The 71,570-nt window shown below is 45.1% G+C and overlaps 2 protein-coding genes across 4 annotated transcripts; one reads left to right on the top strand and one right to left on the bottom strand.

Annotated features, from left to right (window-relative positions):
• The first annotated feature begins 10,320 nt into the window (after positions 1-10,320).
• On the top strand, positions 10,321-13,784 carry LOC129341617 (uncharacterized). Its single transcript, XM_054996897.1, has 2 exons — positions 10,321-10,508; positions 12,476-13,784. Exon 2 carries the CDS (start codon positions 12,545-12,547, stop codon positions 13,220-13,222), a length of 678 nt encoding a protein of 225 aa, XP_054852872.1. The 5' UTR covers positions 10,321-10,508; positions 12,476-12,544; the 3' UTR covers positions 13,223-13,784.
• A 10,173-nt stretch (positions 13,785-23,957) lies between these two features.
• Positions 23,958-54,806, bottom strand: CHFR (checkpoint with forkhead and ring finger domains). 3 transcript variants are annotated; one of them, XR_008598136.1, is made up of 19 exons: positions 54,210-54,703; positions 53,431-53,584; positions 47,295-47,394; positions 42,450-42,559; positions 40,921-40,980; positions 40,522-40,734; positions 39,821-40,036; positions 38,526-38,682; positions 36,088-36,242; positions 34,563-34,725; positions 33,729-33,880; positions 32,073-32,192; positions 29,406-29,489; positions 28,902-28,972; positions 28,095-28,182; positions 26,334-26,441; positions 25,536-25,608; positions 24,516-24,740; positions 23,958-24,118 (listed from the first exon to the last, which is right to left on the bottom strand). XR_008598136.1 is itself a non-coding variant. In XM_054997060.1 (18 exons), the coding sequence occupies exons 2-18, from the start codon at positions 53,570-53,572 to the stop codon at positions 24,698-24,700; spliced, it is 2,055 nt and encodes a 684-aa protein (XP_054853035.1). In that variant the 5' UTR covers positions 53,573-53,584; positions 54,765-54,806; the 3' UTR covers positions 23,958-24,697. The 3 variants fall into 3 exon arrangements, 2 of the variants coding, with proteins under 2 accessions (XP_054853035.1, XP_054853033.1); XM_054997060.1 differs by lacking the exon at positions 54,210-54,703 and adding an exon at positions 54,765-54,806 and having other exon boundaries at positions 23,958-24,740; XM_054997058.1 differs by having other exon boundaries at positions 23,958-24,740.
• Between the last annotated feature and the right edge of the window lie 16,764 nt (positions 54,807-71,570).

Here is a 71,570-nt window from a genome sequence, read left to right on the forward strand (position 1 = left end):
TAACAGTTCTTTCTGCAGCGTTTTCTGTTCTTCTATAACCTTTCAGTGACTGGGCTGGCCACAGCTGGCATGTTGGCTACTGAATGTGTGGAGGCCGAGCAATCATATTTTTATAATTAATAATAACTGCGCTTATATACCACTCTTCTAGACAGATTAGTGCCTCACCCAGAGTGGTGAACAAGTTAGTATTATAATTATCTCCACAATATAGCTGGGGACCTGGGGCTGAGGGAGTGGCTTACCCAAGGCCACCTACTGAGCTCATGGCAGTAGTGGGATTCAAACCATTAGAGTGCCAAACCACTTAACCACTTTGCTAAGCTGCCACCACCACCTCCTTCCCTTCTTTTGGAATGGTATGGTGTGTGCTCCTTGCTGGAACCCTCAGGAAAGACAGATGGAAGTCCCCCCCCCCTCTCCACTCAGCTGTGCTTTCTTGTTTGGGAATGGCCCCATTGCTCCTATGTGCGGCATCTGAAGAAAGAGTGGGGGAAACCCTCCCCACAACATGGCATGGCTCCTGTAGATGCAATTTAGAGCCTTGATGATTACCTAGGAAACCAACGGTCAATTGGCCTTTTTTGCATTCTTAGATGATATTCTTTCTTACTGATTTCCTTTTTCTTGAGCAAGTAGTCTCAATCGGACAGGCTCCTGACTGGTTCAGGACAAATGGACTGTAACAGTTCTTTCTCCAGTGTTTTCTGTTCTTCTGTAACCTTACGGTGCACTGGGTTGGCTGGAGCTGGTGTGTTGGCCACTGAATGCATGGAGGCCGAGGAATCATGTTTCCTAATTAAGCTGTTGCCGCCGCCTCCTTCTCTACTTTCAAAATGAAGCTATGTGTGCCCTCTTTCTAGTTTAGCTATGACTTGATATAATACCCCATTAATGATCTTTAATTTCTTTCCCAGTTGACACAGTCACATTTTTTGATAGATTCTGTTCATTCCTTGTCACAAGAAGGAAAACATCTTTAATATCAGGGTCTTTCTGTTGAGCCTCACTCCAGTCACTAGCATCTAGGTGTGGTAATGGTGACTGTCGTAGTGCAACATAGTTGGCAGACACAGAAGCATGGTTTCAGTGGTAATCCCAGATTCTCTGCAGTACCACCTTCTAGCAATCCAGCTCATTTCAACCCATCTTCTCCACACAAAGTCTTTATGCCCTCAGCAGGAATCACTACCATCTTGCTGCCATTGGGATAAGGCATCTGCATCCTTGTTAGCCTTTCCAAGTTGATAATGAATGCTGAAGTCATTGTTGGACAGGGCAGCCACCCATCTGTGACAAGTAACATCTAATTTGGCAGCTGTGAGCACATAGGTAAGTGGGTTATTGTCAGTCCAGACCTGAAATTTGGCACCATATAAACAGTCTCAGAATTTCTCATTGATAGTCCACTTTAGAGCCAGAAATTCCAGTTTGTGTATATGGTATGTGGTCTCATTATTGGTGAGCCCCCTGCTTGTCAAAGCAACTAGCTGTTTTTTTCCCATCAGTCTCTTGGTATAGTACTGCACCCAATCCATTTGTGTTAGCATCTGTATGCAGAATGAATGGTTTGTTGGGATCCGCATATGCTAAAACTGAGTCCTTTGTCAGACATTTTATAATCTCTTTAAATATCCTCTCACAATTTTCATCCCATCATTCCCCAAAAGTTCTAGAGGGTCATGATAAAGATCCTCTTTGGTTCCTTTCATGGACTTTTTCCTCTTGCCGCTTTGAGGGTCATCTTATTCGCTGCTGAAAACTTTGAATTAACTGAGCCTAGGCAGGGCAAAGGCTCCGGAAGGGGAGACAGTCCAGCATGCTGGAGGCAGCAGAGGGCTGTGAGAGAATCCATCCCCTCCGGAGCAATCTCTGCCAGCTCTGTCATTTAAAACTATGCTTCTCAGCTAACATTGCATCTTCCGACACATGAAGAATATGTGTCAAAAGTCTTGTTTAGAGAGACTCTGAGTCCAGCGGTACCTTAGAGATCAACAAGATTTTCAGATGTAAGCTTTCAAGAGTCAGAGCTTTCTGAAGGATCTGAAGAAGAGACCTTTGAGTCCCGAATACTTAACTCCCTGAAAGTCTTGTTGGTCTCTACGGCATCCCTGAATTCAATTCCTGCTGTTCTTCTGCAGACTAACACAGCTACCCACCTAACACTAGTAAGATATATCAATTGCTTTCATCCCACAGCCTAACCTACATTACAGAACTGATGTGAGGAGAAAGGTAAAAAAGCTGGAACTGGAGATATAAAGGCTGGGGAAAAAGCAGGATTTTCATTAGCCAGATTCATCGCCTCAGCGATGACTGGGGGAAAAGCAGGATTTTCATTAGCCAGATTCATCGCCTCAGCAGGGAATCTGGCAGAGAGTTGTATTTCATACTGATGATATCAGCACTGCAAGGCCTATTTTGTGGCATTTGTAGCTGTTTGACAAATCCTTGTCAAAATCATTGGTAATGGTTTTCTAAAAGATCTGGAACGTTGTAAGCCCACATCTGTTCATTACCAGATTGTGACAGATACAAGCATTTTGTGAGGCATGGGCAGCCAGAACACCCTGTTTACATGCATTCCCCTCAAGCACAAAACTCCATTAAATTCTGTTTTGTTGGTGGCCTAGATTGTTTCAGATTCAGCTAGGAGGCCATTTTGAAATAAAGTCCAACGCCATTCATATTGAAGTATGAGGATGATATTCTGTCCAGTTAGCTCAGAAACCTGTCAGCTGGGCAGAGGTGGCTACACTTTTCCCGAAAGACATCTGTCTGCAACTTTGGATTGGCTAGATTGCCAAGTTTGACCTGAACTTGGAGGGTAGGGCCATCAGTGGCTATTAGCATTCATGTCCAGCTATAACAAACCTCTGAATAACAGAGGTCGGAGGCAGGGGTCATTTCGTAGAAAAAGAGCTGGAGGAACTCATTAGCATAGTTCATTAGCATAACATTAGCATATGCCACACCCATTGCCATCACCAGAAGTGTGTCATTAGCATAACTGGTTTGCATATGCCACACCCCCTGACCTCACCTATCCTGGCTGTTTTGGACCCAATCCTGGCCATTCAGGGCTGGAATTGGGCCCAAAATGGTGAAAAAGGGGCTGGAAAAGGCCGAAAAGGGGCCCAAAATGGTCAGGACCAGGCTGCTGCTGAGTGGGAGAGTGATCCACCACCTATCAGAGGCCCGATCCAGGCTGAAACGGGCCCAAACTGGTCGTGAGTCAGGTGGCCGGGGCCACCTGACATGTGACCTCTTTGGGGAACTGCAGGAACTACGTTCCTGTGCGTTCCCCCTCAAAATGAGCCCTGGTCAGAGGTAATGTCAGACGAAAGCCTTGGCCTCTGTTTGTTGGTCCTCCAGAAGGCCCTTCGTAGGTTTTTAAAAACGTATCAAGATGTATTTGCCTTTTAAAAAATCATCAAGAACAGAACCCACAGGCACAGCTAGGAGCTGTTGTTAAAATTCACGTGAACTTGATTTTTCTTCTGGCCTCTTTCTTTTTCAGGCAGCAGCTGTGTCCCAAAAGGAACTCTTTGGATGTACACTGTGACCAGGAGGTTAGTGCTGAATAGTCTGTGACCTTTCCCGATTTGCGTAGTTTCGTGTTTTTCTCTCTTTGGATTCTTGTTACTGGCTACCTGAATATGTTGACGGGGTAATGTTTTGAGTTGTAGAATGGGATCCAGAATGCCGGCATTGATATCAATGAGCTCCGCTTGGTCATGCCAAGCCAAGAGAACGAAAACAACAACCACTCTGTTGGGGGAAATGGAGCGGGTAAGCAGTGGACTGTTAGGAAGAGCTCTGTTGTCAGTCTTTAACCAGACCCTCTCCCCCTCCCTGAGATGCTGGAGATTATTTCTGTGTGTGTGAAACTTGAACTGTTATACTTTACAAAGGGGCTTTACCTCTTCTAGCTCTCCCTCCACCCCTTGGTAGAGTAAATTTGTTTTCCTTGGCAGAAAGCACCCACAAGTGTAATCCCAGAGTGCTGCCAACAGAAACAGACATACCCAGTGTGCAAGCCAGGTTAGCAGGTCAAATGTGCTAGTTAATCCGGTCACAGAGAGGATCTTAAAAGCACCCATGAACGAACAAACACACACACATCATTTTCTCACTGCTTTACCCAGAAAGGTTGACTCTTTGATTGCAGTATTAGATTAGTATTTTTACGATGGTCATGCTGTAATTTTTTATTACTTTAAGGATTTCTGTTCTTTATCTTGGTTGAGTGATTAAAGGAGCAATCCTAAGAAGGTATTCAATGGGGCATAGTTCCAAGAAAGCGTTCCTAGGATTGGGGCTTTACTCACTACCACTTATCAATGTAAAACTTCAATCATGTGGTTGAAAGCATCCATGACCACAGATTGCTTTCAATGCATCTCAGCTCTGACAGACACACGCCCAGCAAACTTCTGACCCAATGTAGTGTTGCAGAGCTTTCTTTCTTTCTTTCTTTCTTTCTTTCTTTCTTTCTTTCTTTCTTTCTTTCTTTCTTTCTTTCTTTCTTTCTTTCTTTCTTTCTTTCTTTCTTTCTTTCTTTCTTTCTCTTTCTCTGAACCTTTTCATCACATAGTAGAAAATTTCCTGGCTTTATCACTTTAGGTACCCACTGGAAACTGCTTCCATATATTAGAAAAAGAAACAAACCAACACAAATGAAATGAGTATATGAAGATTGCTATAGGGCACAAGCACAATTTCTCAGAGCCGAGTACAGGGTTTGAAAAAAACACCCCTAATGTCCTGATCATATCCCTTATGTACTTTAAGAGTCATGAAGTAAGAATTTCTATTTTAGTTTGGAAATGATATAAATAGAGCATAGGAACAGGAATGGGTTTTTCAACCCAGGAGGGATTGAGTACCCTCAGAAACCAAGGCCTGACATAAGGGAATCACCTTCTCCTATGCTTGGTTCCTGGATAGCTAAAGTAGAATTTTATTCCATGATACTTAACTTCCTATGTGCAGGTATTTTTGTTTTGTGGATATTGGGTTGTATTCAGTCGTGTAGTCTCCCACCAGCATTTTGAAATTATGTAGTCCAAGAATAATGAGTCTCTCTACACAAATCACATTGGCACGTTCGTCAAATGTAGGGAGACACAATGTTAGCCTAGAAGCATAGTTTTAAAAGACAGAGCTCACAGAGATTGCTCCTCAGAGGGTTTGTTAATTTCATCTTTGCCTCCCTGAAGGTTCTGTCAATTTCACCTCTTCAGTCTACAACTGTGTGCCATTGCAACCAGAGGGCAGCCAGGAATGGAAATGGGCTGGAGCTGCCTTCCAGAGCCAAGCTTGGACCTGGGGAGGTTATAATGGGCCGAAGTTTTCCTTCTGACATTTCACAGCCCCTTCACTCAGCTCCAGTGTATAGCAAAGCCTTTGCCCTGCCACTGGCTCTGTCTTTTTAAACTACCCTTCCTGCTTAACACTGCACCTCCCAACACATGTTCTTCAGTGCGTCAGATGTCACGTGTAGAGAGACTCAATGTTACCTCCTTTTAGTACAGAGCATTAGTAAGAAGATTTATGGGAACTATTTCATGCCTATTCAGACCAGGGGTTCATCAGATAAAGATTCAAAGTGGGGAACCTAGGGGAGTAAAGGTGTGGTGCTGCGTGGTGGTCTACCTCTATTCCTACTTCACTGGAAATAAAAAAAATCTTTTGTGTTTTCTCCAGTCGCGTCCTGCAATGGCAGCGCGGAATGTTCCCCGCCACCAACTGATCCAGACGTACCCTCTTCAGTGTCGGCAGTGACCACAGAGTCTGGAAGCGATGAAGTGTTTATTATTTCAGCTGGTCCTGGAGCTAGCGGCTTGAGTTTTACCTCTTACAGAATCCAGGTAGAGGAGGCCAGCATATGTTTGGTGTGTGAGTGTTTTTCAGCGAGATCTCCCACTGCTGTCTTTGATTATTTGTTTAGTTAGATACTTATACCTCGCTGGCTTACAACATCATTTTTCCTTCTTCAGTTTTATCCTTATAACAGCAATACTAGGCTAAGAGTCTCTCTACACAAGACATTTTACACAGGGGCACTCAAGTGACTTACTTTCTGTGTGGCCTTATATGCTGTGTGTACGCTGTCTCCTTAGCAGTGCATGTGTATCCACAATGGGAGCACAAGTTAAGATCTTTCACTTGAGCATCCCCATTTAAGAGTCTCTCTACACGAGGCGCCTCAGCACGTGTAGGGAGATGTAATATTGGTCAGGAGCAGGGCTTTTTTTCAGCTGGAACACCGTGGAACGGAGTTCCGGAACCTCTTGAAAATAGTCACACGGCTGGTGGCCCCGCCCCCTGATTTCCAGACAGAGGGCAGTTTAGATTGCCCTTTGCGCCACGGCATGGAGGGCAATCTAAACTCCCCTCTGCCTGGAGATCAGGGGGCGGGGCCACCAGTCATGTGACTATTTTCTCCGAGGGAAACCCACTGAGTTCCACCACCTCTTTTCCCAGAAAAAAAGCCCTGGTCAGGAGGCATAGTTTAAAAAGACAGAGCCAGCTGAGATCGCTCCTCAGAGGGTTTGTTAATTTCATCTTCACCTCTGGGAAAGCTCTGTCAATTTCACCTCTCCAATCTAAAACTGTGTGGGATCACAACTGGAGGGCAATGAGGAATGGAAATGGGCTGGAGCTGCCTTCCAGAGCTGGACTTGGACCTGGAGAGGTTATAATGGGCTGAAGTTTCCCTTCTGGCATTTCACAGCCCATTCACTCAGCTCAAGTGTATAGCAAAGCCTTTGCCCTGCTGCCGGATCTGCCTTTTTAAACTACCCTTTCCAGCTAACACTGCATTTCCTGACACGTGTTCTTCACATGTCAGATGTCTCATGTAGAGAAACTCTAAAGAGAGAGAAAGTGGTCTGCCTAAGGTCACCCAGCATGCTTCCATGGCTAACCTGGGTCTCCCAGATCCTAGTCTGACATCATAAACACTATGCCACTCTGGTTCACTTTCCAAATGTTCATTTCCCAGTGCCAGCCACCCAGCTGTAACACATCCCCCCCACAAAACCCATTTCATTGCTCTGACTCCATTTTTGATTCACAGATGTATGTACACCACGTGATGTCTTCTTACTTGATGATGTGCGCTGAAAAATGTGCAAACTGCAAATTATGGCCCTTTTCATACTACATACCTGCTTCCAGAACATGGTGAAATGCAGCACAAAAAACACGGAAGATAGCGTCTTCTCACAAGAGTTTTGCGCAATGTCGCACAAAACTCTTGCGAGAAGACGCCATGTTTTTTGCACTGTTTTGCAGTATGTAGTGTGGAAAGGGCCCAGGTTGACTTGAACGCCATGCACAGCCTATACAGCTTTAACTCTGCCTCTTTTCATAACTGATTTCAACAACTTCCTGAATTATATAAAACTTGCCCAGTGGCAGAGCTTTTAATATAGACGTTGCTCCCAGCAAGGAAACGGATCAGCACTGAGCGAATAATTAGTTGTTTTCCACCTAGTAGCTGTAGGGTGTTTTTTGGCATGATCCAGAACATTACTCCAATGTTTATGGAGGTGTGAAATGTTGAGCCTTGACAGTAAACAAAGATCCCAGACTCACCCTCACTTGAAATGCTTGTCTAGACAATGTGAAACTGTAAGCGGATTTGCAAAAAAGATTATCTAAATCCCTTCACTGAGAAGCACCAGGCCTCCTAGGGAGCCTGAATCAGCAAGCTTTGATAACAGAAGGATTTTTTAAAAGCAGGAAACCTGATCCACTGCTGTAGGATTTGAGTCCAGTGGCACCTTAAAGAACAAGATTTTCAGGGTGGCAGCTCTGATTCTCGAAAGCTTACACTCTGAAAATCTTGTTGGTCTCCAAGGTACCACTGGACTCTCAAATCCTGCTGTTCTACTGCAGACCAACAGGGCTACCCATCTAAAACAGATCCATTGCTGATGAGATTCAGAGGTGTCTCCGGCTATGGTCTTTTAGAGACTATTCATCATTCTAAAACGCACAGTGCAGTTTCTCTTCGAGGTGTGTTGTTGTAGCGGTGCCAGTTTGGCAAATTCCTGGAGATTTGTGGATGGAGCCGGAGGAGGGCAGAACTTGGAGAGGGAGCTTAGTAGGGGGATATAATTCCATAGACTCCCCCTCTAAGACTGCCGCTTCCCCAGGCGAATGGATCTCTGTAGTCTGGAAACCGGTTGCAGTTCTGGGAGAATGCTAAGCCCCACCTGGAGGTTGGCAACTCTAGAGATGTGTGTGATGATTTTAGAGTAGTAACGAGTCCAGTAGCACCTTTAAGACTAGACAACTTTATTATAGCATAAGCTTTTGAGGTGCATCTGACAAAGAGAGCTGTGGTTCTTGAAAGCTTGTGCTATAATAAAGTTGGTTAGTCTTAAAGGTGCTACTGGACTCTACTGTTTTACAACTACTGACTAATACGGCTAACGCCTCTGGATCTATGATTTTAGAAATTTTTCTCCTGTTCTTTTTCCCTTGATTGATGAATCTCTTTTTTTCTGTAACCTTTTACTGCTGCTCTTGTTTTTATGCTGTTACTGCTCTTATTTTCTTTATAATTTTATGGTGAGTTGCTTAATGTTTCTTGCTGTTATTGTAATTAATTTGAACTTTGTGTTATTTTAAAATATTTGCATGTTTTATTTCTGGTGGTTTTAATTGAATACTGATGGTGAGTTTTTAATATTAAAGTTCACACAGAAGGTTCTAGGTTCAGCCCTTGTCATCTCCAACTAAAAAAAGATCGGGTAGTAGGAGATGTGAAAGATCTCTGCATGACCCCCTGAAGAGCTGCTGCCAGTTAGAGCAGGCATTACGGATTTAATAGACCAAGGGTCTGGAGTAGCAGAAGGCAGCTTTGTGTGTTTATGGGTAGTTTAGCTATCAAATCAGTTGTGGTTATAAGAAACCTGGAGTGGTGTGGGCCCATGTTCTGACAGATAATTCTGGCACCCCTCCCTGCAGCACTAAAACATTTTGTAGATGCAATTTCCAGGGTTTTTTTCTGGGAAAAGAGGTGGTGGAACTCAGTGGGTTGCCAGCACAGGGGGCAACTCTTGGTGGGAAGTGGTGCCCCTGGTACCACATGTTTAAATGGGGGGGATCCCCCCCGCCGCCTGCCTGCTGATAGTTTAAAGGGACCTGCTGCTTGCAAGCGGCAAGAAAAGTTTAAATGGCCATTTCCTCGGGGAAATGGCCATTTAAACTGTCCCTTTCCCAATACGACCCAAACGAATCCGAACCAGTAACCAGTTCATGGAAGTTCGTCGAAAGGAGCTTCCATGATCCGTGTTTTGCGAACCACGAACTGGCCTGGTTTGTGCATTTTTTGGGGTCATAATTGGATTCGTGCCCACCTCTAGTTGGGAGACAGAGTTCTTCTAACTGAGAGCAGTTTAACACTGACAGGAGAACTGGGGAAAAGTTGGCAAGGAAGTTTGGGAAGTAGGTGCAGACTCCCATTCAGGCCACAGAAAGGGGACAGATCTTCTAAGGAGAGGAGATTTTCCCTGCCCAGTCAAACAGGGAGGTTGCTCTGAGGAGTGAAAAAAATCCCTGGTAGGGTGTGGTTGGAAACTGCCTTTGGAGACCTTAAGATTCAGTTAACAATTGAAGGAAAGCACTGGTGTCTGCAGAGAAGAGATTTGAGGTACTAGAAAGTGGATACCAGCATTCTTAAACCTCAAAGAGACAGTGAATACTAAATGAATGTGTACCAGAGGGTTTGAGGAAAACATGGGAACAAAAGCCTTTAAACATAAGAATTTAAGTCTCTGTGAAGAGCATAAGAACTAAACTCTGTGCATGTACTGATTTTACCTCAAAGATATTTACGTGGAATTACCTCAGAAATTTTCAACCCCTAATTTCACCTGACCTTTCCCCTCTAAAATAAAATAGTTACTTTTAAATTTTAAAAACACCCCTGGTGTCATTTCTACTGTTTAAGACAAAGAAGAGGGAAAGAGGAGGAGGGAACGTCATAGTGTGTTAATTTATATGGGCATGTAAGCTAAAGATATTTTTGAAATAGACTATTCAGTATTAAAAACTGGTATGGAGGGTAAACATGTGATTTTTACAAGTAGCTGGAATACAGTTTTCCATGTTATTCGTTTTTTAAAAAAAACTGTACTGAAAGTTGTCTTTACTACCCAATCGAAGATGCAATGTCGTCTTTGTGATATTTTCATTTTTTAATCATCCTAACGTATGATTTTAATAACAATTTTTCCTGTTAGGACAAGAGCCTAAAGAGAAGCATCACAAGTCCAGGCTCTGTTTCTGATTGGTTGACCACCGATCACATCAACCTAGGCACAGGCACAAAGGAGAAAAGGTTGGCACAGACCGAGAGCCACTGCCCCAGGCAACGGACATGGAGCGCACGAGCTTTCCAGGATTTACTGGCTCCACTACCTCAGCTACAGAAAAAATGGTGCAGCTGGACAACCAACAGCCCGTTCACTAAACTGGTGAACAGCGGTGTAAGTATTTGCGGAAGGCCTAAGGGTAGAGTTGCCAACCTCCAGGTAGCACCTGGAGATCTCCTAGAATTACAAGTGATCTCTAGACGACAGAGACCAGTTCCCCTTTGGAGGGTGATCTCTATGGCATTCTACACCGCTGAGTTCCCTCCCCTCCCCAAACTCTCCCCGCCCAGATTTCACCCCCCCTAATCTCCAGCAATTTCCCAATCCAGAGTTGGCAACTCAACCTAAGGGAGTTGTGTTAAATGTGCCTTCTGAAGATTTGCTAGAGTGTGGTCCAGATTGTGCTGTATGCCAATAAGTACTTTGAATGCCCAAGCGGTTTGTGCATCATCTTATAGAATTCTGGGGTGGAATATGTACTTTAAAAAAAAATTATGTTATAGTCTGCCTTTTTCACTGAGATTCAAAGTGGATAACAGTGTTAAGTCAGTGCAGCCAATAAGATGGGATATCCAATAAGCAATGCAATAGGATTAGGATATGGAAATTAAAACCAAGTGAAAAACCTGGGGCAAAGCTGAAACCAAGTGTAATTATTAATTGGCATATTAAACAATGCAGAAATTACATAACAGAGTAAGATATACAGCAACAGATAGACTGTGGACTACGCTATTGTTCATAGTCTGTACTATCTCTTTATTAAAGTAGTCTTCCTTAGTCAATTCTGTTATAATAAAGACCTTTTAAAGGTAAAGGTAGTCCCCTGTGCAAGCACTGAGTCATGCCTGACCCATGGGGGGATGTCCCATCACGACATTTTCTTGGCAGACTTTTTTTACGGGGTGGTTTGCCATTGCCTTCCCCAGTCATCCCCCAGGAAACTGGGTACTCCTTTTACCGACCTCGGAAGGATGGAAGGCTGAGTCAACCTTGAGCCAGCTATGTGAACCCAGCTTCCGCCAGGATCAAACTCAGGTTGTGAGCAGAGCTTGGGCCGCAGTACTGCAGCTTACCACTCTGTGCCACGGGGCCTTTTACCTTTGTAAAAATATCCTCCTGAATAATTCAGTTTTGCAAAGTTTATGTAATGCCAGGAGAATGGGATTCTTCCTGACCTCATCAGGCAGGCTTTCCCACAAAATGAGGGCCATAATGAAGAATACACATATGTGGGCAGTTGGTTTTGCCCAGTTACATTGCGGCACCTGCAGAAGGCCCAGCTCAGATGAGCAAAACTGACCTGGCAGAGCATAGGGGGAGATGTGATCCCACAGATATGAGGGTCCAAGACCACAGATGGCTTTGTATGTGATAGCCAACCCAGTAAGTGTTGGGCGGACTGGAGTGGCTGCAGAATGGGGCCAGTATGCATACACACACCACCTAGCACCTGATAATAACTGAGCCGAAGCCAGTTCATGCTTCTTCCCACAAGCTCTCCCTTTCCAGGAAACTGAGAAGTGTAGAAAGCAGCTGAGGGTTGGCTTTTCCGTTCCTGTTTTGGGTGCTCTATAAAGCTCAGGCAAAGCCTGAGTGTGAACTAAAGGGAAGAGCCACAAGGCTCTTCGCAAATTAGGCATGCATCCTGTGTCTTCAGACTAGCCAACCCATAGGATCAGAAAGGACTGGTCCAAGTCAAGACACAGTGGTTTGGTTACCAGTATGTTTATATAGCATTTTTTTCTGTTGTAAGCTACTTTGGGGTCCCTGTGATGGGAACTGGGGTGTAAAACAAAGATGACACGCTCATTTAGGCATCCTCTGTTGCGAGTCCCTGTAATGCAAGAAGCTCTTCAGGGTTACCAGCAAGCACCTTCTTGGATTGCTTGACACCTTTACTTGCAATCAGTAAGTTCCTCAGTTATCTTGAGGCTGTTCAAGGCAGCAGTGAAGGAAATGTAATGGGATGCTCGGGAAATGATGTAAAATAACCCGTCTCATTTTATGTGCCCTAAGGGAAGCCTGTCTGCAATTCTTTTAACGCTTTTCAGAGATGATGTTATGATTGTTCCTGCCAGGGCTTTTCTACATCAAGAAATCCAACTGCATCTACAAGAAAAATAACCTCCGCGACAGAGATCGAGGGCATGCCGGAGCCGGCATACTCAGACTCATCGGCCAGCACCGCATCTTACCCGTTGACACATTCAGCACAAAAACAGCGGAAGCTGAGCAGCTGTAACTTGAAGAGATCCCGCTTCGGAAACCCTTATTTTGGATTTTTGACAAGCTCTCCTGACTGTAACCGTCCGAGGCCATCTGATTCCTCAAAGCCTTTGAACGGCAGATCTCCAAGCAACAGCCAAAGCCAGGGATCGAGAGAACCTCTGGAAGGCGCCATCCAACTCAAAAGCAATGGTTCAAAATCCAAGGAGCTCTCCTTGGAAATGGACAAGCCCAAAGCAGTTTTTGTGATTTCTGAAGAAGGGGATGATCAACAGCCATTGGTTTTAGCAGAGCACATTAACCCATATGCAGATGCTTTACCTGAGCCTAATGGCATCCTGCACAATCTAGGGATGGCCGCGATGGATGAGCGGCCAGTGGGCCTAACTGTGCAAGGAGAAGGCTTTTCTGCGTCCCCCAGCACCAGGAGAGAATTTGATCTTTGGGGGCAGTACCCTAGATTGTACAGAGATTCCTCCAGTGGCTGCAACGTTTATGAGGAACAAAACAATTACACGCCAGTTACAGAACCCAACAACTCTCATCAGACTTTTGACACCTTAGCCTCTCACACCTTGTGCCAAACTTCAGTTCAGTAACTGTTCCAAATGTGGTATCCAAATTGACAGTGAATGTTCGAGCTTGCACAACTGGAAGCAATAAAGACGATCAGTGTTTCTTTAAGATGCAATGGAAGCTGCTTTGCGCATAAAGGCAGGAAGGTTGCTTAGGCAGCCGGGACCCTGTTATGGCCGTTGGTCATGGGTATGCAGGTGCCCTTTTACATTGTCGCCTTTCCTACTGACTGGGGCAAGATCATACTGCATGGACTTTTGTATGACAGCTTACTGAGAGCTTCTAAAGACCATCTAATTGGTTCCGGTGAAAAAAGACTCCAGGCTTTCTTACAGTGGGGTTTGATGTACCATTTTCTGTTGCCCTAGCAGAAAGATTATGGTCAGGGATGCCAGCAAAAAGGCTCGTAGTTTTTTTTAACATGGTACTTTGCCATGGATCAACCAAATTCTCTCCCAGGTTGCGGGACATTTAAACACAGTTCCCAAATGGAGTTTCATTGTGCTACACAGTGAGGTGGTCATGGACAGAATATAAAACTGTGTTTAACAGGAAAATAATGAAAGGTCAATGACTAGGTGTACAAATAGGGTTGTCAGGTCCTTGTACCCTCCTGATGGGTACAAGGACCTAGCACTTACCTTGTGCCTTGTTTGTGTTCTTTTGTGCATGTGTGCTCCTGGCGCTTGCATTATGACATCACTTCCAGGAAGTGACATCATCACATTGGCCATGCGTGTGCTCCCGCACTTTGCATGGGGCTAATTCTGGACCGTTTGGGGCCAAAATTGGCCCCAGCAAAACTTGGGAGCACACCTTTGGCCAGCGTGACATTACTTCAGGAAGTGACATCATTGCAGCCCACCAGGAGCGTGCCCAGTGCACACTTTTTCAGGTTGCCTGCCAGTGGCGGCCAATCTATGGGGGACTTGCCACCTCCTGCCAATCACCAGTGACTGGGAGACAAAAGGGACAAACCCCCAGGGGATTGCCCACCACTGAGGGACAACTGGGAAGCCTATGTACAAACACAAACTAGGCATCATCCTTGGTTGATTTTCATTACATACAAGCATAAGAATAGGTTAGAGTCAAAGACTGCTTTGATGCTACTGTGCAGGCCAAAGTTTCCTTGATGCAGAAGAGCTCTTCATAAAGAAATAGGTAGTTTCACTTTCTGCATCTTGTAAAAAGCTTTCTGCCTTCTCCCTATTTAAGACTAGATTGAAGAGGAAGAAGACAGGCCATATCTAGGCAAGGAAACTGCTGCCTTATAATGGAGCCCTTAAATGCCTTCTCCCCTAGAAAATCCTGGCTTCATGACTAGAGGTGGGCACGATCCAAAAAAAATTACCAATCAAGCTGATCGTGGATCGGCGCCGGCGACGATCCCGAACTAGCGATCCACACCGAACATCTCCCGTTTCCGATCCATGGATCGTGGATCGTGGATGCCAAAGTGGAGGGGCGCCCCGCTGTTCCCAGCTATGTGGGAAGGTGGGTGGTGGCAGAGACCGCTGGGCCTGGCGGGCACGGGGAGGCGGCGATGAGCCACTTCCCCTCAGGGGGCGGGGGGTCTGGCCGCTCGATGGTGGCACCCCCCCATGTGCCCACCCTCCAGGCCAAAAAGGAGCGTGCTGGCAAGAATTGAACGGTGGGTGAAGACGGCGGCCGCCGGGCCCAGCGGGCTCAGGGAGACGGCGACGAGCCGCCTCCCCTCAGAGGACGGGGGGGTCTGGCCGCTCGTCTGTGTTTGGCCATCAGAGCTGCCTCTCAGGGTTTGCAGGGATGAGATTGGAGTGCCCATGGCTACAGAACACCCCCTTCCCCCTCCCTCCCCTGGGTGTCTTCTCCCAACTGGTGAGTGCTTTGCTGCTCCATGGTTGGAAGGAAGCCCTGCTGATCAAGGCAAGCTGGGATTCCATTCGGGTTTCCAAGGCGACAGAAGGAGGGCAAACAGAGCTCAGGCATTCCCCTGGCTCCATTGCCAGGGGAATAGATTGCTGGCGCCTGTGTGTCTGGCTTCCCGATCCGAGCCCGATTGCCCCGATCAAGCCCCAATCAAGCACCCCCCCCCAAACGCTGGATCAGTCGCCGTGGACGGCACCAATCCGCCGGGTCCCGATCGCGCGATCGCCATTATCGTGGGTATTTTTCAATCGTAATGCCAATCGTGCCCATCTCTATTCATGACTGCCGGAGGTTCCTAAGTGGATGGGGTGGTTCTGTTAAGAGTCTGCTATAATAAGCGGATCGTTTCCTATCTTGTAGGGAGCTGCCTCATTTCTCCTCCTGGACTTGGCTAGTTGGGCTGGTAGGGCCTGGTCGCCATGCAACAGATTTGAACAGGGTCCTCTGAGACTCTGGCTCTTTGGTACTCTTAATGCAAGGGAAAGAAGCGGCTGGCTCAGGAAGACAACAGCGGTTGTCACACTTTGTTGAAAGAGCCATGGTTGAAAGGCACAAGAAGTACCAGCAGCCTACATGCTGTTTGCTCAATGTAAGGGCCCTCTCAGCCCAGTTGTCACGTTTGCTGCAGCAATAAACACAGTCCCACAATTTACGTGTTTTCCACATACACACTGGTGCTTGCTACAGTAAACATGACTGAACAGGCAGCAGAACTGTAGAACTGGACATTTTGATTGGCTACGGCTTTGTTAGCTTGAGGCCATGCATTTGCACGCGTGACATTTTACTGCCCTTCTTGCTAGCAGGTACACAGCAAATATGCTTGCCGTGTGAATAAATCCTTGTAACTAGGTTGATTAGAACCAAGTAGCTCTCTCATAGGGCTGTCAAAAATGCTAATCTCTACCTTCTTATGTCCAGAGAAAATAAAGACACCATGCGTGCTGCATGTTTTTGTCAGTTATGAACTCGGGGCAGCTCTGCAAAGCCCTGGTTGTGTTCGCAGTGCTCTCTCCAAAACGCCTTGACCCTTCTGAAATGCACTCTTTCAGGATTTCCCGCATATCTGGAGAGGGAAAGCATGACAGATCAGTTTATACTTGCAGTGTAGATGTGACCATAGTGAATTACCACTAGGGATTCTTTTAGGCATGTGATATTTCTGTTCCATGGACGTGTTTTGTTTTGTTTTTTAAATAGCAATATTGAAAGTCAGGCATTTACTTCTAATAAATATCCACTGTTTGTTTATTTATTCTTTCCTTCCATTACTAAATAATGCTTCTATCACCCATGCAAACTAAACAAAAAAGCCTTTGCAGCTAAAATAATTTTGATAAATAAGCATGCTTTTTAACTTAACGGAAAATCTGCGACACTCATTGCATTTGATGCCCATGTTTTGTTTCTTCCTAGTTTCCTGATGAGAACTATATAGCTACTTAACCCTTGCTCAAAGGCATTCTGCTTTGCATACACAAAAGCCTTCCTTTCTTTAGCAACTGCATGATTGCATTTGGCTGTGACAGCTGTTTGAGGAAAATCTCCAAATACCATTTGCAAAACAGGTGCCGGGAGTGGAATTCCTCCTAGAATAAAATCTTTCCCCTCTCAATCAAGCTGAGCAAGTGTTCATTTTTGCAGTACATGGGAGTCTTGTCTGGCTCCTGAAACGCTTAACCCTGATTTTGCCCAGACTAATTTATGGTTTCAGCTGCTGACATTTTAAGTGTCCGTCTTCAGTTAATGAAGGCAGTTGTGGAGGGGCCCCTACTGGCTGAAGCACGTCCACTGGGCCCAGTTGGAGCAGAGAAATGATTAGAAGAGTTTATGGTGCCTTTGGACTACAAACTAAGTTTTCATCGATTAACTTTCATTTTGCATGCTGCTAGATGGTACCCGATAGTCTTCAAACACAACCTGCCAGCTTTAGACGTTTTGCTTTTGTTTGCAAAGCATTGCATGAGTGTATAAAAGTGGGTGGCTCTGCAATAAGCTGTTTGACAGAAACCAAGCCTCTTCGGGGGTGATTTTTTCCCGTACTATTATACCAAGTTTTCACCTATTACGAGCTGCGGGGTCAAAAGGAAGATGTGCTCTGTTGTAAAATTACACTTTGAAAAATTAAACATTAAAAATCAACCCAAATCCATCTGGAAAACTCACTAAGTAATTGCAAGCAGGACAAAGAAAGGTATCTATCAACATTCATAAGCATGCCGCTGTTGAATTAGATCCAGAGGAATTAGCCATGTTAGTCTGCAGTAGCAAAACAGAAGAGTCCAGTAGCACCTTTAAGACTAACGAACTTTTCTGTAGCATAAGCTTTCGAGAACCACAGTTCTGATGAAGAGAACTGTGGTTCCTGAAAGCTTATGCTACGGTAAAGTTGGTTAGTCTTAAAGGTGCTACTGGACTCTTCTGTTGAATTAGTAATTTTGATACTGTATGTATTCAAGCATTTTTTTAAGGCTGTGCCAACTTTGATCTGTTTCCCTATATTACACAAGTCCTTCTTTAGATAAGTGTGGATTAATTGACCAGTTATAGGGAGTAGCGAAACTCCACCTGATGACCACAGACAACTGTATTGTGTCACCCTCTGGCTTCTGAGACCACAACAGGAATTAACCTGTGTATTTGAAAGCCTGTCATCATAAGGGCTAGAAACTTGCTTTTAAAAAACTGTTGAGGTTTTCAGGATGCTGAACCTTCTCTATATGATTGTGTGTATATTAATTTAAAAAATGTAGTTATATATGCATGGGGACACCTGAGGACATGGGATTATGGGGGGGGGGGAGATAAACCTCAGTTGGTTAATGTACAAAGTTACATTTTCCTCCATATATCTGGGGACTCTATCAACCTCTGTTGTTGATTTTGTGTGTTGGGAAGGGGTAAAGAGCTGCGTTCACAATGCACTTTGTTGCAACATGATACAGGTGACTATTTCATATGTAGTACAAGAGCCACTGACTCCATTTTCAAATGCATCAAGCTATCCCACTTCCAAAAGAGGCAACAGGTCCCAATAAAACATAAGAAGGTACAGCTGTGGCATACGATAGATATGCAAGTTAGGCATAGCATGAATGCTATGTGTAAACCAAGCTGCCGCAGTCCCCCGTGACAGCCGCCTTGCTCCGGTGCACATTTTTGGGACCTCAGAAACAACCGTGGAGAAGATCCACAGGAAAAGTAGTCTACTGCAGCCGTACAGTACTGCCCTGTTAGAATACTGAATATACAGACTCAATTCCATATTACAGACAGGCTTCACTTGCTAATAGCCCTATGTAAATGTTAAGCTTGTCACTAAAGCGTTCAAATTTCATGAACCTTTGTAACCAACCGGAGTCTTGTGGTGCCATAAACTTTAACAGATCTAAGGTGAAACACAAGAATCAAATCCAGTTGCACTTTAAAAGACCAACAAGATTTCTAGGGTGTAAGCTTTTAGGAGTTGAGTTCCCTTAGTCAGATACAAAGTTTGACTCTCGAAAGCTTTTACCTTGGAAGATCTGGCTGGCTTTTAAGGTGCTACTAGACTCAAATCTTGTTCTTCTACTGCAGGCCGATACGGCTATTTGTCTGCAACTGAGGTGACACACATCTTGTTGCTTCTGCAGTAACATGGCTTGGGCCGGGGGGGGGGGGGAGTTTTTGAGGAGTCAGACCTTTATCAATTCACATATCCTGATGTCATCGGACATGAGAGTTCTTATGGGGAGGGAGCAATAACAGAACCAGTCCTTAAGTGATCACCCTCCATCTCTTTCATCCATATTAGGTACGAATTAAAATAAAAACGCCATGCAAATGATACAACGTTAGACATATTTGCTTAAATTGCATAATGTATTCCAAATGCAGATCCTGGGTGCACATTAATGGCACAGAAATATTAAAAACAGAGAACGGGGGAGGGGGGAAACAAAGCAGTTTCAATTAAGTAAACCTTTTCATCCTTGAAGTTGCCTCAAAAGAGCTGGAAGAACAAACGATGTGCCACCTTCTTTACAGAAGAAAGTTCCCCGAGAATACGACTAGGCATTCACCAATAGAGTAATCCTCCTATGCTTTCACAGCTAAAACAGACCATGCCCCCATACAACTTCTACGTATTTCTCTTTTGTAAACAGGGCAAGACGCATCCTGCACTTTACAGAGGTGGAAAGATGTCTAAGAATTTACAGCTGATTTAAAGAAACAAAAAACATCACATCAAGTAGAGTTTATGAAGTTAACCACATTAACTAAATTTCACTTGGCCAGACCATACATTTTTTTTAAAAAAAGACTAAACACATGTAAGAGTATGTAATACCCATGAACAGCAATACTCTTCATCACTTAAAGAGCGTGTTAAAGATTAATGTTTAATTCCGCCCCACCATTGGTAAATTAATATTTTCATTTTTTTTTAAAGGTACAACATACACACAGCAAAAAAAAAAAAGAAGAACGAAAAACTGTTCATTCCATTGCACTACTTCAATCTCCTAATGCATAGAAAAGTAGGTTTTAAGTCTTTATAAAGGAAGAGGGCCGCAGCAGAGGGAAATTCACGGTCCTCAAGTGTACAGGTAGTTTTGATGTGCAGTACAGTTGATTGTTTCAGATTCTCTTTTCCTTGGAACATCGTACTGAGGGGGCACAGAGCACACACACAGATGCACCCAGCATGAACAATTTGCAAGTGACGTTGGTTTTTGAGCTGCCTGTAAATCCATCTTTTCCTCCATCCAAGTCACAGGTTACTGCTGAGAGCCCATCCAAAATGAGGAAGCAACAGGCCTCTGAATGCAGCGTGCAAAGGAGGGGTTCTCTCATTTTGCCGCATATGCTAATCACTGGCTTACATGCACATCTGGAGCTGAAACAGAGGCCAAGCAGCTGGGAGTGATCAGCCTGAGATGATACATTAACTGGGCATGTTTAAGCTATTTCCAAAGACCAGGGAACTCAAAACGATAGAATTTAGCGGTATTAGAATCAAACAAATCAATCAGAATGCACAGGGCCCCTTAGCGAAGCTCAAGAATTATTCCAGATAAGCTTTCTAGACTATACAGGGACATAACTAGTAATAAGCCATTCTTTAATAGATATTTGGTAGGGTAAAGTCATACCCGGACTTGCTGTAAAATTAAAAGGTTAAGAAATGCATGTGTTGGCTTCCCCATTTTTTTTTTAAAAAAAACCACACACACAAATTGTCATCAGCAAGTTTTAGTAACTAGCACTTCATTCCTGGACCCACTACTTAAGAAGCCAATCCCCAAAGTTTCAAAAGACCTTACTAGCAGGGAATTGGTTTAGTATAGGATGCTACTACCGTTTGCACACTTAGAAGGGATACCCTATTGACTTAATGGCCAGTTTGGGCCAGTTTATACAAATCCGCAGGATGAACGGGATTGCATCCGGCTGCCGGTAGGATATGCCTTTTGGAATTCTCACAAACAAAAAAAATGACACCGCAAACCGACTCTTCAGAAAGACTAGCCCCCCCCTGTACTTCTCAACAAATTAATTTTAAACGCTGGGAAGGGACAGAAGCAGTGAAGTGTGCACGTCCCCACTTCCGAGCGACTGAAGCCAGGGGAAACTCTTATCACTTGATTAGACTAATTGTGGAAACATCCTACAGGGTCAAAATGATACCGGGACTCTGAAATATGTGTACGTATACATACATACGTTACTTATCTGTTTACCATTCTACCACATGAGCTTTTGATCAGTAAAAGCTTAGAGACATTGAGCTGAAAAGCCTACTGAGGAATACATTAATTTATGTATGGGGAAAAAACCTCATCGTCACACCTTACTGAACGGTTCTTCTATTCCCATTGGGCAGGAGTGGGTTCTAGTCCCCCTGAAGTACAGTTGCCAAATGCACGGCACTGCACGCCAAATTAAGGTTATTTAAGGATAGCCTTTGGGATAAGTCGTAAGAGTGGCCTATTAGATCACATGACTTCTTTAAGAATCAAACACATTGTGTTTGTACGTTTCCGCATACAGCTGGAAATCCGGCAGGAATTCTGGTCGACAAAGGTAACCGATCACACCTAGCATAGGATTATCCTTTGGTCTTCCCAATCTCTGTGGCAAAGGGATAACATTCTTTTCTAAAGCATCATCGCTGAGCATTAGACTGGGACCTGTGGTTCACAGTGATCACTCCATGGTATGAGACTCATTCCACCATGTAGCTAGTTCTCATACAGGGATGGAGGAATTACGTGGGAAAGGTGGATTTGCACAGGAAGACCCACGCATATTCAGAAGCAGTATTGCGGAAGGATTGGCCTGGCATATGCATGGATCCTTTCTGTGCTTCCAATCACCACAGCAACTTCCTCCATTTCAACGTTAATAGTATGGTGGTGGAATAAGGTCATGGTGAAGTGGTTCCTGTGGCAGAGTGACTTGGGCCTTGACTTGTGACTACAGATTTGATCCTACAAAACCATGTTTCATATACAGCTTGAAGGACCAGACATGGATTCTAATCAAGGTTTAAATGCCTCCTCCCTTCAAAATTGTCCACGCACAGAATGGGCAGCTTCTTATTCTCTCTACATTATTCTTGTTTTTGTTTTAAAAAATCAGAGGGTTCATTTAGAAAAATAAAGGTTAGACTAGATGGCAGATAGGCTACACCGGAATTCTTTGGAAGCTCTACATTTTTAGAGTGAAAGAATGAAGTCTGCACATTTTAACTGACCAATCCTTTCATAACAATATGGCTCAGATGTCCCACAATTGGCCCTTATAGAATGAAGCCAGAACCCTATGCCATGCACACTCCCTCCTCCAGCCCCCACCCGTTCAGGCAACTTGATAATTAAACATTTTTTACAGCAAACTATAGTTTGTTGTTACATCCAAACACCAACTATGGTTTGTTTTCTGCCCTCCATATGGCACAGGGCTCAGAGTTTGGAATACTGGTTTGTGTGGAACAGAACAAACTACATGCTGCGGTTTGCAAGAGTGGAAGTTTTTAAGCAGAGCAACGCGTGAAGGGAGAAAAGAGCAGAAGAGGTTGAAGACTACCCTATCTGTTTCACATAAAGACAAGCCACAGTTTGTTATATCTGAGCTGTGACAATATAAACCTCAAAAGTATACTGGAATGGGCACTGTATCTTAGATTAGCCTGCTAGTTGCCTCTTTGGGTCACCTACCACACTAAGGGAATGGGAATGTGCTTCAGGGTTGCCTCTGTGCCTAAACTAAAAAAAGTAATCCAAGCTGGATTAATCCATGCTGGGCATAAATCCCAGACGAAGTTCAGTCCTCCTCAAATTCCATGGATTTTAATGGGATGGAGTGGTGCATCACCCGCTAGAACATCAGCAGGTTCCAGAGTTACCCCCACAGTCACTGTAAGTGGATCAGACAGCATTGGAAGTGATGTCAGCATAAGGTATAAAGAGTTCCAGTCAGAGGCTATAATATAAACGAGTCCCAAGAGACCTACAGGACAGTCAGGGGTGGCATGGGAGTTGGTAGGGCTCCCTGGCTACACAGGAGAGGGGGAGCCCTCGCTCAAGACCTCTTCCCATGCTATAGTGGGTTGAGAGGCAGTAAGAGAAAGGACAAAAGGAGGACCTTGAGTGTCCAGGGAAATCCGGTAACCTGAACCAGGGAGGGACAAATAGGGGGAAACTTCCTTGAGGGGGATTGGGGCGCATGATGGGAAGACTGGGGCAGCGCACTGAGGCCTCGGGGGACGTGAAGAGCGATTGAAGCACTTGCCTAAAATGGAGATTGTGCCCATGGCTGCTGCAAAGGAAGACGGGGATTTTGCTGGCAGTTACAACTAGTATTTAAACCCTACCAGCAAGTTGCTTTTCGGAAGTAATTTCTTTTGTAAAAATATATATAGTGACAAGAATTGTTTAACATATTGCTGAACAGTACTGAAAGCTTACAATACAATTCCAAAATATTGTAAGCTTACAACATAATTCCAAAAGAAGAAAAGTGTTTGGGGAGGGGGGGGGAGAAAGACAACTTGTTCTGCACCCCCTCCTCACCCCTGACACACACACACACACCCCATCTGTCTCAGGGGTTGGTTTTTTGGTCACAATTAGGACAGTTTAAAAAAACAACAACAGAAATGTTTGTATGCACAGTTCATTACAAAGCCAATTCCTATTTGGTACAGCATGTTATTTGTGCTGCTCTTTCTGCTAGCTAATCCTAAAACCTATGAAAAAAACTACACACCACCCTATCCCAAGACATAGATAAAGTAGGGGGTGGAAAGTACAACTGTGCCTACAGCAGGAGAATCCAAAACCAAGAAACAAACAAATCTGCCAACGTTCTGTTCAGTGAAAGGAATGTAGGCAGATTCAACCAAAGCAAAGCACTTTGAAGTCCCATTGAGATCAAACGCTTTACGGCAACTGAATCATGTCCATTTCCCTGCAACTACCTTGAAATTGGCCTATGATCAGGCAAAAGGTATGCAAACAGATAACCAGAATGACAGAGTTGTGAGTCCCCCTAGGAGGGAGGAGAAACGTTAACAAAATGGCAAAAGTGGCTCTAAAGGTATGGCTGCAGTTTCTCCTTAGAGGCTTTTTCCATATATGTAGTCCATAAACATATGGGCCAGAAATTCTACGGAGCCAGTGAGGGGCGAAGTGTTCCAAGTACAATGAATGCCAGAAACAAAGGAGAGGCGGGGAGGGGGGGGGGGGAGAGACAGACCACCTCTCAATTGCCTGAGACCCCAAGGAGCAAACTGATTAAAAGGGGGAGAGGAAGGGGCAGGGCCATGAAGTTTCCAAGGCAGCATTAAAGCCTGGTCTTTTTTTTAAGGTCCAAATTTATATAATTACCTGGCAAAGAAAGGAGTACATCCTGACTGCACTTATTGGGCACTGTCACACTTAAGTGGGCATATCCTAGAAATGGCAGGACATTTTCTGTCATGGACAGTTTTAGGTGGGTAATGGCATAACCCACCAGTGGCCCTTCTGGGCCACGCTGATCAGCGGGAGATCACTGCTGTGCAACCAACCCCTATACAGACACAGCCAAAGGAGTTCTGCATGACACCTGTGAAGTTGGAATGGATGAATGTTTAATGGGCAGGGCAAGGTCCTGCCACACGGGATTGCAATTCCATGCGTCCCATCGCTCTGAAGCTCGTTCCAGATGTTACGCTGTGCAACAATAGCTCTCAATTGGTATTAACGTACAGAACTGCTCAGTGCCTACCCAAGCCCCTTCATTACTCGATGCTGGGAGCATCATTTGATTCAGAGATGCTCTCGTGTGATAGAAATGTGAGGAAACAGGTTGGGGAGGCATCATGAATGTTTTTTTCACTGCTCTTTCAAAAGGGGAGAAAAGTACACCCTGCAAAACATTACAAATGGAGGAGATCGCACCAGAGGAAGAGAGTTACTGACTCCCCTGCCATGAGGGAACAATGGAAGAATGACTGTAGAGTCAGCATTTCAAGTTTAATTTCTCCTTCCCTTTCCGCTCCCTTCCCTTTTAACAGGCCACAAGAACTCGGTTCATTTCAGTGCCCCCCCCAGCCACCTTCAGTTTTTGAATCGTGTCTGTTCACAAATGTGATTGAATTTCCTGAAACAAAAACAAAAAGTGAACAAAGTTAAAAGGCTCGCACAGCAGGCCGTGGGAAGCAAACTTGTAAAACCAGCAGAGCTCAATTTCACTGTTAGGAACTCAGGGAAATATTGATGTATTAACCCAACTCCTCCTATAAAAATTAAGATCTGATAGTTGTAGCATTAAAACCCAGTGGCTTGTGTCTTACTGCCACATGGAATTTCCCTCTTAGTTCCTGAAGCCCCTTCTACCCCCGTCATGGGAATCGATCATTCCCAGAGCTCCTGGATCTACAGGGAGCAACAGTAGCCTGGGCTTGAAGGAGAAAGAACAGGGCCTTGGATTTGCTCCTCCTTCCTCTTCCTCAAACTGAGCTCCACTGAGGAAAGCAGTGGACTTCATCCTCCACATCCCTCCTCACTCCAGCCCCGCCACTGAGCCACACGGCTATTCCTCTGCACAGGTGTCACAAGCCCCGGAATGAAGCCACGGAAGGGAATTCAGGAACAAAGATGAATGTGAGGAGTTTTAAAACAGGGCAAAGCATCTGTTTTGGCTTGTGCTGAAAGAAGTTCAGGGTGCTGGCAAACAAATAGGGTGGGGAAGAGGAGAGGGTTCGGCTTGGCTACACATCTTGGGGGCCAGCAAAGCCCCATCAGTGCTGCCAGCCCAACAGGGACCTGCCTTGGCCCCACCTCTGCCAATGCGGATGATGTGCTGTTGTCTGGTACGTGGGCCTGGTGTCACCGTTCCTTGCGCTAAAAACTTTTTATGTTCCAAGAGCAGTAGGGGCAAGGGGACAGAACTCACATGGCATGGTGTGCTTTGACCTGAGTCCGGCAGTTGCGTCCCCAATAGCAATCAGGACGGGACGTCACAGCCACTGGAAGACAAAACAAAAGTATTTAATGTCTCACTGAGATTAGCTAAAAGCTATGCAAAATGGAAAAGAAATAAAAATCAGTGTCGCTGAAATGACCGTTAGCTTTTTTAACCAAATAGTAGGCAATTAAGTAACAATAAGGATCACGAAATTGAAACTGACTGTGAGCTAGAGGCCCAAACAAAACTTCAGACAGATACACAAGCAGGGCTGAGCCTGAGACTAGAATTTTTAATATCACAACCAACAGACACAAAAACAACTACTCACCAAGATTCGAGTCCAGTAGCACTTTGAAGACGAACAAGATTTTCAACGTACACGCTTTCGAAAGTCAACGTTTATACCCTGAAAATCTTGTTGGTCTTCAAGGTACTACTGGACTCGAATCCTGGTGTTCTACTGCGGACCAAAATAGTGACCCACCCGAAACTACTCACCAGATTTGTTTCTTAGATCATCCTGCCTGCCTTAATTTACAATGTCAATTTTCTGCATATGTGGGGAGGTTCACTGCCCCACATAGGGAAATTTCCAGTCCTAACCTGGTCTGTGGATGGCCCCATTGGGTGCCGTCAGTCGTGTGCACTGAAGCCAGCCAGTTAGATATAGCAATGCATCTGCTTTACAAAGGAAAGGTAACTTATACAACATGCTTCTTAGAACCTCAAGCATTTTTCATAACTACATATTAGTCCTTCTGCTCAATGATGGTTTTTCCATACCTGGCAATTCAGAAACAGGAATATTCTGCCTGTACTGATAAGCCAGCTCTCGGAAGCTGCGGAGGCCACAACAGTAACAGAGCACCGTTTCTCCAGTAATTCGGTAATCTGAAGGGAAAATCAGGGGTTGCGCATTAAGAGCAGAAAAGAAGCTTCTCTAAACATTCCACATGGCAATGCCTCTTCAGAGCGAGATCGCTACAACTGTATATATTCTTGTAAGCACCCTTTGCATTCCATCTCTGCCTACAATGAGAGGCATACAAGACTCCATCACAACGCACAGAAAACTGACCCGCTTGAGTGGCAGAATTTTAATTCATTTATAGGCCACCGTTCTGAAAGCTCAAAGCATTTTACAAATTCAACATCACAACACCTAGAAAGTAAGCAAATAAAATAGCATTGAACACCCAGTAGTGAAGCTGGCCAGTAGTGAAGCCAAAAGCCAACTGCAATGGGTGTTTCTTACACCTCCTGAAAGCAAGCACACGTTTCTGTGGATGGCTAACTCAATTTTCATATATTGTATGTCTTAGACCATTGTTATCTTGCCTTTCTATGCAGGGAGTTCCCCAACGGCTTACAATAACAGAATACTCCCTCTAAAACCCAGCCATAAAAACACAATATTAAAATACTAAAAGCAGGCGACAGCAAAACAAAAACGGTACAGTAGCGCGCTTCAAACACCAGACCAAACGTATCATTTAAAACAATTTCAAGGCAGCAAAACAGAATACGAAACAGCACAACTGTATAACAACTATCATATAACAGCATCCCCAAAGACCTTTTTAAAAAAAAGTCATTACACTAAAAAAAGTCAGCTGATTTTAAAGACCTTCCAGAAAAAGATCAGAAAACCAGCGGACGAAATAAACACACATTCTCAAATGGAGACGGTCATGCAGCTTGGGGGCCACCAAGCTGCTTAAAAAAGCCCTGCCAAGAATGCCCACCCACCATCATAGCTGACAGTGCAGGCTGGCTCTTGTGGCAGATCCTGTAGCCTTGGGACAAATGCCCTCAAGAACTGGGGCACTATAAAGGGGAGCGTAGCTGAGAAACTAGTGCGAGGGAGTTGCACGGGAGAAATTCCTGGTGGATTCCAACCGTAATAATTATTAGCTGCTGCAACGGAGGTCATTTAAGGTCGCCTCTGAATCTGCTTAACACACTCACATGAAGCTGATTTAGACTGAGTCGGACGATTGATCCATCCAGGTCAGTTGACTGCTCAGACTGGCAGCTGCTCAGCGTTTCAGGGGCGCAGGCAGAGGACTTTCATGTCACTTACTGCCTGGTACTTTTTAATTGGAGATGCCAGAGGCTGCATCAGGGACCGTCTGCATGCAAAGCTCTTCCCTGCTACTAGACCGTTTCTTAACTTGGCATACAGAACTGCAATTGGCTTTTCCTGGACAGGATTTCCTTTGAGAAATCAAAGTAGTTGCTGAAAGGCAAGCGTGGCCCCTTCAGAGTTACCATCCATCACTGAGGCATCAAGTCAGGAGGGGGGGAGGGCCAAGAGGGAAAAAAAAACATTCAAAATTAAATTTGGGAGCCATCTAAGAAGAGAGGAGGTATGAGCCACAGCTGGGGAGGAGACATAGGCTTGTTCTATACACTGGAAGTGACATGCTGTATCTGGTCATCACTTCCTGAGCCTTAGCATCATACTGTGGATGCAAAGGAATTTTGGCTGCTTCAAGAATCACAATCCAAAAAGCCAAGCTAGAAGGAAAAGAAGAGGCCTACCTGACAATACAAAAACTCCTCTTTGAAGAGCTAGGAGACTTTCATTCAATATGTTTTTCCATGTCAAATTCCTGGATGCCAGGTAATCCTAGAAGGGGAAAAGGTGTCGTTAGAAGGATTCCTGCAAGGTCCCCATACCAAGTAAATTATTTTTCTAAAGCGGAATAAATCTCTTTCCCCTACTCCCCCCCCCCCCCAGAATTGGGTATTAACAAGCAAGAAGGGAGGGATAGATGTTGGCCAGTTTTATGGCACCAAAAATGTAATATCTATTGGTAGATACAAAGCTGGCCTGGGCATTACAACAACCATTACAGTGTCTAACTAGCCAGGCTCTGGTTTTTCAGCCTAACCCAGGCACCACCCACATAGTCGACAACGCAATCATAAAAACTAGAAATTTACTTTTTAAAAAACCCTAAACAAACAAGTTGCCTGGATGTTAGATTTACAAAGGTCTCCAACTGGCAGAGACTAAACAGCACATTTTCTCTCATCCTTTCCTTTCCTCAGCTGCTTTGGCACCACTTAAAAAGAAAAAAAAGTTTTTTCTTTGAGGTTTGGCAGCATGGTAATGTCATAGAGCCAACTCAGAATGAGGGCAACACTTTCTGCCCTCACTTGGAATGGAGGAACATTTACGGCTTCTTCTGTAGCTCAAATCCCACAGACTAATTCACCAAAATGGAAAGGGATTCATTTTAAGAAGTGCATTTTGTGGGGACTTTTTAAAAATGACACGTCTCCCCCACTTCAGAAGAATATTAATACTGATCTGATCGTACATTCAAAAAACAACAACTATACCTTTAAAATATCTGATTCATAGTGATTGTTGTTAAGGACACCATCTAGACACTTGTCACCAAGATTTATTTCTGTTAAGGGGGAAAAAAGAAGCACAGGGAAAATTATTTTTGCTCTGATACATCTAAGAGCTATTTCTCTTCTCTCGCAACTAAGAGTCCTTAAATTATTAGTCAACAATCCTAAACGCCCAGAACTAGAGGATGGTTTCAAGTAAGGGCTACAGACTGATCAGGGACCCTGTGCTAGATTATTCCAAGGTCAACGTAGGTTGTGGGGAAACACCTAAATTACATTTACCTAAGTAACCAAACAAGCTAAAATGGTACATGCTTGCTAACATAAACTTCAGAGCACCAAGCTAAAAGGATTTTGGAGCCCAAGCCCTTCAAAGGCTTTTGGTGTCATAAGCAAGTAAAAAGCATTTTAGGTCTGAGAAAAAGTTTTGAAAGGTTCTGCCAGCAGTGGAGGGGAAGTTTAAAGACAACAAGCCTGCTGCCCTACCACAGAATGGTGCCAAGCAGCCGAAACACGCCACCCGAGTGCAGCCCCAATACAAATGACAAAAGGGTTGTAGACAGATGGTACCTGCAAACACAAAGCAAAAAAAGAGAAAAATATGGTGGTATAAATTTCTTTGTATACTGAGTGGTCTCATAGCATAAGTCTGCAAGCCATTTTAATATTAAAAAGGACCGAAAAGCCATTCCATAAACCCACTACTGTGCAACCTTGGGAATATATAATACAGTGGGTTCCTGAACCTTGTCCTTTGCATAAAAAGTTAATGAACACTACTGGTTACTGGAAACTGGGAGTAGACAGCACCTCTCCTCCACTCGTATGAGCCTGCCTGAGATCAGCTGCCAGTACTTTCCATGTGACGATGTTCAGAAATGAGATTGGTGGACATGTGAGAAAGGGCCCTTCTCAGTAATGTCCCCCCCCTTTAAAAAACAAAACAAAACCTTGGAGACCCATCTCATGCCCTCACTTTTGGCATTCCATAGCTCAGTAAATACTCTTGTATCATGCAGGCCATTTGACATTAGATGAATTGGCATTCCTTGATGAGTTTTCCTACCACTGATTCTGCTGTTGGAGACTAGACATGGGCCTGATCCAAAAAAAAATTCCGATTCAGCTGTTCGTGGATCTGAGTTGCCCCCACCCACACAGCAAGCCAGCTGTCCCGGTGCGCTGCGGAGCTGGTGGCAGTGTGAGTGGCTCGGAGGCTGCCTGCGCCGTTCACCTGCCCCGCAAGACAAGGGGCGGCCGGCTTGCCTGCACGCCCCTTGTCCTGGGGAAAGGCGAACGGCGCAGGTGGCCTCCCAGCCACCCGCATTGCCTTTTGCCTTTCCCCAGGACAAGGGGCAGCCGGCTTGCCCATGTGCCCCTTGTCCTGGGGAAAGGCAAACGGTGCAGGCGGCCTCCCAGCCTCCCGCGTTGCCTTTTGCCTTTCCTTTGTGCCCACCTCCTTCCCCCTCCCTCCCCTGGGTTGCTGCTCCGTGGTTGGAAGGAAGCCTGCTAATCAAGGAAAGCTGGGCTTCCATTCGTGTTTCGAGGGCGACAGAAGGAGGGCAAACAGCTCATTTCCCTGACTCCGTTGCCCCGGGAATAAATTACTAGCGCCAGAGTGTCTGCAATTCCGAACAGAAACTGACCCATTCGATCAAGTCCCAAACAAGCAAACTCCCAACCGCTGGATCGGTTGCCATGGACGGAACCGATTAGCTGAGTCACGATGGCGAAAACGCCAAAATCGGGGGGGGGGGGGGTTGAAATCGTAATTCAGATCGTGCCCATCTCTATTGGTGACTATATTATTGCCAGTTCTTATAGCATTATGGCTAGTTTACTGCTGCTTTAATTATTAATTGTGGCTACACTGTAGCTAGCTGTTGCTGCATTCTGATTTTAGTTCTTTGTAAGGGCAATTCTTTCCTTCTGGGTTCCTCCATCTCACCCAAACTTGTTGGGTTGAGTGCTATTTTTGCAGAAAAGTGGGATAAATAAATACATTGCTTTTGGGTCAGCTGAGCAGGAAGTACTCAGACTCTCTTGAGTCATTAACAGACAGCGGGAGGAAGAGGAAACAGAGAAGGTTGATCCCTTTTAATTGTTATGCAGCAAATCTCCAAATGCTCAGCAGGAGCAGAAGTCTAAACTGTGTTCCTTCCTCCATCCATAAAGGAATACACCCTACTTCTTTACCACTGTTTTTTCTGACATTTCACCATGCCTCAAAGAACTTCATTCACAGGGAACAACAGGGCGAACCCTCAAAAGGAATCACATACCGCACCGAGGACAAAAATGGAACCTGATGGTGGTGCCTATTTAAATATATACCGCTTGCTCCAGCACAAAGGCTCAGGGGACATGCAAACTTTTTAAAGTCATTTAAAAAAAAATTTACCCTGTTAAAACCAGAATCAAATTCAGTCAAGTCAAAATGTGTCGAAGTCATTCCAACATCTGCTGGTTTAATACAGAAAAACTCCTCTAAGAGAAGAGCCTAAACAATACCTGTAGAACTGCTCAGGTTCAAACTCTGGTGTATCTCCAAGCAGAAAAACTTCCATAACTGTACTGACAACTCATTCCCTTGCTATAGTAATATGGGAGCTTGAGACTGATCTTGGGGTAGGTATGATTAGAGATTTCATGATGCGATGACAACTAGGCCATAGTGCATCATATAGCAGACCATGTTGCTTGTAGTTGCCTCTGAGTTTCCATTCCATTCATGTAGAAAATTTTCTTCTGTAAGCAACCAGGTCTAAATGATTTCCAATGCCTTAAAACAGTAGCCCAGCCAATTTTTTTCCCTTTAAGTGTGTGCGTTTAACTTCTAAACACAAATTAATTACCTTGTACTGTGGGACAAGCTAGACAAGAGGTTGGGAAATCTGTGAATGTACCTTTCTAGTGAGTTCTAAGAAGTAAATTGCAGCTGCGAGGGACACTGATTTGGATTAGGGCCACAAGGTGTTATGGGGAGGAGCGAGAAGGGGTTACAGCCAGACCCAGATTTACCACTTCAATGAGAAGTTAAGTCTTTGCTACATGGGATGGGAATAATCACGAGAGAAAGAGAGACAGCGCACACCGAACAGAGAGGACTAACTGAAATCTGTATAAAAAAATGTGTAGAGATTGCTGGCTTACATTGCTGGGGGGCGATATGTGGATTCTGCTCGCGCTCCGCTCTGCGGTCCGGCATTGACTGGAAACAGCATGTGCAGATTACATGGCTTCCTTGAGCAGGACACACGTACTCCTGGACAGCTATATTTGAAAGGGGGAGAAAAAGGGGAAAGAAAGCAAACAAATAAGGAAAAACATCAAAACATGTAGCATGAGAAGAGACAGGCAGGGAACAAAGAATGCATCTAATCATCAGTTTTTCCAAACCGTTCTGAAGAACCCTTTCACAACCTGTTGCGAAAACTCAATCACAGAACTTTTAGGGAAACCTTTTCACTGTTGCTGATGATCTTAAGGGAACCCTTTATTTATTTAATTTATTTATTGTCCGTCTTTCCCATTGAGACTCAAGGCGGATTACATAGTGTGAGATTCGCACAGGCAATATCAAGGACGTTTCAATAAACAATGCCATTGGATAAATTAATGCAAGTTTACAAAGACTTAACACTAGCAAAAATCTAATACAAAGTTGAAGAAATGCTGAAACAGAGCATAAGTAATTCTAAGATTGATATTAGACAACATAGAACAGTAGGGTCATATTTAACTAAATAGAGTCACCCAGAGTTCTCTAGAATGCAGGAGGAAAACCAGGGACCAAATCCAACTACAAAGCAGGGCCATGACACATACAAGATAAATGTAATCCCTCAATCAGAAACTCCAACGAAGTATGTCTGAAGATTGCACTCTTCTCCTGTAGAGATGAACTCAGAGAACCAATGGTCCTGAGTAAATCCTAGCCCATTTATGAGTGGTACCTCATCAATCATGTTGTTAATCTTTGATCATTAAAGCTTTTCACCACCCGTCTCAAACTAATTACCATTGCCAATGACTTGTGGAAGTTATCAGTCCATCCAAATATATTACTGATGCCAGCCGACACCACTGAAATCCTATCACTTGTTGGGTATAGAAGATTCTACTTTGGGGAGATTAAGCAGGGAACACTCAAAAGGCAATTTTTAAGGGCCACAAGCCCTTATCTGGATAGTTTCTGGCAGTTAATAACAACAACATTTGATTTATATACTGCCCTTCAGGACAACTTAATGCCCGCTCAGAGCAGTTTACATGTCATTATTATCCCCACAACAAAACACCCTGTGAGGTGGGTGGGGCTGAGAGAGCTCTGAGAGAGCTGTGACTCATCCAAGGTCACCCAGCTGGCTTCAAGCGGAGGAGGGGGAATCAAACCCGGCTCTCCAGATTAGAGTCCCACGCCCTTAACCACTACACCAAACTGGCTCTCAGGCAGCCATGTTACTCTGTAGTAGCAAAGTAAAACTTATGTCCAGCAATACTTTGGAGACTAAAACTTTTCCCAGTATATAAAGCTTTTGTGAGTCAAAACTCATTTTGTCAGGTAAGTAGTTGGTATTGACAAAGTGAGCGTTGACTCACGTATGCTTGGACCCTGAAAAATGTTGGTGCTACTGGACTTAAATTTTGTTTTATCTTGACTGCTACGGCTTCCTTTTTGTCACCCCAGCCCCTACAGATACATTGCAAAACCGGCTGGGTCTTACAGAAAGGAAAGAGCAAAAATCTCGGCAGGACGAAAGTCTCTTGTTAACTGCAGCCCTTGATGCTGTTCCTTATCACACTGACCTGTTGGAAAGCTCGCAGAGGTAGACGGTGCATCTGGTGCATCCCCCAATGCCCGTATGGCTTCCGTTTCTCCCTCCTGGCCTGCAGGGAGAAGGGGCTGAGTCGGCGGCTGACGAGATCCTGGACACTGTCTACACATGATATAGGGCTGGCTGGAAAAGAGGGACATAGTTAGTTTGTGGAACAAATACATGAAAGTCAATGGGAATACAATCAGATATTGCGTCTGTTGCCCAGCATAAGACAATCAGACAATCAGCCTTGCCAGTCTATCCTCGTTAGTCTAGCATCCCATTTCCAACAATGCTTTTGGGAATGAAGCCTGGACTACAGAACAGCAGTTTCAGAAACAGCCATTGGGGCACTATTGGTTACAGTGTTGAATTAGGATCTGCGAGACCCAAGTTCACATGTCCAGGCTGCTGGGGAAGCTTGCTGGGTGATCTTAGGCTGGCCGCACACTCAGTCCAACCTACCTCACCAACCTACCTCCAACCTACCTCACAGGGCTGCTGTATTAGGTCAATCAAGGGCAGCCAGCCAGATGCCCTGGACAACCTACAAGCAGGGAATGGAGGGCAAAGACTCCTCCTTTTATTACCTTCACAGCAGCTGGGATTCAGAGATACGCTACTTTTGAACATGGAGGTTCCATCCAACTTCATGCCGGGCAAAGGTTTCTTTGAATCTGGATCTCCCAGATCCACGATGCCCCTCTGGACATGCACTTGCTTTCTTCCAGACACACCATAACTCTTGTGAATGGATACAGCTATGTCTGAACGAGGACAGATGATGTCAGAAGGCAAAATCCAGACCCGTTAACATCCTCACCTAATATCCGAGGATTCGCTATCAACATCCGAGAGCTCCAGGAGATCTTCAGAACTTCCTTCTTCATCCGAAAAGGACCTCCGCACCTTTGGCTGAAGCATGTCTTGAGTGATTTTGTTCCGGGCATCCATGCTTCGCACATCCTCTTCATTGCGGCACTTGTCTAGGAAGACAAGAAATGGGATCAGCGTTTGAAGTTTCCATCACACCTTTCTCTGAAATGGCTCAAGGATGAATCATCCCGTCCCTCATATCAATTCAGACACTGGCCCATCTAGTTCAGCACTGTCTGGCAATGAATCTCTGAGGGACCTAAGAGAGAAAGGCTTGCTATTATTTATTATTTACATGATTCACAGCTCAACTTTCTCACTAGGAATCAAGGTGAATCATGCTTTCCACGATCCTTCCACTGGAGATGGCAAAGACTGCAGCTGGGACTTTGTGCATGCAGAACAGGTGCTCTGCTATCAAGCTCTTCTTCTAAAGCAACATCTAGTCAGTTCAATGGGGTCTGAATACGGATGGTGTAAGGCATCTGAGTGGGACTTGAATTCCGGACTCCCAGCAACCAAGGTCCAGCACCTCACTAACTGACCTTCTTCATTTATAGCCTGCCTTTCTTCCCAGTGGGCACCCAAAGTGGCTTACATCATTCTCTTCTCCTCCATTATATCCTCACAACAACCCGGTGTGACAGATTAGGCTGAGAATGTGTGACCACCCAAAATTACCCAGCAAGCTTCTAGAGCAGAGTGCAGATTCGAACCCAGGATACCTAGATACTAGCCTGACACTCTAACCACCACCACCTCTAACCACGGCACCACACTGGCTCAAACAGGCTGGAGGGAAGGAGATTCTGGACTGCACAGGTTGCCGTTCAGAATCCCAACCCCCCACTTGTTTCACATAATCAAATTTCGAAGGAACCCAGCAAGGTCTTTGTGGCTACATCTGGACTAGTAACAATTCATATTTGTGAATGTGTTCTGCCTGCCCCAACTGTACTTGGCACGGGTGCATTGGCGCCAAGACAGATGTAAGAACAGAAGCAGCAGCAGTGACAGACTCTTAAAACGGCATGCTGGTAACACTGGCAGTAGCGTGGGATCATATTTGCTGCACACAATGTGCAACCGTAGCACGGGAAGAGATGTGTATGTACACACGTGAATTATTTCTGAATGATGGTAGATCCTCAGCTTTTACCATTTTCACTTGCTTATGACACTGCAACCAAGATGCAAAAAGGCACAGAAGAGGATTCTTTATATACATATTTCAGAGCTGCTAACCAAAGCTTGATTTCTTTTGTTTTGAAAAAAAGGATGCTGGATATAAAATTTACTTCAAAACTAACTTCTTGCAGGGTTGCATGCATGTTCTGACGAAGCCTTACAGCGGACCGAATGCCACTCAAGAGTCCCACTGGCTTCGATGGAACTTGAGCACGGTTCACTTCCTGGGTTGTTTAGTAAGTGCACTCATTACTATCCACAAAACCTGCTTATTTTCCACTTGCCTGGATGCTGAATGAGATAAGCTTCCACCAAGTTGTTCAGAATATGGTTTTTACAAATGCGCTCCACCGGACAGCGGCACGTCGGACAGAGAGACGAACGCTCCATCCACCCTGAGTAGCAAGCAGCGCAGAACGTGTGCATACAGGGTTGCAAACTAGAGAGAGAACATGCGGAAATAAACAACAACAATTTGACCGTGAGACATGGAGTGGGGAGGAGTAAAGGCCACATTCAAACCTCTGTGACCGGCACCAAAATGGAAGCATTTGCCCACTTCCTTCTCTCCTTTCTGGTTTGGGAGGCCTTCGAACAAACTCCAGTTGGCTGCAATGTTAAGTTCCTAGGGATGCTGAAGCTTTGTTTCTGCTCACTGGGATTAAACCAAGGTTTAGGATTACTTTTGAATCCTTCCTCTCAGGTGTGGTTTGAGAGTGAAAGCTGTTTAAAAGGAAGCAGTGAAAAAAGTCCAGGATTTCAGCACAGCCTTGATTTCTCTGCTCTTAGCAGGAGCAAAGACGAGAGCTCAACCTCCAGTTTTACAATATGTGAAATGTGAACAGTTTTGAGTTTTTAATCATTTAAAAAGCGTGCTGCAAAACCTGAATAGAGACCAAAGTTACTGTTGTCAAATTGCAGGTTGCAAGAGAAGGGGGTGGGTGAGAGAGGGTGGCTTGTGACAGCCCTGCAATGCAGTTTTATTACCCCCTCGCTGTGGTGGGGTGGTGAGAGCTAAGAGAGAAAGGCTGATGACAAACCTGTAAAGAATTTCGCTGTTAATACTACAGGAGGGGGAGGCTAAGAGAAAGCAGTTTATGAACAACAAATTCCCTTCTAATTAAAACTGCCCCCTCAACCCAAACCTTTGTATTCCCTTCACTTTCATGGAGACGCGCTGTGCATTTAACCTTCTAACCACGTACAATGGTGAGTCCAAATCACAGGGGGAAAGCTAGGCAGATTTCTTGGCCTGTGCCTGAAAGAGGCATCTATTAATTTGGTTGCTTCCTTCTTCCATGGAGGAGCTCAAGGGAGCATATTAAGTTCCCTCTCCCCTCTGTTTCACCCTCACAAAAACCTTGTGAGGTAGATTAGGCTGAGAGAGAGTAACTGGCTTGAAATGAGCCAGTGAGCTTCATGCCTGAGTGAAGATTTGAACCCAGGTCCCCTGGGTCCTAGCCCAATGCTTTACCTTATATTCTACTGCCATTGTGATGCCCCCAGCACCGATTGGCTGAAGTGGAATGCCGGCTCAGAACCTTTGGCTGCTCAGGGAACCAAAGCAACAGAAAGGCTCTGAAGCAACCCATGCAGCAGCATCCAGTCTGGAGGGAGAAAAAGTGGAGAGCCAGAGAGGCTGGGCAGGACAACTAAAGGCAATGAGGTAAAGTAGGCAGCGGGTGAGACAGAGCTGAAGAAGTCAGGAGCCAAGGTAAGGCCAAGGCCAAATGTCACATCAGTCCTAGAGGCAGGAGAAGTTGAGAGGGGAAGCAAACAGGACTGCTGAGAAGATTCAAGGGCTGGGTGCCTGACTAAAGTTGCCTAGGGTTGTTAGGCCTGAAGTCTAGCCCCTGATAAAGGAAATCAGTCGGTTGTAACTGCTACAGTCAATAAAGCATTGTTACCCAGGCATTGTATGGGGGGGAGGGGGGCGGTGAGGAAGGCCAAACAAAGCTGAATTTCAAATCCAACCCAAAACATTGCAGGCTTTTCCTACAGGGGTAGCATACCAAGAAGGGGAGAAGCCTGAACATTTCTAAACGGAGCATTTCCATGCACCCACTAAATATAACGAAAAGAACCCAGATATTTCCCAGCTGAATGTTTGCAAGTGGTCCCTGGAAGAATGGCCGGGCTTAGTACTGCAGGGCCACCTTGCAGTCAAACATTGGCCTGGACTCAGAAACTGGCTAGCAAATGCCATCTTCACAGGTGGCTGAAATAAGGTTCATGTGTACTACGTGGATGATGCGGATGCAAGCTGCCTGGAAAAAAAAATGTCCACATCTGTCTGCATTAGTTCTTCATTAGCTGCAGGGTCAACTGTAATACACGCTTGGATCAGCCTGTGAGAGAGGACCTACTGATCAGTCTAGCACAGCTCTCCTGGGTCCCATTTTTTAACCCCCGACACTGGTATACAGTTCCAAAATCCTACAGGACAGGAGCCTCTGGGTGCTTTGCAATGCATCGGGACCAAGACTGAACACTTCCCCTACCTGTGAATCGCCCTCCTCCCTAGCTGGTTTTCCCTTGGTGGGGACAACAGCACCATAAGAGCTGCTGCTTTCCAGGGGGAGAGGAAATAAAGTGGTTACTCGTTCCTGTTCCTCTCCCATCTTTGCCCTGCTGGCCCAGAATCTGGCTGGCATCCCAAATCCTGTATATGGGCCTGCCACCCCTGCGCAGGATTTGGCCCACGGTCCCTGGCCATCCATACCTGACACAGTCGTGCAGCAGTTCCTGGCAGATAATGCAGGTGAGCGTTTCTTCCATCTTGTCCGGCTTCACGTTGGCTGACTTTGGGTCCTCGGAGCCCGTTTTAATTGCACATTGATTGAGGATGGTCACCTGAAGATACGAGGTGGCAATGCCCTCTGCAAGGGAAGGACGTATGTCACAATCACAGCATTAGAAAAGCTGCCCACACACAAAGACACAACGTAACCTAGCACACTGTGGCTCAACTGGCAAAATATTCACTGTTGAACCTTGGGCAGTGTGGAGACTGGCATGTATGGAGCGGATTCTCTTGCAGGGCTCTCCCTGAGGACTCGGCCTTTCAAAAGGGGGTGGTTTAGACTGCTGGGAACAGTTTCACCTCCACTAAGCAACCTGTTGTTCAGATTAAGGAACCAGGTCAGAAGCAGCAGTTATATACAGCCAGATAATGTCTCACTGGCTGCTCAGATCACCTGATCCTCCCGGTCTGAAGGCTGCAGTACCCCTGCTGGCCATTTATACGGGGGCACTGATCAAGCTGGTAGTCTGCTCAGCCTGCAAGCTGTTCCAGGGGCACAGGGAGTGAGGCAGCCGGGGGCCCTGCTGCCAGAGCTGGAAGCTCACTAAGAGAAATGACCGTATGCTGGGAGCCTGGAGAGGAACAGGCCATTGGATGGCAGTACTGTTAACAGCAGGGCACTTCCTGTCATCACCTACCTCTCTATCCAATCTTCACAAAACATGTTTGTGTGTGTTTAAAGATTCATTTTCAACTGGCAATGTCTGCTGTAGGGATCATAATTTATGGCCACTTCCTTTTAGCCAAATGCTAAATTGGGGCTACATGACTTGGTGATCACTTCTAGTTCTACAAATCCCAAGATTACAGCGAATTAAAACCAGGATACTAAACAGTAGATGAATCTTGCCTAGTAACCTAGAAACTGACCGTTGCCTACATGAGATCTTCCATTGTATGTTCACAAATTAGCAAGTGGGTCAATCTCAAAAGCAGAAATTCAATTGCTCAGTCTGGGGCCAAGGGAACTGTGAAGCTTAGGAGGTAGGATACCAGCGGTGAGGACAAAGGAGCAGGAAACTTTTACAGGACTTAGAGACAGGAAGGCTGATGGTCCACAGAAGCAGGACCTGTTCATGGGGGAAATAAATTATCCAGGGCCGAAAGACAGGAAAAGCTTTCTGGGGCTGGTAGGAGGGGGTGCTGAGCAAAGAGAGAGAACCAAACAAATCTTTGGCTGCAGCTCTCCAGTGCAAAAATCTTTCTTCACTAACCTCTTTTTACTTTCTTCCTAGCAGGCTCCACGACTTCCTCTTCACCCCGGCATTTAAGCTCAAGCATCGGCGATGCCACTTTCTCTTTGACCCCTGAAGAAATGTCAGAGGGTTCGGCGTTTACATTTGGCTGCTTATGCTCAAGTGATTCTTTTGGACGACACACTTCTTGGACGGGCAAAGCAGGCACAGGAGCAAAACCGGAAGACTGCGGCCCTGCCATAGGGAAGCACAAGAGCGACAATGCAGAGTTCCGCCAACGAACTAAAGTCACCAGTCGTGGTTACTGATTCCTCCTCTAGCAGGAAAGAGATGGCTGGAATGGCCCCAACCCCAGAGGATCTATTACTCGGGGTGAAAAGGGTGTCTGAAAAGAATGCTCTCCCCGAGGGTGACTCAAGGCCCTCAATTCCCACTCTTGAACAGGTTGGGCTTTGGGAATAAGAGGATTGTCAAATGAACACATGGAACTGCCTGATACTGTTGCACTGAAAGTTCAGTATCATCTACTTGGACTGGCAGTGGCTCTCCTGGGTCTCAGGTAGAGGGGTCTTCCACATCATCTACCACTTGATCCTTGTACCTGAAAATGCCAGGTATCGAGCCTCTGGCATGAAAAGCAGATGATTTCCTCCCAGTGAGCCACAGCCCCACCCGCTAAGGATCATGAGATGCTAGGGCCCATCAGATGGGACTTTTACCGAATGTCGAAGGATTATCCTGCCCGGTGGGCACAGACTCGGAGAGAGAGGTAGAAGCAGCATTAAAGAGGTTGGATGTCGAAGTGGATGGCTGTGGTTCATCATCGCGAGGCTGAGTAGCAGATGGTAGTGATGCCATTGAGGTTCCATCATTGCTTTTTCCGGTATCTGAGGTATCTTTGGTCACATGGCATGTGCTTTTAATGTTGGCTTCTGTAACGGGAGGTGGGGAGAAAGGAGTGCAAAGGACCTCCACTGCAGGGCAAGTTACCTCCACAGATCAAGGCTGCGAGGAATCAGGATTCCATAAAGACTGGCGGACTTGAAAGGGATGGACCCAATCTCAACCGCTCGTCTTTCCCCCACCTCTGCAGCCCTTCAACTAACAGCTTTACTCACCTACTGGCTCATTAGCTGGGTCCAGTTTTGGGCTTAAGGATTCATAGATATAAGCAACGTCTGAAAGGAGAGAAGACCATTTAAACTGGATTGTTCTCAGCAGGCAACATGCACACATTTACCAGAAGAGGTGTCAACTGCTTCCATGTGGACATGTTAGGTTGCATCTAAGCAGAATTAGAATACTAGAAAAACACTATATATCCTGACCAGCAGCAGTTTTCCAGGTCTCAGGCACAGAAAGTCTTTCCATCTTTTTGCTGCTCAAAACCTTTTAAAAGGAGCCGCCACAAATTGAACTAGGAACCAACTACCTGCAAAGCAGATGCTCTGCCGCTGAAACCCATGGCCCCAACTGACCTCTCCCCTCCTTGCTTTTGCACCAGTGTCCGTCAAGAGGCAGAATTGTCCTCTCCAGCACTTCTTGGGTGAAGAAGCAACATTATCCAGTACTTGTCATATCCCAGTTTATTAACCAAATATACTCTCTACCCCACACCCAGATCTCTCTTTCTACTGTTTGTTCAGTCATCCATTCTGCCATAGCATGTCCTGCGCTGGTTGCTGAAACTGCCAGGATTGGCAGTTACGGGTGTGCAAGTAGGGCACATATGCACACACTAAAATTATTTTTAAAAGGCAGCTCTGAAATAAGACACCCAAATGCTTGTCCCTTCTGAAATGCAGCAAGGGGCTGGGGGCGGGGGGGAAGAAGCAAGATCGAAGCAGCGAATCCACTTCCATGGATATGTTCATTGGAGCATATGAAAAAAAAGTACACATCCATAAACGTATGAACACTAGGGAATCTACATGATCAGAAATCCTGAAACGGCAGGCATCACGATTATGTGGAGACAATCATATGTGCAGGGGCTCCACGAATGAGCTCCAGTGAATGCACACAGGTCACCTCTGCAATCCTGACAATGAGTGTTCACACACACCCTTAAAAGGGCTTGTTATGAGCGAGAAGTGCCAGTAAATAGGGAGCGTTCCTGGCACAGCAGGAATGTTTGCAGACTGCCATCACGTTTCCCTGCTCCCCTGGATTATTACAATTCTGTGTGTTCCACTTATGTCCATAGATCCAGAGGAGTTAGCCGTGTTAGTCAACAGTACCAAAATATCAAAGAGTCCAGTAGCACCTTTAAGACTAACCAACTTTATTGTAGCATAAGCTTTTGAGAATCACAGTGCATCTGACGAAGAGAACTGTGATTCTCAAAAGCTTATGCTACAATAAAGTTGGTTAGTCTTAAAGGTGTTACTGGACTCTTTGCTATTTTGCCACTTATGTCCATCGTCAGCGCTGGAGTCTACGAGACAGTCCTCTGCTTCTTGGCAAGGATTCATAGTCCTGCATCTTCTCTTTTTTTTAGGCCTTGGGAGCAGGACCACAGAGAGCACAAACAGATGTGTCCCATTTTATGTATGCTTGAGGAAATGTTCCATGCTCTTCCATCTGTTCTAGAAGAAAGCGTCACCGCCACACCCCAAGGCTCAGTTAACAAGCAGCATTCCCTTACTGTTTTCTGGCTCGTTTTTCCTGTAAACAACGTAGATCACATCTCCAGTCTGCAAAGGGCAGCTCTGCTTCTTCACCACCTTCTGTTTATTAATAACTGTTCCATTTGTGCTGTAAGGGGTAGAGAGGGGGATTGTAAACAAGATATCCTTGTGATTGAGTGAGGGGAGGAGAAAAGGAAGTGATAAACAAGAACATGTAACAGAGCTGAAAGACACAACAAACTTCAGAAGCAGAGAGCGCGGCATCTTCAGGTGCAACGAAAGTAGTATGACCCAGGCTCAATTTACAACAGAACAACCCCTCCTCTCCCCCTTTGCCTGCTAGAATTTCTATATCACCTCCTGATGACAGAATATTTGACAATATCTGACCTGACAAGCAACAGGCATGCCAAGCTGCATTGATCAGAACCTGAACGACTACGGACATACAAGGCCAGATGTCAAAATGACGTGTTTCAGTCCTTAAAATAAAAAAGCTACTGCTGCCACCTGGTGGATAACTAACAAGATGAAAGCAAACCAGTAGGAAAAATCAATCACAGAATGTATCAAAAATAATGTAATCGAGTATCAACTCTCTAAGTACAGTCAAGAAAATCAATAACAGGAATCAAATATAAATGCAAAAACAGGTGCACTCAATCAAACCATGTGCACCTGTATATTATACAAGCAATGCAAGAAATCCAACAGGAAGACATCCAAAAGGTAAGTCCAAGAAGTCCATATGGCTGGGAAAAATCAATGCTTATCCACCTGGTGGATAAGCATCTGACTTCTCGTGCAAAGGGAAGTCTGGATGGCAATCTCTTGAATACACGTATAAGAACCGCCACAAAAGAGAGATTAACCTTGAAGAAGCTGCATTTAGAATGGTATGCCAAGATCCATCAATCATGCTGAAGCTAAGTGGGACTGGGTAGTGCCTGGATGGGAGACCGCTTTGGTACACCGTATTACTAGGATCCTGAAAGCTCAAATCACAGAGCTGTCTAGTATAGCATCCAGTTTGTTACAGTGGGCAACCACATATTCTGGGACGCCCACAAGCAGAGCAACAACCCTCCTTTGGTAAGACACTCAGCAACCGGCATTCAGAGGTAGACTGCTTCTGATTAAGGAGGTTCCATTTAGCTATCTTTGTTGATAAAATCTACTTGCCTTGATTCCCGTGAAAGAAAAGTGAGAAATAAAAAGCAGTAGAATGGATTCTCATGATCCCACAAATGATTTGATGTTTTCACACTTATCAACCTCTTAAAAAACAACAACTGTCCCAACACATGCAGTGTACATAACTGGTACTAGGTTGTACTTATTGGATGTTTTATATTTAACTGTTCACACACGCCCCCTTGCATTTATTTCTATTATGGTAGTTCTTTTTAGTAAGAGAAAAACAAGGAAAGGTCAGCCCCCAGTGCCGGTGTGAGGAAAGTGTCACAATCCAGCATGGACCTTTTCTTGCTTACAGGCAGCCTGTTAACCTGAAACAACTACTCACCTATAATGATAAACTACTTAACTCTAACATGGACTCTGGCGCCAAGGCCTGCAACAAACCAAGATGCCAACTTTGTTCTCATGTAGATCTGAGCAATGCCCTCAGTGGACCCAACAACATCAGCCACACCACCTCGGGTTCCTACTCCTGCTCATCCTCCAACGTGATTTACATCGTCTCGTGTCAGCAGTGCCCCTCCACTCTCTGCATTGGACAAACTAGTCAATCCCTTCGACAAAGAATTAATGGACTTAATAAGTCTGACATTAAAAATCAAAACATTCAAAAACCAGTGGGGGAACATTTTAACTTTCCAGGACATTCAGTTGCTGACCTAAAAGTAGCAGTTCTCCTGCAGAGGAATTTCAAAGGGAGATTAGAAAGAGAGACTGCTGAACTGCAACTGATAACGAAGCTCAAGACAATGCATCCACCTGGACTGAATCGAGACAATGACTTCCTGTCTCATTACCAATGCTAATTTCTCCACACCCACTACCCTTCCGCATACCCCACCCTATTCAATCACACCTGCCATTGTCATTCACCGGCTATTATCATTCAGCTTCTGCAATCGCTCCACTCTCCAAGATATAAAGTCAGATAGACTCACATTCTAGCTGTATCTGAAGAAGTGAGCTGCGGCTTACAAAAGCTACACATTTTGTTAGTCTTATAGATGCTACTGGACTCTTGCTCTTTTCTGCTGCTACAGACAGACTAACACGGCTACCCATCTTGATCTGAAAATCCTGTTGGTTTCTAAGGTGCCACTGGATGAAAATCCTGCTATACCTCACAGGGTTACTGTGAAGGTAAAATGGATGAGGATGGGAGAAAGATATAAGCTGCTTTGGGTCCCTGCTGGGAAGAAAGGCAGGGTATAAATGAAGTAAATAAAATAAGGGAATGACAGATGCTTATAGTTATGTAATGTGTGGATGAAACTTTTTGCTCTCTCTCCCACATAACACGAGACTTCTTGGGGGCCCCCAAAGATGGTGATGGGCTGTAGATTCAGGACTTCTTCACACAATGCATAACGAATCTGTGGAACTCACTTCATTGATGGCTACTGGTTGAGATGGCTTGAAAAGGAAATTAGACAAGTTTATGGAGGATAGTCACTGGGCATTTCCACATGGCTTTCTTACTGCAGCACTTTTTTCAAGAACACCAATGTGATTTCATTCACTATTTATCTTGTTTCTTTGGACATTTTTTCAAATTCCAACCACATCAGTGCTATTTTCTTTATTGTCCCCCTCTACCAGGTTTTTTTTAAAGTCAGTAATAGCTATGTCACTATAATATTATGTTATAACAGTTCTATTGCAACAGTGTACAAGTTCTGAGCTTTAAAAGAAATCTCTAGCCCTTTTCATTGCAGAGTTTCAAGGGGACAGGTCCTGGCTGCACATTTCTCCTTATTACTCTGCAACCAAAAGAGACAGAGATTTACTTTTTTTAAAATGAAAGCTAGGAGGAACTAGTACCTTTATTAAAAGGCTCTGACCATACAACTATTACTGGGTTTTTTTAAGAATGAAAGAGGTTGTCTGGTGGCATGGGGAAGGGGATGCAGAGAAACTTTCCTGTGGATGCTCTAAGGCCACTACAGATGCTGCTGGAATGAGAGCTACATGGAAAATTGTCTCCACCTGGAAGCACCCACTGGTATTAACCACAATGCATGTCAGCTCCTTTTCTGTTTAAAGCCATTCCCTGAAAGGTGGTGCTTCTTTAAAGGACCATTGGCTGGTCCCACCTACCTACTCCCACCTACTCCACTGATGACATAATGCTGCTTTGTCTTCTTGGTTGGGTAGCTGCTAGAAACATACTGAAGTCAGAGTGGTAAAAATACTAGAACTCCTGTACAGGGCAAGTCAATGTTTCAAAGGTTCAGCCACACAGGTGGGGTAAATTTCTCCCGCTTTTAAAATTCTAGAGCCGAGTTTTCAACTATGGATAAAAATACCAGTTGTAACAAAAGCACTAAGGCTGAGATGCAATTCCTCAATCACAGAAAGAAAGGATTTCACACAAAAAAGCGAAAACCCTTTGTTAATTCTGAACTAAGAATAGCAATCTCATATTGCTTTCATGCTCCACTGGCTTTAAGACCGTGACTGCTCGCCTCTTTTTACTGTATACGTTTTAAAAATTGCCATGGTTTTAAAAATGCTGCTAATTTCCTTGGGCTTCACAGAAAGCAAGGTATATTTTAAGCAAAAGAGAAATTCATCTGGCTGTATTTGATTATGGAGAAGAAACAGCTCAGCCCTAGGACTAACTGCTCCAGCCGTCATTATCAGTATCTAATAACAAAGTCTCTGGTTCACACATCAATTATGAAAGCACCAAAAGCAGGCTACTTGCAGACACAGGGGTGGTGGGAGAGGCCCCAGGTAGACAGAAAAAGTGACTTTGTAAGTTAGCCAAAAGAACAAAAACAAGCAAAAACAATGGCCTGTCGAGAAGCACAAGATGTTGAATGCAGCTAATAAAAAGGAGGAAAGGAGGAGGGAACTTAGCCAGCTCCAACCGAAGGGTGTGTAAATTCCTGGGAGAGGGAGATTTGCGTGTGTGTGTGTGTGTGTGATATTTCCAAGTTGTTCCCCCCTTCCATGATTCCCTGTGGGCCCCGTTGCCAGCTACATGTTGGAAAATTCCTGGAGATTTGGAGGTAGAGCTTGTGGGGGATAGGGTTTGGGGAGGGGACAGAAACTGATCTCTGTAGTCCGAAGAGCAGATGTAATTCTGGGACAGCTCCACAGGCCAGCTGGAAGTTGCCAACCCTAGTGTATCCTTTAATAGCAAACTGGTTAGCCTTGTGCAAACAATTGCAACAATAAAATGGAATCACCTACAGACAAGACAATGGATTCTGCATAATTTCCAGGTTGTAGAAAACTGTTATCCTATTTAGAAGAGAGAGATAAAAGCCAACAAGTGGTACATATATTCAAAGCCATCCTGTGTGAACAAAACATTAGAAAGAAAAAGTGACAGAAACAAAGGGGAAGGGGAAGAACTGGCCCCAAAAGTCTCCCAGCCAGTGGCATCCTAATAGCCAGTATAACTGTCGTAATTTCCCCCATGACCCAGAAAAGGAGCCTTGAAATTGCACCTCACTGAAAGACTCTGAAGAATTATTCACAGGATGCTCAATGCCCCCACAAAACTTACAGCGCCCAGAATTGCCAAGGGGGAGCTAGGGCAATGAATATGCTTTAGGGGTCCAATGAGGACAAGGGACCTCCAGCACTCCAGCAAGACATTTGCTCCAGAAGAACACAACTGGGAAAGCAGGACAAGTTCAAACAAAACTGACCTGGTATCCTCCAGTGACACCTGACCAGATGCTTCATCCACTGTTATTTTGCAGTGATCTCCAGACACCAGTTTGTTGCCAGGAAAGGACAAGTCACAACCTATGAAATAAATGTGAATGTTAACATGTATGTATAATTATCCCCACATGTTTTTCATATTTGTAACGCCTCTGAACAACTGGCGAGATGCCTCTAACAAGCCAAGAAAAAACAACGGACAGCTGGCCATCTAAGTTGCAGGATATGTTATGCAAGGTAAGGCCAAGGGGTGGAGTTGTGACGATCTCAGAACACAGGAATGATGTGGGATCAGACCACAGGTGCATCTAGCGAAGTATTTCATTCATAAAATGAGGGGGGGGGGACTGTATTCAGATCCTCAGAGCAATAAAAATCATTTGGGTGACTTCAGCTTGGTCAGTCACTCTTTCAGCTTAACCTACCTCATAGGGCTGTCGTTGGTGGCACTGAAGGTAGAGAAGTAAAAAGTTGGGGTCGCCCTGAGGAGCCAAGTAAAGTGGTGCTGGAGATCACTAGCAACATACCTGTTCTGACTGAGCATCTTGTGCATATTCTTTTGAATGCAACGGGGGGTCCAAATGAGGTCCCCCCAGAGAATCTTTTTTTGGGCTCCCTGGCTGCTTTGAGGATAAAATGGAAAAGGAAAGAACTCTGCCTGCTTTCCTAAATTTCTTGAATTCTGAGCGCTGATCACAGCCACTTCAGCAATCAGGCAGGAGGGACACACCTCTCTTTTGTTTTGTGAGACCGAAAGCTCTTCCTTTCCCAGAGGCCTTGGCTTTCAAATCTCTGGGTTTGTTCTGGGATGCACCCATGTCCAAGTCATGAATCCCAGACTCAGCTTAAATGAAAATTAAGCGTATTAGTTCAAGGAGCATTTGCAGAAGCATAAAGCATTCACACACGGGCAACAGACATAAAACAAGAAAACCTTACCGTTGCTACATATAATCTGCCTATAAAAACGTAAGAGCTGGCTACCTAAGCATATCTGCTTGGCATTTATTTGCTGGTTATCTCACCTGTCCATTTAGAATGCAAGCTTTCTCCCATGCCTTGCTGTTCTGGCATAGGGATATGCTGAGGTGATACAAAATATCTGCCTTTCACCCTCACTCTGGCATACTGGCATCTTTAAAGAAGTACGGAATTGGGGGTTGGATGAACTGAGAAGCCATCTTTTCTTAGGCAACTCAAGAACCAATCGGGGCAAAGCTGTTAATTAGCGTTTCAGCTGTGTGAAAATCTAGGGAGTGAACCTGGAGCCTTTCTAAGAACTCTCCCAAGTTCCAGTCACTGCGAAAGCCAGAGACTGCATTCAGAGGTGTTTTTCATCAGCCAAGCCAGCATGTATCTGGCTAGGCCAAAGCCTGAAAACACACTGCAATCCCAAGCAGAGTTAGGTCAGTCTAAACTCACTGAAATCAATGGGCATAGACTGGCCTAACTCTGCTTACGATTGCGCTCTTGCAACCAGAGTTCAGTCATTTTTTACCAAACCTGGCTCTGGGCTGACAAACTTCCTTATAGTGAGACAAAATGGTAATAGATTTCCAATAGTGGCAGGTCACAGACAAGTAGATTAGGGGTTTTATAGCACAGAGACATTCAGCGATCTGGAAAACATGACCTAGCACAGATGGCCATTCCTTTTTATTGCCCCATGAATCTTGGGCATTCAGATGTAATGGCTAAAATAACCACTGACAAACATGCACTCAATCATTTTGCAAAGCCATCTAAACTACTAAATACTAACAGTTAGCAGAAGGGTCACAGCAGGCCTTGCATGAAACACACCCTTTTCTCAACCTGCTAACAGTTTCACTGGATGAACCCAAGTTTAGGATAGAATACATCTCTCTCTCTCTCTCTCTTTTTATCCATCCTGTTCTCAATTTAATAAACTCTTGCCAGCTTGCCTTTTTCTGTACCTGTTTATAAAACGCATCTGCTTTCTTAGTTTCCAGTTTGAGTTTTTTATTAGCCAACATTAAGTCATAGTTGATACAGTTCTACATTTGGCTAGTAGTCAATGATGGACTTTACCTCCATGAATTTGCCTAATTTCCTTTAAAAGCCTTCTAAGCTAGAGGCCACCCTGACCTGGGTAGCCGAGGTGAGCCTGATCTCAACAGATCTCAGAAGCTAAGCAGGGTCAGCCTTGGTTAGTAATTGGGTGGGAGACCTCCAGCGAAGACCACGGTTGCAGAGGCAGGCTATGGCAAACCACCTCTGTTAGTCTCTTGCCGTGAAAACCCCACCAGGGGTCGCCATAAGTCAGCTCTGACTTGAGAGTACTCTCTACCCCCTCCAAGCTAGAGGCCATTGCTGCTTCTTGTATCAGCAAGTTTCCCAGGTTAATTATGCACTGTGTGAAGAAGTACGTTCTTTTGTCTCTCCTGAATACTGACCATCAACTTCACTGACTACCTCCGCATGCTAATATTTTGGGAGAAGAAGAAAATGTCTGTATCCATTTTCTCCACACCACGCATAACTTTATAAATCTCTATCATGCCCTGCTTAGTCCCGCCCCCCCCACCAAAACTCTTTCCTTGCAGGGGAAGTGCTGCCATCTTTGTATAATTTTGGCCATTCTTTTCTGCACCTTTGCTATGGGGAGGGGGCTGTGGCTCAGTGGTAGAGCATCTGCTTGGCCTGCAGAAGGTCCCAGGTTCAATCCCCAGCCTCTCAAATTAAAAGGACCAGGCAGTAAGTGATAGGGAAGACCTCAGCCTGAGTCCCTGAAGAGCTGTGCCCAGTCTGAATAGACAAGACTGACTTTGATAGATCAAGGGACTGATTCAGTATACGGCAGCTTCATGTGTGTTCACTACAAAATCCACTCCTTTAAATTGGGTGACCAGCAAGGCTTTTTTTCAGCTGGAACGCAGTGGAATGGAGTTCCGGCACCTCTTGAAAATGGTCACATGGCCGGTGGTCACGCCCCCTGATCTCCAGACAGAGAGGAGTTTAGATTGCCCTCTGCACCATTGCAGCACAGAGGGCAATCTAAACTCCCTTCGGTCTGGAGATCAGGGGGCGTGACCACCGGCCATGTGACCATTTTCGCCAAGGGCGATTTAAACTTTTAACTTTGTTCCAGCTGACCCAAAGTGACGTCATTGTGCAGTCCTGAGTTCCACCACCTCTTTTCCCAGAAGAAAAACCCCTGGTGACCAGAATTATACACCACCTTCCAAATGAAGTTGCACCATAGATATCCATAAGGGCATGAAGTTACTGGATACTTTATCTCCAACCCATTTTGTAAACAGTCGAAGCAGAGAACTGGCCATTTTCTTTATTGCTGCACATTGAATCGATACTTTCATTGAACTACCCAGCATAAACTTCAGATAGATGTTAAAAGATAAAACCAAACAGATAATAGTTTTTTTAAAAAATCCATCACTTGTGCCGGTATGTCTCATTTAAAAGACTGTAGGGTGTTATTTGAAGGGAACACACAGAACCCGAGATCTTGACTTCAAATTCATGAACGTCTCACCAACAATCCTCAGAATGAAGCCTCATATACTCCCCACTCCTCCTCCTCTTCCATTATGTGTGATTCATATACAGACATAAGAACTGTTTTTACAAAAAACGAAAGCACTTCCACACTTCTCCCACATCATTCTCCAGCATTACATTCTACCTCTGTTAGAGCGCTTTGGGAATGATATCCTCAGAGAACTTCAGGTGGTTGAACTAGATCAAAACAAGTCACTCATACGGACAGTTTTGATTGTTTGCAATCAAAATATTCTTTTATTTAAAGGATGGACGTTTCAGTTCAACGTGTACTTGACTGCCATGATCTAACTATAGTTATAGGGTTTTTTTAAAGAGTGAAAATGAATTCCAGCTTGGTCACATAGCTTTATAAGCACTGGGAAATGCACTTTCTTTGGAAGCTATTTGCTGATCTTACAGTGAAATCCTAAGTAGAGGTACTCCAGTATAAGCCCATTGATTTTAATGGGCTTAGACGGGAGTAACTCTGCTCAGGATTTCACTGTTAGTGTTTTAATTCTTAATGATGTTTTATTTTCTGAGAGTCCATCTTTCTCATGGAGATGCAAAGTGAATTACACAGAGTAAGTTGATGTAGTCAACAGGACAAGATATACAGTAAGCACTGGCATTTGCATAATTTTTCTGACTTCTAGTGTAGGGTTACAGCTATTTGAAACCAAGCAAAATGTATTAGACATATGTTAAGCAATGCAGAAAATGGTATTACATAAGTAAAAGACAAGGCAGGGGAACAACACAATGCAATACATACAGCAAACAGATAATACACACAATATGAAGTAGTAGAGTCCACAGCCTAACTTCATGTATTTACAATGCAGTCCTATGGTGAGTTACTCCAGTTTAAGCCCATTGAAGTCAATGGACGTAGACTGGAGTAACTCTCCATAGGACTGCACTGTAAATCACCCTTCTGATTAATTTGTTATAATAGTACCTTTATAAAAATGCCCTCCCAAATAATTATGTTTTACATAGTCGGCAGAATGACAGAAGTATGGCCAAACACTCAGTTATGCATTGCCATTTTCATTTTGTTTTACATTTTATATTGTAAGCCAATTTCAGGAATAGAAAGGTGAAGTATAAATAGGGTACTTTGGTCACATCATGAGAAGACAAGATTCTCTGGAAAAGTCAATAATGCTAGGAAAAGAGGAAGACCTAAAACGAGATGGCTGGACTCAATAAAGGAACTGAGCAAGTCTGTTAATGACAGAACGTTTTGGAGGTCTTTCCTTCATAGGGTCGCCATAGGTCGGAGGCAACTTGACAGCACAGAAATAGGGTTACCATCCTTTAGGTGGGGCCCGGAATTCTCCCATAATTACACCTGATCTCCAGACTACAGAGATCAGTTCCCCTTGAGAAAAAATGGCAGCTTTAGAAGACAAACTCCATGGTATTCTGGACATTTTAAATGAAAACCCTCCCCAAATTCTCCGCTCCACAGACACTAAATCTCCAAACATTTTCCAGGCTAGAGCTGGCAACCCTAAGTATAAATCTCCTAAATAAAATAGCAAGTAAATGTTAAGAGCAAGAGTTCGACTTGTGTTTGCACTGCTGTAATATCCTCCTCTGTGTGTTATTTGTTTGGTACATTTTGCAGATATGAAAAGCAAATACAGTTGTGAAGAAAATTAGTCATGTTCCTCAATCCCTCACCAACAGAAAAATATAACAGAAAAAATGGGGTTCTTCTAACATACTCATCAACAACAACTAGTAATATGTTATTGATGTTTCCCAGTCTCTGATAATAAAGAATATGAGGAAGACTTCATAATGATTAAAATATACATCATTTTCTTTAGAAAACAGGGAACAAAAGAGAACAGGTGCATCAAATTTGTCTACAGTGTAGAAACTAGCAAGTTGGTTGTATAACATGGCAAGCGACGTGCCCTGAGTAATTAGAATACCAAAAATACAAAAACAGAGCATAAGAACATAAAAGGAGCCCTCCTGGATCCAATCAGCCATCCATCTAAGTCAAACTTCCTGTCTCATACAGTGGCCAATCAATTACTCTGGAGGGCCAACAACAGGGCACAGACGCCAAGGCCTTTCCCTGAAGTTGCCTCCTGGCACGGGTATTCAAGGGTTTATTGCCTCTGAATGTGGAGGTTCTTTTTAGTCACCACAGCTAGTAGCCACTGATAGACCCATCCTCCATAAACCCATCTTTTAAAGCTGTCTGTGTCTGTGGTCATCATCACTACATCCTCTGGCAGAAAATTCCACATTTTAATCACTCACTGTGTATAGAAATATTTCCATTTGTCTGTCCTGAATCTACCGCTCTTCCGTTTCACTGGAAGCCTTAGTATTATAAGAGAGAAAGAAAAGTCCTTTATGTCCACTCTCTCTACCCTATGTATAATTTTATAAGCCTCTATCAGATTCCAGATTGCTAAAAACATCACAGAATTTGTATTCCCTCACCCATTGCTAGTGTGGAAAACTTTGCAGAGAATGAAATCAACTGGAACCCCTTTACCGAACTTTGCTTACCGTACAGCCCACACACCTGCTCCACTATTACTCGAATATTTTCCATCTCACCTTTTTTCCTTCCAATCGTCCACTCTTTCTTCAGCAGCAAGACGTGAGGCTCAGCTTCTCCAGCCCCTAACCGGATCAGCTTCCCCCAGGGCTGTCGCTGTCTCAGCAGCTCTATTTGGCCTCTGTTTTCCAAATGCTCCATTTGGATTTACATCTGAAGGGAGGGAAAAACATGGGTGAGGAAGACACAATAGTGTCCAGATTGTGGGGAGGGTGGGTGGGTGGGTTAGTTTGCAGCACAATCCTGGAAACATTTAGCCAGAAGCAAAACCGCACAAAATTCTTTAGGGCCTCACTCTCACAGATGGGTTCAAAGGATTGCAACACAAGGGATCTGTCCCCCATCTCAGCATATTTCTTTGCAATCCCTCCCTCCCTACTTTGATAACAGCATTTCCACTTCCATTCTCCTTCCCTTGTTATTATTTCATGCTGCATTTCCTCAATCACTATCTTCACCCCCTCTTTTGATTCCCTTTTTTTGGAGCCCCCCCCCGTCTCCTCCCAGTACCATTCTTGAGAGATTCTCTTGTTTTTGAAAAAAAGTTATCAAACTCATCCTCAAAAGGGGGGGGGGGACCAACCACAAATCCTGACGGGCTGCATTCCTGCCCTCCAACCCTCCATATTTTTCTTGTTTACTGCTGCATGGCCTCCTTCTTTTCGAATCCAGTGGCACCTTAAAGACCAACTAGATTGTCCTGGAAATCTTACTGGTCTTTAAGGTGCTGCTGGACTCAAATCCCGCCCTTCTTCTGCAGACCAACACGGCCACCCACCTAAAACTCTCACGCGTGTTATTCTTCTTTACCGCTCCATCGCCTCCCTCCTTTCGTTTTCCAACTGCTCCAAACTCCCATCAGCCCCCTCCTCATCACACGCCCTTCCTGGATTTCCCCTTTCGGTTTCTCCAGCGTCCCCTCCCCCAACACACGCCCGCAGCCCCTCCCGTTCAGATAGGACCCCTGGGGGGGGCAACCACATTCCCAGGGTTTCTACCTCATCTTTAAGGCGCTGTTGGACCCATATCTTGCTGGGCCCACCAGACACCCTTTTGGGGCTGAGAATTAGGGGTGGTGGGAAGAGTTTAAAAAGCTGCTGCCCAATGCCTCCCCCTTGCAGCCTCCCCCAGAAGGCCTCTCCCAGCCTAGAGGGGGAGGCAGAGCGAGAGGCTCCCCAGGGCTAGCTCAGCTGGGGCCGCCCTTGCCCCGCGCCCATTTCCTTGCCAGGCCCCCCACCCAGCCTAGGCCTGAGGCGAGCAGAGAGGGAGGGGGCGCCTCTTCCTCTTCCTCTTCCTCTTCCTCCTCCCCCTCCCCCACCCCGCAGGCTCTTACACCCGAGTCCAGCCGCTGAGGCGACTCCTGTCAACAGACCTTGCCAGCCATCAGCTGATCAGGCTCTGGGCGGGGCCGGCGGCTCTTTCCGCGCCAGCCATTGGTCGGTCGGGTCTAGCATCAGCACAGAGGGGAGGAGGAGGGAAGGGCCGAGACCAGGACAGGAGAAGAGGCTAGGAGGTCATGGAAAAGGGGGTGGCTAGAGCGGCACGTCGCAGCAACTTCCGGTACTTTTTGTTCTGGAGAATGCTGCCATTTTGGGAAGGGCAGCGGCGCTCTTTCTCTCGGCCCTTCCTCTCTATGGAATGGAGTGGGTCGAAAGCGGCTGGGTTTTGTACCGGAAGTGAGGCCTTCTGAGGCGATTCCTCACCATTTGCAGGACACCCCTGGGGTCAACCTGTTTCGAAATGAAAAGAAAGAATTCTAAAATCTTGTGTTAATAATAATTTAGTATTATATATTACCAAATTATTGTTATGCAAGATTTTAATTTTGATTACTTTTATATATAATATTTACTTTTATATATGATATATGATATTATATAATAATATATAATAACATGAATACGATGTATTTATACTATTATGTATTATAATATATACATTATATAAGATTATTTATATTATGTATTATATAAATATAATATACATATAATAATTTAGAAGTGACTATAAGAATCTTTGTTTTTGTTACTATTATTTATAGTCCACTTTTCTCACTAAGATCCAAGGTGGATTACAACAGTGCAAGTGAATATACAATATAATCGACAACAGCTAGGGTATTCACTGAGCAAAGCACTATTATGAACAACAGAACATTCAGTGAAAGATACAATAGGGTATGGTTGCAGAAAAATTGAAAACGCATAAATCCGAAGCCCAGAGATGAATTCTTTCTGAAAAAAATATAGCTAATTTATGTGGCATGTAAATTTGTTGACATAATAATGATTTTGTTCACTGCCGTGTCTGTTTAGGTCTTGGCCTCTTTACGGAAGCAGACTGTTGTCGCTTTTGAAATCTCTGTGGTGAAAGGCCTGTCTACGTTTGCATTGTAAGTTTGTGTGTTTTATAATTATAAGAACATCTTTTTTTAAAAAAATCAGTTTTAAATTGGAGGAGCTGCGCTGGGAACATTTCCCCCCACGTTGACACATTATGGACAATAATTCCACCCTCACTGACTTTGAGGGTTGCCAGCCTCCAGGTGGTGGCTGTAGCTCTCTCAGAATTACAACTGATCTCCAGATCACAGAGATCAGTTCCCTTGGAGAGAATAGATGCAGAGGAGTTAACCGTGTTAGTCTGTAGTAGCAAAATCAAAAAGAGTCCAGTAGCACCCTTAAGACTAACCAACTTTATTGTAGCATAAGCTTTCGAGAATCACAGTTCTCTTCGTCAGATGCATCTGGCGAAGAGAACTGTGATTCTCGAAAGTTTATGCTACAATAAAGTTGGTTAGTCTTAAAGGTGCTACTGGACTCTTTTTGATCTTGGAGAGAATGGGTGCTTTGGAGGGTGGACTCATAGGGTTGCCAGCTCCAGGTTGGGAAATTCTTGGAGATTTGGGGGGTGTAATCTGGAGAGGTTGGGACTTCAGAAGGGTATAATGCAATCTCCAAAACAGCCAGGGGAATTAATCTCTGTGACCTGGAGATCAGTTGTAATTCTGGAAAATCTCCAGCCATCACTCTATGGCATTATACCCTGCTGACGCCCCTCCCCTCCTGAAGCCATGCCATCTCCAAAGTCCACCCCCAAAATCTCCAGGACGACAACAACAACAACAGCAACATTCAAATTGTATACTGCCCTTCAAGACAACTTAGCATCCACTCAGAGCGGTTAAAAAGTATGTTATTATCTCCACTATAATCACCCTGTGGGGTAGGTGGGGCTGCGAGAGCTCGGAGAGAGCTGTGACTGACCCAAGGTTACCCAGCTGGAGTGGCATAATTCCATAGAACCCCCCCCCCCCCCAAAGTAGCCATTTTCTCCAGGTGAACTGATCTCTGTGGCTTGGAGACCAGTTGTAATTCCGGGAGATCTCCAGCCACTACCTGGAGGCTGGCAACCCCAGCTGGCAGCTGCTCTTTATTGTAAAGTACCCACAACCAGGGTTGGCAGCTTTCACTTGAGTTCCAGAAGTTAAGCTTTGTGTATGTGTCACTTTTTCTACCTCTCTTCCTCTCTCACTACAGATACTGATTTTCTGCTTTTCACACCCCAATTCTATCAAGCTAACTACAGTATTATTATTATACCTTACACCTTTCCTTTAAATATCCCTTACACCTTACTTACTTTCACTTCTAACTGTGTCTGAAGAAGGGAGCTTTAACTCTCAAAAGCTCATACCCTGGAAATCTAGTTGGTCTTTAAGGTGCCACTTGATCTGAATCTTGTTTTTCTACCTCTACATCTCTTCTGCCACTGCTACTCCTCTGCCACTGCCTAAAGATGTGATAATCCAGAGAGCTCTGCTCTTGCAGGTGAAGAAGGAACCAGCACAAAGAATTTTGCTTAGACACGTGGGGTTTTTTTAATTGCAGTTCATAGCATCCTTCATAGGCACTGGGGGAGCATGTGAAACTCTTTTCCTGTTTTGTTTGTTTTGCTGTGTTTTCAAATGGTCATACTTTTTAAAAAAGCCTCATTGTCTGGCTTACTGACATAGATGGTGTCAGGGTGAATTAATAATAATAAAATAATAATAATAATAACTGCACTTATATACCACTCTTCTAGACAGATTAGTGCCTCATCCAGAGCAGTGAACAAGTTAGTGTTATTATTATCCCCACAATGCAGCTGGAGATCTGGGGCTGAGAAAAGCGGCTTACCCATAGACACTTACTGAGCTCATGGCAGTAGTGGGATTTGAACCAGCAGAGTGCTGATTTGCCCACCAAACCACTTAACAACTGCAACAGCAGCTCTACTGAATTCTGTTCTGTTGTAACTGCTGCTTGGATGCTTTTTTAAAGGGGTAGCCATGTTAATCTGTCATAGCAAAATGAAGCCCTCCCCCTGCCGCCCCCAAATCCCAGTGGCACCTTTAAAGACAAACAACATTTGGTAAGAGCAGCTATAGCATAGCAGTTAAGTGGTTGGGCTGCAAATGTGCACTCTGCTGATTCAAATCCCATTACTGCCATGAGCTCAACGGATGGCCTTGAGCAAGCCACTATTCTCAGTTCCAGCTCCCCAGCTGTATTGTGGGGATACATGGGGCACTAATCTGTCTGGAAGTATCGTATATAAGAAAAAGTAAAAGTAGTCCCCTGTGCAAGCACTGGGTCATTACTGACCCATGGGGGGACATCACAGCACAATTCTTGGCAGACTTTTTTCTTGGCAGACTTTTGTTACAGGGTGGTTTGCCATTGCCTTCCACAGTCTTCTACACTTTCCCCCCAGAAAACTGGGTACTCATTTTACCGATCTCGGAAGGATGGAAGGCTGAGTCAGCCTTGAGCTGATTACCTGAACCCGGCTTCTGCCAGGATCGAACTCAGGTCATGAACAGAGCTTGGGCTGCAGTACTGCAGCTTACTACTCTGTGCCATGGGGCTCCTTATGCTATATAAGCACAGTTAATATTATTTCAATATGAGCTTCACAGCTTGTTTGATCAGATAGCTATGAAATGGCCACGGTACGGTTTTCTACCACACGTCTGTGATCTCTCTGATAAGGTAGGCTGTGTGACCCACAGAAAGTTACACTGTGAAGTGAAGGGAGGTTCTTTTAAGGTGCCACTAGGATTTTGTTTTAATTCCAAGCAAAGCAAAAATCTAAAGGGCAGGAAATAAATCAGCTGGATTTGATTGCAGCAAATAAAAGCTGGCAGAAAAGAATAACAGTGGAAGGAAAGGCATCCAAAGTAAAGACGCGAGAACCACTTAACCAAAAGCCTCTAGAACCTCCCATCTCTGGTGCTTGAAAGTAGCGCAGATGTAGTCCGGGGGGGGGGGGGTGAGGTGCAGAAGAGGCGTTATTCTGTACAGTGATGTGGGGTGAAAAATTTTATGATGCTATATTTCCATGGAAACATTTCTGCATCATATATGTAAACGTGTCCTGTTTACCTATAGTTTTCAGGCAGTTGTGCGGCAAATCAATCATGTTAAATGGCCTAAATGTGAGATATGAAGCAAGGACAAACCCCAGCGCTTGTACATAGTGTATGCCAACATTTTAAAAATATTTAAATTTAAATTTTTTTAGTCGTATGTTCCCTGAGAACCCACTTCACTGATTCTATAGTTCTAGTGTGGTTTATGTTGCTTTTAAAACCAAAACACTCCACACTTCAAGCCTGAGTTTGGGTGGGCTAGAAAATTACAAGCAGCCGATATAAATATATTTTAATGGTTGCGCTGATTTCATTTATAAACTGCCCTGAACACAATATACAAGGAAGTGGTTAACCAATGACCTATAAAAATAATAGAAACAGAAGGGAAAAAAATTCAAGGCATGCATTTTAATTTGTTGGGTTAGCAGAGAGGGATAAAGAATAAGTGCTTTGAAAACCTGCACCTTCCTCTTACAGAGCTTCTTGCCCAGAAATACGGGGATCATAGAATCTCGCTATATACATATATGTTTCTAATCATATGCAAATGCAAAAATTACATATTAACTCTCTTTCATGCACATAGGTACACATATACATGGGGAGATCATGGGGAAGAGGGATGAATGTTTTAGAACTCCCCCCTCTTATGCACATCCGTATGTTTCTATTTAGGATTTTCTCATGGACTTGAGTAGCCCAGTTTCCACATCCTGTCTGGTTCTTTCCCCCTGTTTAACTAGTGTTGCCAGCTCCAACTTGGGAAATTCCTGGAGATCTGGGAGGTGAAACCTGGAGAAACCTGGAGAAAGTGGGGTTTGGGGAGGGAAAGGACCTTGGCATGGCATAATTCCATAGAGTCCACTCCCCAAAGTAGCCATTTTCTCCAGGTGAACTGATCTCTGTGGCCTGGAGACCAGTTGTAATTCCGGGAGATCTCCAGCCACTACCTGGAGGCTGGAAACTATGTTTAACTGAAGCTGCATCCACACATTGTGGGATATGGCACCATAGTGTTGTAGCGATCATTCAAGACTGAGTTGTCCTGTAGGGCAAGTGGTAGTGCAGTATCCAGCCATATGTGGATACAGGCTAAAACTCAACTGCTATCTCCATTTTGTGCCTCCTAGGATGCTCATAAGGCCATTTTGGTGTCTTTTGATTAATTTGTAACATTGGGGCTTGGGGAAGGAGGATGTTTTTGTTTTGCCTACCTGGAGAGTCCCTTTGCATGTGTTGAAATCCCTACCTTCTCTGGGTGTCCTATTTTTACTGCACTTTGTGACTGGCATGAACTGTTACTAGATATAGCATATCTATCTACCCGTCTTTATATCTGTTTTCTTATTTATAAAGGGCCTAACATTCGGAAGTAGCACCCCACCTGAAAATCCTGCCAGCAACAGAATTCACTCCGCTGGTAAGAAGAATGGTGCCTGCAAGCGTTTCTTTCGGTCAAGCCACCGCCCCCCTCTCTCTTTCTCTAACTTTCTGCCTCCATCCTCATTTCTTCTGCAAAGCTTTTCAGTCTCCAAGTTCTCCTTTCACAACAGGATGGCTTTTAAGTCTTGCCTTCTTTCTTGATTGGAGTGTCAGTTGCCTCTAGCAAAAATCAGCTCATTAAGTGTAGAATGAAACCAAGAGATCCAGTTCTGTTGCCTAGTCTGGATTTCCCCCCCCCCCTTCTTTTTGCTCATGGGAAACTGGGCCCAGCAGCCCCTGGAGATGGTCTCAGTAGTATTTTTTCATTTCTAGTTTTAAAAAAAATCCCCGCTGTGCCCATTAAAAGAAAACTGGCCATAATTCAGGCTGCTGTATGGGCTTCCACTAACGATGCACGGGAAGATTTCGTATTAAAACCCCAGGAGACCAAAGAGAAAATTGAAAAATCTGAAAATATTGGTTGATGCAGGCTCTTTCACATTTAATCACAAAGAATACCGAGCTCTGTAAAGCTCTGGGGAGGCCCGAATGGGGAGGGAAAGGGAAGGACGTCAAAACACTGACCTTGAAACCAGCTTCTTGCAAAGGAATAGGTGCTTGATGGGTAACCTTCTCCGAAACATAGGGGAAATCTCAAAAATCATTGCCATATTAAGAATACCAAGGGAAGCGGAAAAGTAGCTGTAGTGTGATACCCTTTATTAGGGCCAGCAGAAACACCATAAAATCGAGTGAGATAGTTTTCAAGTTCCCCAGGACTTTCCTTCAGTCTGGCTGATACCGTTGGAATAGGGGTGACTCATCATGGCTAGACACTGGGGCGCTGTTTTCCCCTTTGCACTAGAACCAGACTGTATATGTATGATGCCTCTCTTTGTCTGAGCTAGAAGTTTCTTTCTGACTCCTCTTTCTGTGTCTTTGTTCTCTCTCTCCTTGTGGTCTTGCAAGAGGCTAGATGCTTTTGCAAAACTCTCCTGTGCAAGCATGCCAAAGACACACCCATGTTCTCATACTCCCACTCAAGTGCAGCTGGATTAGCTGGCCTCTTGTAATAGGGAATAGCATTACGTACAGTGCAATCCTAAGCAGAGTTACTCCTGTCTAAGCCCACTGAAATCCATAGGCTTAGACTGGAGTAACTCTGCTTAGAATTGTGCCGTTAGATTCGTTTTCTATTTTTTCTTCTGCTGCTACAAAAATACGGGTGAATGTGAATCAGCTTCAGCAGAAGTAAGTTTTATATGTTGCAGTATCTGTTGCTTGGAGAGTGTTCCACTACATGTGATACCACACTTTCCTGACTGGCAGAATGTAGATTCAAACCTGAGTCTTTCAGATCCTAGTCCAATACTGTAATCACTACACCATGCTGCCTCTAATAGGAGTTCTTCATTTGTTGCATAAAGAAATTCCCATCCAAAGTACCATTTAACGGACTCAGGGCGGGGTACAATAAAATGCTTAATATACATTAAAACATTTAGAATACATTTAAAAATCAAAACCACGATACATATGCAGACAACATCTCAGATGGCGGCCCCCTCCAATTTCCCCAATCATAATATAAGCAAAAGAGGAGAGGGTGGGGGCTACAGTTAATAACATTTCAGTAACTGCGCTTGGAAGGGGGTAGATAATTTCATAGCCCCCCTGGCGGGATACCAGTAGGCAGGCTCCTAAGACAACCAAAGGCTGGCCTCAACTGTATGCCTGGTGGAACATTTCTGTCTTACAGGCCCACTGAAAAGATATAAGGTCTTGGGGGGCCCAGATGTCCTCTGACAAAGAGTTCCGCCAGGTTGGGGCCAGGACTGAGAAGGCCCTGGTCCTGGTTGAGGCCAGGCGGGCCTCCCTGAGGCCAGGGACCACCAGTAAGTTCTTATTTGCTCATCTTAGAGCTCTCCGGGGTACATTCGGGGAGAGGCGGTCCCTCGGGTATGCTGGTCCCAGTCTGTTTAGGGTTTTAAAGGTAAAACCAAAACCTTGAACTTGATCAGGAATTCCCCGGGGAGCCAGTGCAGCTGCTGCAAGATTGGAGTAATATGTGCCCTGTACAGTGTACCCATCAGGACCTGTGCAGCAGCATTCTGGACCCGCTGTAATTTCCAGGTCAAGCCCAAGGGAAGCCCCATGTAGAGCGAGTTATAGCAGTCTATTCTGGAGATGACCGTTGCATGGATCACTGTAGTTAGGTTGTGGGCTGACAGATAGGGTGCAAGCTGCTTGGCCTGCTGAAGGTAAAAAAACGCAGACTGCCCTTACCTGGCCCTCCATCAATAAAGAGGAGTCCAGTATCACTCTGAGACTCTGGCCTGATGCGACAGGCACTAGTGGTGCCTGATCAAAGGCCGGGAGCTGGATTCCTGAATCTGCCCCCCCTCCCCGGCCCAAGTACAGGACCTCCATCTTTGCTGGGTTCAACTTCACCAAGATTTGAGTCCAGTAGTACCATAAAGACCAGCAAGATTTCCAGGGTTTAAGCTTCCAAGAGTCAGAGCTCCCTTTGTCAGATGCAATTAGGAATGGAGATCCCTGAGCCCTTATATCTGTAGGATATAATCCCTTTAATAGAGATTTAATGTATGGAAATGGGCAGCCAAAGCTTTTTGTGGCATGGAGATAAATAACATCACCTGGTAACTGCTGCAGATCAATCTGATGTTAACGAGTTAGGAGGACATTTTCTCTGGCTTGTTGGCAACGTTACTTCCGGTCAGGGTCTGGCATCCTGAGTTTTGGTCTAGGTGTCCAGCTACACTTGGAACTGTGGGCCAGTGCTATTGCAGATGAGGGACTGAAGGTGGGAGGGAGTGGCCTGCCTGATAGCGGAACCACAAGTGACAAAAGGCACAGATTGGACCCTTGTCAGCTTCCCTCAAGTTTTGATGGGAAATGTAGGCAGTTTGGTGGAATGTTGGACAAACGACAGTTGAAAAGTCCATTGGACAGCAGTCGGAGAGCCAAGCTGCAAGACCAGGATGCCTACATTTCCCATCAAAACTTGAGGGAAGCTGACAAGTGTCCAGTCTGTGCCTTTTGTCACTTGTGGTTCTGCTCTTAGTGGCAGAGGTGAGATTTGAACCAGGGACCTCCCAGATTACAACTCATTGTCACTGTACAAGCCTGCCTCCCTTCTGCTGAATCCGCTGGACAGCCTTCATCCTCACTCTAGTCTTCCTGTGCATGGAACAACAACAACAACAACAACAACAACAACAAAGCCTTTATTGGCATATCTCAGGTTATTGATACAGGCACTAAACAAATATAACAGTAACAGGGGTAATTTGAGTGAAAGCAGTTAGACGTTTTTCAATCGATCCTTGATTACCAGACTTAAAAATAGGGCTACCTTTTCAGTGATTTCGGATGAAGAATCAGAAGACGGTACACCATTAAGGCCTCCAAATGGCCCAGCATGTTAAGTAAAATTGGGTCTAAGAGATTAGAATTTATATCAGCGTACTGGGAACAATGGAGTAGGAGATGAGGAACCGACTCGACTATGCATGGACTCTTTTGCTCACACCCTGGCTTGCTTTTGAGTCCGCTTGTGGGTCTGCCCCAGTCAACACGCACATACACACACACATTGCCCATTGCTCAGTTCTGCCGAAGAGCAGCACTATGAAGCTGACCTCTTCACCTTTTGTTGTGTGGCCTCCTGGATACATCTCTGTGCGCTGCTGTTGCTTGCTTGTGGATTTCTTCCAACTACGTGTTCGTAGAAAACGTTTGGCTCTTAATCTGTGGTCTAGGTCTTGGCCATGATGCTGAATGTGGGGCTTAAAAACTCTTTTAGCTTCGGTTAATGGACGGGCAGTCTTTCGACACTGGGTTCAAATTCATCGCAGTTAACTGAACAGCAGCCAATGGCATTGCCTAGCTCTGTTACTGTTAATAAATGTGGCTTTACTTAGCTCTGCAATCAGATAGGCTCTTATTTAGGGAAAAAAACAGCGGCCCAGAGAATGCCTTCAAATGTGTTCTCTGGCTTAAACCACCCTTTGGAAAAGAGGCTTTCGCTTCTATTTTTATTTTGTCTAATGGCAGTGGCATGGAATGTTTATCATTTTGCATGTGGGTGAACAGAAGCGCGCTTGATCGCTGTAGGTTTTGACAGATGGAGAAGGGAGGGGAAAGGCACCTTCTTGTAAGCAATGCTATGTTAATCAGAGCTGCAGCTGTCTGGGAAAATACACATCGCAGGCGTCAAGGAATGGCCTGTCTCCATTCTAAATACAGCCCAGCTCTCTCAAAGAACCACTTTGCCGGCAACTGGTTTATGGGTGGATGTGCAGCCTTATGCAATTCAGGCTTCGAATCCCCACTAAGCTTCGCAATCAGATAAGGATGACCCCCTTATTAAAACCTCAAGGCAGTTATTTTAAGAGATTGGTGGGAGATAAACTTGTTTCTGTGCTAATTTTTCTGGTGGCAGAACCAATTCATCCTTGTCCGTCCCAGGCTGGTCTTTTCCATTTGATTTCAAATTGGATTTGGACCTCCGGGGATATTTGATGTCAACCGCCCTAATGCAGTGTCAGCAGGAAGACGCAGGGAGATAAAAAGTCAAGTTCGCTTAACGACGGATTTATCCTTCTCCCTCCTTCTTCCAGGAATCTAACCGGAGTTTTCTTGGGTGTCTCGTCCTCGACTGCACTTGCCTGGTGGCAGCCAAAATAGATCGATTCCGCATAAGAACGTGTGCTGGGTAGTCTTTGTTTATGGCGAGGCGGGGCAGGGATAGATATGGAAGAGAGTGATGGACAAACGGTTCTCTTCAGAAAATGATCTGGTTATATGCTTCTGTCAAGGCAATGCCAGGGCTTGCTCGGGCTTGTTAATAAATCAGCAGATTGACTGTACAGAGGGAGACCATGTTTTTACTTTGGTTATCTGTCAACCAAGAAAAAAGGGACAAGCAGAGTGGTGGCTTCTCTCCATCTGGCAACCTTACTCTCCATTTAGCTACTCATTTATCTCTGCTGTTTGGTAGTTTCTTGAGCGGAGAGCAGTCAGTGACTTAGGGTTGCCAGCTCCAAGTTGGGAAATTCCTGGAGATCTAGGGGAGGAAACCTGGAAAAAGTGGGGGTTTAGGAGGGAAAGGCCCTTGGCATGGCATAATTCCCTAGAGTCCATCCCCCAAAGTAGCCATTTTCTCCAGGTGAACTGATCTCTGTGGCCTGGAGACCAGTTGTAATTCCGGGGGATCTCCAGCTACTACCTGGAGGCTGGCAACCCTATAGTGACTGGACACGAGATAAAGTACAGATGGCTCAGGCTTGCAAGGCACACTGTACTAGGTCAGAAGAACTTCAACCAGCTGGAATCTTTGGTGAGCCTGATAGTACTTTTGGATGTATTTCAGGCCTGAGTCATCTATTGGGCCTGGCAGTTTTTCTGAGGAAGCAATCCCAAGTTTGCTAACTATGGGTCACTTCTGGCTTGGTTGAAAAAACATAAAACAGGGATCTGATTTTCAGAGCAAAATGGAAAACCCACATAAGGGCTTTTCAGTTGCTCTTCTTAGGGTTGCCGGGTCCAGGTTGGGAAATTCCAGGAGATTTTGCAGGTGGAGCCTGGAGAGGGCGGGGTTTGGGGAAGGGAAGGGCCTCAGTGGGGTATAATGCCAGAGAGTCCACCCTCCAAAGCAGCCATTTTCTCCAGAGGAACTGATCTCTGTTACCTGGAGATCAGTTGTAATTCCGGGAGATTTCCAGCACCACCTGGCAACCTTACTGCCAACTCTGGCTTGGGAAGTTGCTGGAGATTTGGGGCTGCTGCCTGGGGAAGGACAGAGTTTGGGAGGGAGATCAGCAGGGATGTGATGCCATTCTAGCCACCTAGACTCTATAGTATCTAGTCCGCCAGGGGTCATTTTGTAGAAAAAGAGCTGAAGGAACTCATTAGCATAACTCATTAGCATATGTCACGCCCCTTGACATCACCGGAAGTATGTCATTAGCATGACTGATTTGCATGTGCCACACCCCCTGACATCACCTATCCTGGCTGCTTTGGACCCAGTCCTGGCCATTCAGGGCCAAAATTGGGCCCAAAATTGCAAAAAGGGGCTGAAAATGGCCAAAAAGGGGCCCAAAACGGTCAGAATTGGGCCGCTGCTGAGTGGGAGAGTGATCCACCACCCGTCAGAGGCCCAATCTGGGCCGTTTCGGCCCCAATCCAGGATGAAATGGGCCCAAAATGGTCGAGAGGTGGGCAGGGCCACCTGACATGTGACCTCTTTGGGGAACTGCCGGAACTGCGTTCCTGCGCATTCCCCCTCGAAATGAGCCCTGGAGTCTGCCCTCCAAAGCTGCCATTTCCTCCATGGGGAAACTGATCTCCATAATCTGGAGAGCAGTTGTAATTTGGGTTGCCAGGTCCCTAGGCTCACAAACTAAGAACCTACTGCGGTAAGGTTTAAATGACCAAAAATATTCTTAAAGTGCACCGTACAGCTAGTAAGTAACCAGCCTCATATATAGGATTGGGAGCCTGGCACTTACTGTGCTGCATCCCTGTATTGTTTCTTCACATGCGTGCTCCCGGCTTGCATGATGAGGTCATTTCCAGGAAGTGATGTCATCGCACGGGGTCAAAGCGTGGCCTCGTGCCCACTGAGGGGCATGATTCAGCCTGAAACGGGCCCGCTGCATGGCGCAATTCGGGCCGCTGTGGGAGAAGGATCACTTTGCACCACCTGGGGGTGTACCGTGCTGCCAGCAGGGAGGTGCCCTGGGGAGCACGCCCCCCTACCAGCCAAGTAAGTGGGCGTGGGGGGGAAGGGTGGGAGCAAGGGATCCCCCGCCCTGGGTGGGGGTGTGGCACCTCAAGTTGTAATGCTGGGATGACTCCAAGCTGCACCTTGAGGCTGGTGTTCTAGCTCTTCTCATCCAAGCTCTGATGCCAGAACTTATCTCAGTGGGGAGGGACTGTGTTTTAGTGGCAGAGCACGTATTTTGCCTTTGGGAGATCCCTGGTTTAGAGCTTGGCATCTCCAAATAAAGGATATTGAGAGGTGAATGTTGGGAAGATGTCCAACCCTCTGCATCATTTACCTCCCTCTAGACTCTAGTTTGTGACATTTCTGCGCAAAACTCAAAAGCGTACAAAATAAGCACAGCGACTGATCGCATCAGCCATAACTTTTTTTTTTGCATCAGCCATAACTGACAATAACATAGCTTTCTTAATTTTGTTAAGCTAATTAAACACCTGTAGTAAGTGAGAAAAACTTCCTCTCTATGGAAGCTTTGATTATTACAATTAAACGTTATCAATAGGTCCTAATTCAGCAATTTCACACTGTCTTGTGCTGAAGTTTTTCTGATGGTGACCTTTAGAGCGATGTCTTGGTAGATTGAAATATTTCCGCCACTAGTTTCTGAATGATGCCACGTTTGATGTCAAATTTGGGTCATTTTATTATTTTGTGTTGAGCTGTCCTTCAGTTTCCTCCATGGTTCCTTCTTCCTCCCCATATGAGGAGCAAAAGCAGAGTGAAATGCTGAAGGGTTAGAGTTATGCATGACTTCACTCCCTGACCTTTTGTGGCTGGCTCCGCCTCCCGTGGCAGCCATTTTGTGGTTGCGCCCACCACCCCATGTCAGAGTTCCAAACGGCCCACAGGCTCAAAAAGGTTGGAGACCCCTGCTCTACTGGTTTCATTTTCCAAGTTTAACTGAAAAAGCTTGTTAGAAGTGGAGTTTTGGTTTGAGGGAAGCTGTGAGCGCGGATGAGAGGAGGGCATGTGTGAATGTGTGGCTTTAGAGGATTATCTAAACAGAGCCTGTATGTCAATTTCATCGCTTTTGTGGATTCCTCCCCCCCTAAAAGAATTGGTGAGCAGGATGCTGAGCCATGCTTGAAGGATTCTTTTTAGAAAAATCCACCCAGATAAGTCCCAACATTTTTATATATATCTTTTTCATGCGTAAATTCTCATGGGAATAGCTATAAATATTATGCTGGAGAAAATGCCTCAAAGCTATGTCTTATTTCTCTGCCACCCCGCCACCCCCCACTTGCAAGCCAGTAGAAATTTTGGCACAGGCTTCGTTTGTAGCATTGGAAGCAGTCCAAGACCAAAAGGTTAACACCCTGATTCTTACCTAGCAATCTTTCACAGGTGCTTTAACACCCTGCGCAAGAACCTTGTAACGGCTTCTCGAGCCAAGTATTTGCTCAACCCTGGCTTGGCACGAAAGAGAAGGCTGCAAGCCATATAGATACGGAATGGGTGTCATAACATCATTTCACAGAGCTCGAAAGACGCCGTGTAAACACAGGGCGCTCTTACACAAGCAATTAGTGACAAGCAGTAGCAGATTTTGCCTTTCGGTTCCAAATTCCTAAGCATTGTAAATCACGTAATTTTAAACTCTGACAAGCATTTGCAGATTGGCAAGATCAGTGCCTTCCATCACTTTTGGCCCTTGTGGGACAGGCAAGTCCTGAGGATAATCTGCCGGATGTCGCAGACTTTTTCTCATACCCATTTGCGGGTTGCTGATCAAGCCCGTGTACCTGATCCAGCCAGTTTCTTCCACGCCGCTGCGCCCTCTTCTTCATCTCATCTCAAGGTTGTCACCGGCCGTTTTCACACTACTAACCTGCTTCCGTAACGTTGCGAAATGTTGCGCAAAAAATGCGGAAGATAGCGTCTTCTCGCGAGAGTTTTACGCGATGTCGTGCAAAACTCTCACAAGAGAGAGAGTTCCGCATTTTTTGCACAACTTTTCGCAACGTTACGGAAGCAGGTTAGTAGTGTGAAAACGGCCAATATTTTTTCTTGCTGTATCTCCTTGCTGAGAAAAAACATCCGATGTAGCTTTCGGCCTCGAATGCAGCTGTTTCAAACAGCCCGAGCAATCTGTTCATAAAAGGGCAACTTTCTTGCCACCAAGGTAGATGCTGATTCTGTTTTCCAGGCTCCTTTCTATGATTATGGCCTGGTGCAGACATAACCATCGTCTGGGCAAGCCATGGTTTAGTGCGGTAAGGTCCCAAAGCTACAGTGCAGTCATGGCTTAACTTGCTGAGCTAAGCCCTGTTCCTGGAGGGCACGTGCAAGGAGACAGCATCAAGGATTGCTTGTCATCTTGCAAAACAGAGAGGTGAGGAGACTGCTTTAACTTCAGTAGACCTGGAACACAACCACGGTGGAAGAGAATCAGCCCTAGTTAAGTGCTATGTTTACATCCAAAGATCCAGAGGATGTATGGATCCTCTCTGTTTGCATGTTTACATCCATGCATGCTTTGTTTCAAGCTGGTTTTGCTAATGCAAAACGGGATGAGGCTCCTGTTCCGAAGGGAGATGCGACTGTGCCTACTTAGAATGGCATTGCGCCACGTGAGGATGAAGGTTTCCTATCTGAGATGAAGGGCCTGTGGCTCCGTGGCAGAGCATCTGCTTGGCATGCAGTAGGTCCCAGGTTCAATCCCCGGCATATCAAGCTCAGAGGATCAGGCAGTAGTTGATGTGAAAAGCCCAGGGCTTTTTTTCTGGGAAAAGAGGTGGTGGAACTCAGTGAGTTGCCCTTGGAAAAAATGGTCACATGTCTGGTGGCCCCGACCCCTGATCTCCAGACAGGGGGAGTTGAGATTGCCCTCTGCGCTGCCTAGCGGCGGAAGGCCATCTCAACTCCCCTCTGTCTGGAGATCAGAGGGTGGGGCCACCGGGCATGTGACCATTTTCAAGAGGTTCCGGAACTCCGTTCCACCACGTTCCTGCTGAAAAAAGGCCCTGGAAAAGCCCTCTGCCTGAGACATGGAGAGCTGCTGCCACTCTGAGAAGACAACTCTGACTTTGGTGGGCCAAGGGTCTTGATTCAGTATAAGGCAGCTTTCATGTGTGTGTTTGAAGGCTCCTGATAGGGTCGCCATGTCTCAAAAGTATGACGTGCGAGTTTTTTTTAGTTTCAGCCTTCTTACCAGGGCCCTTATGGGAATGTTCTCAAGATGAGGGACTAGAATGAAGAGAGAAGGCTGTTTTCTCAACGGCATCCCATAGGTATTCAGAGGTACCCTGCCTCTGAACGTGGAGGTTCTAAGTTAGTCGTCGTCGTTATTGTCGTCGTCATCATCATCATGACTCTTTAACTATTGAGGGATCTCTCTATAAATTTGTCTAACCCCTCCCCCTTTAAAGGTGCCTAAGCTATTTTTATTTACGTCATATGGCCCCCGCCTTTCTTCCCCAAAGGCGCCGAAAGCAGCTCACATTGTCCTCTCCTTCTCGGTTTTGTCCTCACAACAAGTACCCTGTGAGGTCTTTTAGGCGGAGAGTGTATGACCTGCTGGGCCAAGGGCACCCAGCAAACTTCCACGCATAGTGGGAATTTGAACTTGGTTCTCCCAGATTCTAGTCCAACACGAACCACTATGCCGCATTGGTTCTGGCTAGTTCTGCATCCTGTGGCAGTGAGTTATTATGTGATTTGTGCAGGAGTATTTCCTTTCGTCTGTGCTGAACCATCAATGAGGCAAACTTCTGAATGCATAGAAACGCTCATGAGCATAATGCATCTGACGAAGAGAACTGTGGTTCTCGAAAGCTTATGCTACAGTAAAGTTGGTTAGTCTTAAAGGTGCTACTGGACTCGTTACTATTTTGCTACTACAGACTAACATGGCTAATTCCTCTATGAGCATGATATACACTTTCAATTTACAGGACAGGGACTTATCTGCTGCTTTATAGCGTTTCACCACCAGATGGCACTGTTGATCTTTGGCTAAAAAGTATTCTCCCCCCCCCCTTTTTTATAGGCAGATAATTTGGCAATTTCAGTTTAGTGCTTTGTGCTTGCTGCTGCTATCTCCACCCCCCCCTTCTCCCCTCCCTTCCCCACAGTGCTCTTGTAAACTCTTTGTAACGCCCTCAGGCTGTTTTACAGATAAAATGTGAAAGGGGGAAAAGAAAAAGCTGCACCCCTAGTCTCTCCAGCAGTTTTCATTATCACACCTTTCTAACAACTACATATTTTTGCCTTTCTTTTCAAATTGGATTTTATCCGATTGTCTCTTAAATAAAGCTGCAGCCTCTGGACTGACAACCAGACGGGATGTTGATGCAGCACCATCCTGTCCTGCATATTTGAAATGAGCTCAAAATGCGGCAGAGATGGACTGCTTGGGATATGAGCAACTGGCTGGGGAAGAACTGCAGAGTTTATGGGGTTAATAGAGACAATCTTGCCATCCAGTGGCCAGCGGAAGCTGCCTAGGGTGAACCTGTGGTGGGCTGGTGCTTTGACTGCAACCA

The sequence above is a fragment of the Eublepharis macularius genome, chromosome 13 (genome assembly GCF_028583425.1).
Source record: "Eublepharis macularius isolate TG4126 chromosome 13, MPM_Emac_v1.0, whole genome shotgun sequence".
Taxonomy (NCBI): domain Eukaryota; kingdom Metazoa; phylum Chordata; class Lepidosauria; order Squamata; family Eublepharidae; genus Eublepharis; species Eublepharis macularius.

Coding starts and splice junctions, on each gene's coding strand:
- LOC129341617 (XM_054996897.1), top strand. CDS start 12,545: ATGCCGGAGCCGGCATACTCAGACTCATCGGCCAGCACCGCATCTTAC.
- CHFR (XM_054997060.1), bottom strand. CDS start 53,572: ATGGAGCATTTGGAAAACAGAGGCCAAATAGAGCTGCTGAGACAGCGA. Junction 34,726..36,087: donor TTATCTCATTCAGCATCCAG/GCAAGTGGAAAA, acceptor TTGTCTTCCTAG/ACAAGTGCCGCAATGAAGAG. Junction 32,193..33,728: donor CTCTGCGAGCTTTCCAACAG/GTCAGTGTGATA, acceptor TTTCAAATATAG/CTGTCCAGGAGTACGTGTGT.